The sequence below is a fragment of the Zeugodacus cucurbitae genome, chromosome 5 (genome assembly GCF_028554725.1).
Source record: "Zeugodacus cucurbitae isolate PBARC_wt_2022May chromosome 5, idZeuCucr1.2, whole genome shotgun sequence".
Classification (NCBI taxonomy): Eukaryota; Metazoa; Arthropoda; class Insecta; order Diptera; family Tephritidae; genus Zeugodacus; species Zeugodacus cucurbitae.
The window spans coordinates 27,832,038-27,894,739 of NC_071670.1; the positions used below are offsets into that span (position 1 = coordinate 27,832,038).

General features: G+C 35.2%; 1 protein-coding gene across 1 annotated transcript; it reads right to left on the reverse strand.

The window, feature by feature from the left end:
• Positions 1-8,487: 8,487 nt before the first annotated feature.
• On the reverse strand, positions 8,488-25,548 carry LOC105215390 (homeobox protein unc-4). Its single transcript, XM_011189280.3, has 4 exons — positions 24,225-25,548; positions 11,397-11,575; positions 10,775-10,914; positions 8,488-10,686 (listed from the first exon to the last, which is right to left on the reverse strand). The coding sequence occupies exons 1-4, from the start codon at positions 24,805-24,807 to the stop codon at positions 10,110-10,112; spliced, it is 1,479 nt and encodes a 492-aa protein (XP_011187582.1). The 5' UTR covers positions 24,808-25,548; the 3' UTR covers positions 8,488-10,109.
• Positions 25,549-62,702: the final 37,154 nt, after the last annotated feature.

Below are 62,702 nucleotides of genomic sequence, written 5' to 3' on the forward strand. Positions count from 1 at the left end.
ATGTACATATGTATATGTTATGTAGTATTCTATGGCTTTACGGGGGAGCAAAAGACTAAGGGGAAATCCAAATCTTATCATCTATATAGTTGTTGTTGTAAAATCAAACCAAATACTTTGCATCAGGTCTGGGAGATTTCAGTCGATATCTCGTCATCAGAATCGGATAGATAGGCTGATAACCGGTCAATCTGTCAATCAAACCAAACTTATCAACGAAGCCACAATGAAGAAGGCTCGGTTAAAACAAACACTCATCCAAATAACGACCTTTTATATGAAAAAAATAGGGCCAGATTCGGAGCATGGAATATTTGTGCACTCTCAGAAACTTCACGTCTAGACCAGGAGTAACGGATTTACTCTGAAATTGAAGTTAAATTATTAACTATTTTGCAACAAATATTGAAATGCATGTGAAAAAGTACGTTATAGAATAATTCAAATATATTTTTCAATTCAATTCAATATTACTGGACAGAAATCAGCTGTTTCTGTTTACATTATTTTGTTTCCCACAAGAGTGGGGAAATGCCATGCATTTTGTTTTATCAAAATTGTCACAGAATACCAAAAAATTTCTTGCTTCGTAAAAATATGAAAAAAATTTCAATTTTTTTGTTACTTTGTCAAGTGCACATAATAAGGCTGTAAAAATGCATAAGTCAAACTTTAATGAAAATATCAAAATTGAACTTAGCAAAAAAGAGAGTAGAAATCGAATATCAAATGAGGACCTCCAAATACCCGACTACCTTACGCCTTTATGTCGAATATATCGGCTAATATGTGAGATATTTTATCTTCTTAAATAAACTTGACACCCCATAAAGTCAATTGGTAATTAGCAGTATGAGGTTGGATCAATACTACTATTATTGATTTGTATGTATGTATGTGATTAGCGTTCAACCGTTTAGACGGTTATAGTCGAATCGATGAAAACGCGCCACTCCTCTCTTTCCTTCACAGTTCAGCGCCAGTTGGAGATTCCAAGTGTAACCAGGTCGCTCTCCACCTGGTCCCTCCAACTGAGTGGAGGCCTTCCCCTTCCTCGGCTTCCTCCGGCGGGTACTGCATCGAACACTTTCAGAGCTGGAGTGTTTTCGTCCATTCGGACAATATGACCTAGCCAGCGTAGCCGCTGTCTTTTTATTCGCTGAACTATGTCAATGTCGTCGTATAGCTCGTACAGCTCATCGTTCCATCGTCTGCGGTATTTGCCGTTGCCAATGTTCTGAGGTCCGTAAATCTTGTGCAAAATTTTCCTCTCGAAAACTCCTAGTGTCGTCTCATCTGATGTTGACATCGTCCAAGCTTCTGCACCATAAAGCAGGACAAGAATGATAAGCGACTTGTAGAGTTTGATTTTGGTTCGTCGAGTGAGGACTTTACTGTTCAATTGCCTACTCAGTCCAAAGTAGCACCTGTTGGCAAGAGTGATTCTGCGCTGGATTTCGAGGCTGACATTGTTCGTGTTGTTGATACTGGTTCCCAGGTATACGAAATTATCTACAACTTCGAAGTTATGACTGTCAACAGTGACGTGGGAGCCAAGACGCGAGTGCGCCGACAGTTTGCTTGATGACAGGAGATATTTCGTCTTGTCCTCATTCACCTCCAGACCCATTCGTTTCGCCTCTTTATCCATGCGGGAAAAAGCAGAACAAACGGCGCGGTTGTTGTTTCCGATGATATCAATATCATCGGCGTACGCCAGCAGCTGTACACTCTTATAGAAGATTGTACCTTCTATATTTAGCTCTGCAGCTCGTATTAGTTTTTCCAACATCAAGTTAAAGAAGTCGCACGATAGTGAGTCACCTTGTCTGAAACCTCGTTTGGTATCGAGCGGCTCGGAGAGGTCCTTCCGAATCATGACGGATCTTTTGGTGTTGCTCAACGTCAACTTACACAGCCGTATTAGTTTTGCGGGAATACCAAATTCAGACATCGCGGCATAAAGGCAGCTCCTTTTCGTGCTGTCGAAAGCAGCTTTGAAATCGACAAAAAGGTGGTGTTTCTCGATCCTCTTTTCACGGGTCTTCTCCAAGATTTGGCTCATGGTGAATATTTGGTCCATGGTGGACTTTCCAGGTCTAAAGCCACACAGATAAGGTCCAATCAGTTTGTTGACGGTGGGCTTAAGTCTTTCACACAGTACTCTCGATAGAACCTTATAGGGTGTTCCTTTTTGGGTATTGGGCAGAGCACACTGAGATTCCAATCGTCAGGCATGCTTTCTTCCGACCATATTTTGCAAAGAAGCTGATGCATGCACCTTATCAGTTCTTCGTCGCCGTATTTGAATAGCTCAGCCCGTATTCTATCGGCCCCTGCCGCTTTGTTGTTCTTCAGGCGGGTAATTGCTATTCGAATTTCTTCATGGTCGGGTAATGGAACATCTATTCCATCGTCATCGATAGGGGAATCGGGTTCGCCAACTCCTGGTGTTGTACTTTCACTGCCATTCAGCAGGTCGAAGTAGTGTTCCCACCATAATCCCAGTATGCCCTGGACATCGGTTACCAGTTACCTGTTTTATCTCCGCTGCGAGACGGCATTCCTCATCGCACCAGCTGTTTTTTTGACTTTTCCGAAAGCCAATGGTTTCGGTTGCAGCGGTACGCAGTGAGTTTGAAATGCCGTCCCACAGTTCCCTTATACAAAGCTGCTGATGAGTGCTCTCAGAGAGCAGGAGTGGAAGTCGAGTAGAGTATTTCGTGGCTGTCTGTTGCGTTTGCAGCTTTTCGGCGTCGAACCTTCCTTGTGTTTGTTGACGGGCGTTTTTTTCTGCACAGAGGCGGGTGTGTATCTTCGCTGCAACCAGATAATGATCCGAGTCTATATTTGGTCCTCGGAGCGTACGCACGTCTAAAATACTGGAGACATGTCTTCCGTCCATCACAACGTGATCGATTTGGTTACGCGTGTTTCGATCAGGAGACAGCCAAGTAGCTTGATGTATTTTCTTATGCTGGAATCTGGTACTACAGACGACCATATTTCGGGCCCCAGCGAAGTCGATCAGCCTCAGGCCGCTTGGCGATGTTTCATCATGGAGGCTGAATTTTCCGACTGTTGTGCCAAAGACACCTTCTATTATTGATTTAATCTCATCCAAATTGTGAAAAACTAAAGAAACCAAAAAAACATTACGAAAATGTTCAAACTGGTCAGGTAAGAAGTGAAATTTAAATGATTACCCATTATCAATTTCTGAACTAATACAAATATAAGCTTCCAATCCCGATCATCACTTTATTTATGGTTTCAGTAATCGGATATTCAAACGGAAGTTAAAGGAAACTATGTATATATGTACATATATTCATACATGTATTCTCATCCTCCAACTTTTTTTGCTGGCGCTATTCGTGATAGAGTTATACCTCCATTGTATGACAGTTGGGCATGGTTGTCTGATCATAATGAAATTTGACAGGGACTTGGACAAAAGATTTTATTTTAAAAACTTATAAAAAAATGTCATGAAATTTTAGTCAAAATGCTTTCCAAAATTTAATTTTCATTTATTTTCCTGGTCCAAGTTATAGTTTAAAGTTTTAAATAAAAGCGTATATTTTATTTTCACATGATCCTTTTAGCAGTTTGCGGCCAACGCCGATTTACCTTTTGCACAAAGTAATTGTCGTAATTGTCGGAAATGGCGTTACAATGGCAGAGTTTCAAATATTTTCCTTCAAGAATTTCGGTAATTCCTGATTAAATGTAGATCTTTAAGACTAAAGATTCCCGTTCATAGGCTTAGTTCTCACATTATTCATAATTGGCATTTATTAGCTAAATACTTTGCTCATTTTCAATTTAGCATTTAATTTTTGTAAGTATAACACCGCGAATATATTCGTATACATGCGTTATAGTTTTAAATATCATTTCTCAGTTTCGATCGGGCAATTATTCAGAAATTCTATTATCCCGATTGGTTTTTTAAGGAATGGTGTTATGCATTAAGATATTCAATTAAGCCATTCTGTATCGTATCGCCTTCCTTGCCGACATGTTGTCTGCTCTATGGACTGAGATTGAGACCACTGAGAAGTTCAAATAAATTATGTTCAGACCCAGTAATCCTTTTATTTACGATTTTCACACAATGACTGGACTTGTTTGCTGACACCTAACAATTTAAATATGAACATACATATACATATATATACAATGTGGTTTATAGGCATGCGCTTGTGTGCAGCTCTTTGAAAGCGAACTGATTAAAACACATGCCAACATGTCTTAGCTCCTCTTCGCGTCTGCGCCGAAAGTGTTGCGCTCGAAATGTCATAAAGTAGTTCAGAACTTTTATTGTGGCAGTGGCAATGGTTAACATCTCCTGCCGGCCAGCTGTGATTGTTGACCGCCTGCCGCTTCATTCTCACTGCCATCTTTTTCTTTGTTTCTTATTTGTTGGTTTTTGATTTTTTGGTTTTCTGCTTTTTACTTCCAACAAGCTCATTCGCCCGCGCGACTGATTATGTTTGATACATGCATATGTGTGTGTATGTGCGGACCGTTGTATGAGTTGTTGGGATTTTCGATGTTCTGTTTTGCCCATTTAATGTGTGACGGTGTTGTTGGTTGCGGCACATTGTGCTGATGTGCACAGCGTGATACTTACGAGATTCATGGGAATATTAATTTCATGGCAATTTTATTGCTTATTAATTTTTCAACATTTTTTCCTCTTTCACCTTGCAGAACCATACACTCTGTACACATGTATATATGTATTTGTTTGAATTTGTCCGTTCGTTGATCGGTGCTCAGCGCATGTTGCATGCTGGCCGGTGTTAGTGTTAGTACTCTGGTATTGTTGATAGTTGAAAGGCATCTCTGATCTCCGATTTTCGATGATTGGTATTAGAGTTTCATGGTATTATTGCTCATTACTCCCAGTTGTGAACGTTTTGTGCTTTTCCCCTGCTGGTGATGATCAACTGATCTGCTATTATTACCAATAGTGATATGATATGATTATGCATCTTAATATTTAATTTTGAATGATTTGTACTTTTTCTTATACCAAATCCAACTTTATGGGTTTGTATGTTTATAAATATGTTCACATATTTACAGGTGTCTGTGAGTGTGTGTATTTCGGTTAGTTGGCTTTTTCTTGCCTTATCTCAGCTCTTTGTTATTATGGTCTTTTCTGCCCAATTACTCTCTTATGCAAATGAAATTCACGCTATTATTTATGCTTCACACGTTTTCCTTTTTCTTATTCTTTTATCGCTCACACACACACACACACATACTTACAACTGTATTCATAGTGTTTCTTTTTCCAATTTGGTTAACGCTGATTTTCATTTGTGGCTGTGTTTGGGCAGAAGTGAAGCAGTCAAGCACCACGCGCTCTGCTCAATTCCCAAATTCAATAAAGACATCAACTTGGCCAATTGTGGTGCTGTTGTTGCCGTTTATGTCGAGCTTGTCGAGTTTGTCGGCTAGTAATGATGGCTTTGACGTGGCTGATGGTGTTGTTGTTGCTGTCGCTGCCGCCGCCGCCGCTGGTACGATTTGAGGGGTTAATCAAAGTGTTTATCGTGATATTTAATTTATTCACACTCTTTTGTCGTTATTGTTGTTTGCATTGTTGGGCTGTTGTTGCGCATAAATTGGTACTGTTGTCGATATTTTCTAAACAATATTGTTAATTTATTGTATTGTTTAATGATTAGTAATATTTTCCCACCGAAATTTGAAAATTTCGTTGTGGAAAGTGGTTTTCTCTCAATAATAGCAACAATATGGAATAATTCTCGTTTCGGTTGATTTCTGTTTTCTTTGGTTGCAAGGCATTTATACAGCCTTTTAAGTGGATAATCTTATTTGAGTGCATCTATAAGATTTTGGGAAATATTCTAATACGTAAATTCTTTCATTATAATACACAGAATTGATGTGATTTTAATATGGTAAGCATTTCAATATTACAAATTAAATTGTGTAGACACTGTTTGACAGTAGTTCCAGTTTTTCAACATAGACATTGTTTGTGTCAAGATAATTATTATAACCAATCTCCCTTTATTCATAATCCATATGTAAGTATATTTGAAGGAACATATATTAAAGGTTTATGGTAAAACAAACTAAATGAAAGAATTATTGTTATTTCAAAAGTTGACCTGTAATGTATTTATACCTTAAGTATTAGCATACATGACCATAAAGACACCATCACTTGATGTGGTTAGTAAAAATGTTTCGAGGTTAATGAGTATAATTGATTGAAACTGGGAAAACCATTTTTGATTGCAATCGAGGGAGAAGAGTATACATATTTGAATAGCAGTTTAACAGGAAAGATTTTTTGATAATAAGATTTATCGCAGTGAAGGGTATTATTTTACAATTTTTTTTAATAATTTGTATTTCTTGTCAAGAATGAAAATAAGAACAAATCAGTATACTACAATTGAGCATATAACTGATTATTTAGTTATTACATTTTCTGTTATAGTTCCTTCCTTAAATTTTTACTCTGAGAACCTCCATTAACATATTAATATGTATGCCTTTAAACAATTATCATAAAAAATATTAAAAGTGAAACCATAATGAAGTATATGTATGTATTTCTAGGCAGATGTGTCTATTAAAATATCTGACAATGGCTAAAAATATAAATCAACCGAAGCCAAACATTCTAACTGAAATTTTGCTAATTTCATGGCGATATATTTTTACGAAATATTTCGTTTATGACGATTAGTTTTTCGCAACATGATGATACCAGGTAAATTGATCCAGTATAAGTGAAAAAACAAGATTATGAGCGGATTCGTTGCGTTAAGTTTTTTTTTTGCAATAGCACTATCCAAGGGTTTCATTCGTGAAAATTACCTAACACAAACCATATACCTATACTTATATATTCATTATAATGTGCTGTAGGAAAGTATGGGCCCGTATTAGTGGTATATTATAATGTATATATATAATATTAAGATTATGGATCTTGAGAATCGGACTAAAGAAAATCATTATATTTGCTAAAACGGGTCTAAAGGCAGTTCTGGACTGATTTCGTTAATATTTGATTGCAAATAACTTTTTGGTCAGGAGAACAAGACTACTTAATTTCGTGAAGGCATCCAACTGACCAGATATTCACCATGCGCCAAATTTTGGAGAAAACCCGTGAAAAGAGGATCGACACACACCAACTTTTTGTCGATTTTAAACCTGCTTTCGATAGCACGAAAAGGAGCTGCCTTTATGCCGCCATGTCTGAATTTGGTATCGCCGCAAAACTAATACGGCTGTGTAAGTTGACGTTGAGCAACACCAAAATCTCCGTCATGATTGGGAAGGACCTCTCCGAGCCGTTCGATACTAAACGAGGTTCCAGACAAGGAACCTCACTCACTATCGTGAGAAAAAATAATACGAGCTGCAGAGCTAAATAGAGAAGGTACAATCTTCTATAAGAGTGTACAGCTCCTGGCGAACGCCGATGATATTGATATCATCGGAAGCAACAACCGCGCCGTTTGTTCTGCTTTTTCCCGCATGGATAAAGAGGCGAAACGAATGGGTCTGGAGGTGAATGAGGACAAGACGAAATATCTCCTGTCATCAAGCAAACAGTCGGCGCACTCGCGTCTTGGCTCCCACGTCACTGTTGACAGTCGTAACTTCGTAGTCGTAGATAATTTCGTATTCTTGGGAGCCAGCATCAACAACACGAACAATGTCAGCCTCGAAATCGATATTAGAACTGTGAAGTCAATCCGAATCGTTTACTTTACAATATATAAAGTAAGCACTGGTGAAGATATCGAAACAGAACTTTGTACAAATACAGTATTTATAGTGTGTCGCCGAAATCGGACCATAAGTTTTCAAAGCCCCATATATCGAACATAAGGACCTCAATGGTTCTAATTCATTTTTAACGAAAATATAAGTAAGTCTCTCAGATATTTTGAAGAAATTCAGAGGGAATATTTTTCTTCTAATAATATGTCTCCGTGGCAAAAATTGGTGAAATCGGGTCATAACTTCTCCTAGTTCCCATATACATAATATTTGGGTTTCCAACTTTCAATTGAATTTATACCATATGCATATATGACGAATATTATGTGTGTTATATTAATGAAATTAAGTAAATAAATTACGAGAGTATAAAATGTTCGGTTACACCCGAACTTAAAACTTCCTTACTAGTTTATAATAATGAATAATGGTGATATTACTGACCAAATCTAAAGTGCTTGAGCTAGTTCTGTGATGTTACATTGACTTTTATATTTGAAATATGTTTATTTTTGCATTCTTTCGGCGGACGTTGTACCAGTTTTTATAGGCCTTCAATTTGACAGCGTTTGAACCACGAACTAGTTTTTTAACTTTTTATAACTTTTAGAATCCAGTCTTTTCTCAGTACTTTTAATTGACCATATGCGAGTAAAAATATCCCGTTTTGAAACGGATACTCACATTTAAAGCTTCTTTACTAGGAAACTATCTCAAAATTGTGTATATTAGCACTAAGACTGCATTCTTAGTTAAAAACAAGAAAATGTATTTATCCTGTTTTTAAAAGAAGTAGTACTTTCCGTTTTGACAACCGACGGCACATCATCATCATCATCATAAGCAATGTAGAACTTACCTAGAAATTCCTAACATTTATAAAGAATTGAATTTTCCGTGGAAATAGTTACATGGTATTTTTGCATTTAATAGGACATACTATTTATTTATATTTTCTTTAAATTAAATTTAAATTATTTTACAGTAACATTAATAGCAAATACATATATACAACCGATTCAGTATCAAGGAGACAAAAGCGAAATTAAAGCGAACGAAATATTAAAACGCTAAAGAGGTATTAAAACATCAGACATTAACTCAAACATACATAAATATGTACAGAAACATAAAATTATGCGTTTATATGCTATACTCTAAAATACATATGTATGTATGTATGTATGCGTATTTGTATTGCACTTAAAACTAGATTTCTAATATATTCAAAGCCCTGTTCACGCATTCAAACGCATACTCGTACTCATCTAAATATGTACATACATGACCATTTTACTAAAATTGTTCAAACAAATATATGGTAAGTGTAGGCAACTAGAAAGCAGCGACTTACTAAATGTGCTGAATTGTTTTGTTGGTAGTTTTTCGACGCAGTTCAAAACTCAAATATGGGCTTAATAAAGGAGATACAAGAAGCACACCTGCATACTGTATAATTTTTGATATCAGTGTGAACTTCTGAAAATAGACTTTAATGTATAATAAAATTTAGCAAAAATTTCAGCATGCCTGTTCCGTAAAGCTCCTGTCTTTTCTAGAAGTTATTGTCGTGAAATTTTTAACTCAAACATTGATAGAGAGAAGCGATGCAGGATCATTAGTGCCTTTTGAAGTCATCGGCCTCTGAGCGGTGCAAGACATTTTAGCTAAATTTTTAGCCAATTGACTATATGTACGCAGGTAAGAATAGTTTGGTAACTTATATGTAATATATATATATATATATATATATATATATATATATATATACAGAATTGAACTGCTGGAAACCCACGAGTTAATGCCACAAATCACATAATGTCATACATTTTGGTAAATTATTGAATTGGCATTATACACTCTGCATAATTTTTTTTTTTTGAAAAAAATATGTAAATTACTACTCATAATGGTACATCAATTATACTAATATTGCGCAATTGGTTCTGGTTGCATTAGCATTATTCACTGTGGATATTTATGTATGTATGTATGTAAGTACTAGTACATACACTCCTACATACGAGTATGTATGTACTCGCTTAGCTGCTGAACAATTTCGTATATTAGTTGAGTTCATTAATGGTACATTCTTTAACTATTCATTAATGATATACATACATACTTAATATTTAGTTATTTATTCATTTATTTATATGGTACAGCTACAGTGGCCTGGCGGATGCGCACCCTGTATGTGTTTGTGTTAACGCGTATCTGCTGTGGATGGGTAAAGTGGGCGCAAGCAATGGCTTGCGAGAAAGCGTACAACAACTTTTTTGCCTCTGCATTCAACCATTTAACCATCTCAATAAATCTCACGTGTTGTTGAACAGCAGCGACTCTATGCTAAATGGATTGTTCCGCCGGATGCTAATCGGTGATGTTTGATGTTGATTACTATTGTGATTTTGATGGATTTGATTATGTTGATTTTGCTGGTGTTGTTGTTGATATTCATGGGCGGGTGTATTGGAATTCGTTAGATTTAAACGTAAATTCGATATGCCGGTACTTGCTGTAGGAAAAATGAAAGATGTTTTTCCGCAACTGTCTGTGGCGTTGCTGTCGTCCTCGGTGTTGCGCTCCCCATTGGACACTGGACTCTCTATGCCATTTTGACTACTGCTTGGTGAGAAGCTACCCGGCAGTAAACTATTTGCTCGGGGGCTTCGAAATGAACAATCGTCGCCATCGTCGTCACTGTCTGTGCCGCCCACTACGTCTATTTGTATGCCGTCGTCTTCCAGATCAGAGTCGGAGAAGGTGCCGTTAGCTTTGTGTTGTGATATGTATTCGGCTTTAAGTGCTTCGAGATCGACCGTGATGCCTTTGGCCTGTAACTTTCTCGCTTGTCGATCAATCGCTTTTGCCAGTTTTTTTCTTCGTCGAGCCCTAAGATTTTAGAAACATACGTTGGTTTAGTTGTTGTTCTCTGGATATTGCTTCAATGTAGCTTTCATTAGTATTTCTTTTAAATTACCTTTCTTTGGCTTTCAGTTCGCTTGGCGGAATCGGTTCTCCGGAGCAGGTTTGAGGTTGAGCGTTATGTGCAGGTCGTCCAGGTCCTTTTTTGGTGTGCTCACGTTTTCGCACTTTTGCTCTTCGGTTCTGGAACCATACCTATCTGGAACAAAGCGTTTCATTTCAGAAATTTCAAATGCAATAATATCGTACTTTTTATATTTAAATTGAGCTCTAGTATATTTTTAATTTAGCCAGCAAAAGTTGTTATTAACTAATTAGACAGAATCTACTGTAATTTTGTTCTACTAAAGTATATATATTTAGTGAGGATTCACCAGCGTAATAGACATTTTTTTCTATTTTTTGTTCTTTTGTCATGTAAAAAATGGAACACATTCAAAGAGGTAATGCAGCATATGTATAATTTTGAAATATAAACAGACAGCATTTCCATCGAGTTAAGGAAACGCGCTTAGGTAATTTTGTGTTGTTTTTATGAAAACTCTGTTTTACTTCTACTCTAATTTACTATTGGTTACCGTATCTACATATGTATTTTTCAAGTTTCAATTAAATTCCGGGAGATGTTCTGTTAATGCTCTTGAAATAAATATGTTCGTAGGTAAAACAGAACTCACCGCAACTCTGCTCTCTTTCAAGTCCAGTCTCATGGCCAGTGCTTCACGCATGAAAATGTCGGGATAATGGCTTGCAGAGAATGCACGCTCCAGTTCCTCCAGCTGCCACGAATTGAAGTTAGTGCGAGATCGTCTTCGTTTCGCAGCATTACTATCCTCATCACCATCACCGGGAAAGCCTAAAATTTTTAAAAGAACATAAATTTATTTAACTTGGGCTTTGTAACAACGTTCGAGTATATATTTTTGATTTTTTTCTAATCAATTAACCGAATTTACAGAGATTATGCAAAACTGACAATGGCTGTCTGCGTTGCTCGAATATCTGCTCAACAATATAAATTCAATGAATGGATATTGACTTTTCAATGCTACCGAGTTTTGTTTTACAGATTTTAAGGTGTTAGATGGGTTTCAGATGTTTGCAAACAAGGGTACTTTTACAATTTTTTTGAATAGATACAGTCATATATTTAATTTAAACAATTAAGCATATCAAAGATACATGTTTAAACAGTCAAAACTCAGCCATTGGTACCTCATCTCCCGTGATGTGTCCAAAAAAGTTCTTGCCATAGAGAGCAAACTGCATCTATCCAATATCAATAAACCAAAAATATTGCGATAGTACATGGATAAATCTAGTTAATGAACAAAGGAAGAGAGATAATATTTAAATTGGTATTTTCGTTGATTTTTTTTAGGTAAAATTTGTGCCATGGCTCGAAAAAAATAGTTGTAATAAAAATATAAACAAGTAAGGAAGGGCTAAGCTCAGGTGTAACCGAACATCTTATACTTTCGCAATTTATTTATTTATTTTTATTAATAGAACACATAATTTCGTCACATATATGGTATAAAGCCCATCGAAAGTTGGAAACCCTAATATTAGGTATATGGGAGCTAGGGGAAGTTATGATCAGATTTGACTAATTTTTAGCACGGAGTCATATTATTAGAAGAAAAATATTCCCTCTGAATTTTTTCTAAATATCTTAGAGACTGTATTTTCGGTAAACAATTTATTCGAAGCCCTGAGGTCTTCATGTTCGATATATGGAGCCTTGAATACTCATGGTCCGATTTCGGTTCGATTTTTAGAAGGGTCATGTCACACTATAATTGCAGTATTTGTGCACAGTTCTGTTCCGATGTCTTCACTAGTGTTTTTTATATATTGTAAAGTAAACGATTCTGATCGACTTCAAAGTTCTGGTTTATGGGAAGTAGGCGTGATTGTGAACCGATTTGGACTATTTTCATAACAGATTATTGAGAAGCCAGAAAGACCATTCTGTACCAATTTTATAATGAAATTTTAAAATTAAGTTCCTGGTGGTTTTTCTTACTGCATTAAATAATTTTTAGCAGTTTTCAACATAACCATTGTATGGGAGGAGGGTATGGTCAATATCCGATTTCCTCCATTTTTGGACTGTATAAGAGAGTGCCTGAAGAAAACGACTCCTGAGAGATTTGTTGATATAGCTTCAGTTCTTTACGAGACACTTTCCCAAAAAAATACATCCAAATATGCCCCTCCTTAGAACGATCCTTTTTACCAAATTTTCATAGGTTAATTTATGTCTTAGTTATAGCTCTTTATATGCTCTATTTAGCAACTTTGTTGCGAGAGTATAATAAATATTTCGAAACTTATCTAATTAAATAATTTTTCTAAGGACAGAAGCAAAAATATTATGATTTGTCTATTACTGAATTGGTATTTTTCTGCTCAAAATGTTCCACCAGTACCAACATCCACATTTATAACCCGGTTGGATTATATTTAACTCACATTAGAACTTGCCTGAATTTAGTTAAATAAGATGGGTCAACGTAAAGTTACGCACAAACTAGGGAAGGTGGACATACATTTTCATTCCAAATTATAATTATGCTCATATATTTCAATTATCAACCACATCCACAGCAAACGCAAAAGTAGCCTGGGCAATTTATTCGAATGTACATATTTACATACGAATATATGCAGACGAGTTATTCCTTTATGTCCATGTGTGTAATTGAGAAAATTCCCAAATGAGTGTCTATAAACGGGTCGAAGTCACATAATTTGCATATGCCTATTGTGCCTGCGTGGGTGGGGGTCAAATAGCGAAATTATATTTTGAGATTTATTCGACTGCACATAGTTGTAATGTATAGGGAATTCAATTGAAACACGAAAAATGTTGCGTAACGTTCTTTTGCACATATGAAAGCATAAGCATATGTACATATGTATGTGTATGAGCAGCTTTGTTTTTAAGCATAAATTCACATTCAATTCACACACACAATCCCATATGCATTTATATGAAAATCATGGGAGGCGAATGAGATAAACACATTAAGGAAGGCCTTGCCACCAAAGGGCGTAAAGTGAATAGTATTAATTCCTCGCTGTGCATGTATTTTATTGCAGCGAAATGTGCATTCAGACCTTAATAATTCAAATTAAATGCTGGTACTGTCACCGCCCATTCCGCCGCACCGCACCAGCTTGGCCACTGTGGCAGCCTATGCTGTAGTGCTTCAGTTGTTGTTGCGTTAGCCGGCCAATTACAACTTAGGGCTATTTATTGTACGCCTCGTTGTAGTAGGGAATCGTGTTTGGCCCATTGGATTGAAACAATTTAATAACGGAATGCACGCGAACGCTCTGCAAGGTGCAAAGTATATGCTTACATACATACATACATATATATGTATTTATGTATGTACATACCCATATTGTAGGCAGTATTATTTATGGTAATAGACACTGAAACATATCTTAATTGGTTTTTAATAATACATAGTAGAAGTATTTTTAGCAATTATTTGACATAATAAATAAAGCCCGTGTTCGTTAATTATGCTAAAAATAGTAATTTCGCATTTAAAAGGCTATAAATGAATTCAAGAAATGTAAAACTAGTGTTTTAACTCGCGTTAAAGCTTTTAATTAGAAACTATAAAATCATGCCAATGAAAAGCAGTTACAACGGAGCGTGTAGTGACAAAGTAAAGTATATTAAGTTGCCCAGCATGGTTCTCCAACATAGGCTATGTATATGAATACAACATTATTTTCAATACGGAGCCAGGCTATGCACGCATTTCCAGTAAAACTTGGTAAGTTAGGTATGGTAATAGGCACATGCATGTGTTACTATGTGTACGCGTATTTGTAGCATATACCCAAACATACTTTTGTAGTTATTAAGCCATAATTTTCGGCAAACAGGATAATTGATATTTATTACCGTTCCATGTTGGTTACTCGATTGAATCCTGTAAAATTTATATAACGCTTTGTCAGAAGTTTCGAAGCATGCATGGGCCCAAGTTATTATTAAGTTCTGCTGCACATCGAAATTTAAATCGAAAGCGAAGCGCCATCGAAAATTAAATACAATAAAAGCAAATTAATGGAATGAATAAGAGTATATATGTACATACATTTATAAGCAAACATACATGCATGTGTATATATGTACTTATATGTATGTAACGAAATAGGAACAACTATATTTCGGTTCAAATAACTATTGTAAGCTCTCTCTCTGAAGTATTAAACCCATCACCATCTTGGAAAGCCTAAAACTAATAATATCTAATGCAAAAGAGAAAATAAGTTCAAAACTTTTAAAATAGTTTTATCATAACGAATTTTCGCGTTTCACATGTAAACATATGTGTATGTATGTATATCGAAGTGGATTAATAAATTGGCGCTCACATCGCTAAAAGATATGGGGCGGATGATAAATATAACAAATTTTAAAGTCTTAGTGATTTTAAAAGACATACTCGTATTAGTGTGTATTTTGTTTTGCGGTTGAGAGAGTATGGTTTACCATTGTATGCTGAGTGGCAATCGAAAAAATTCGAAATTGCGTGTTGATAACATTAATCTGCCCTGTACTCGAAATTTCAAATTGTGAGTGAGAGTTGACCAGCATAATAGGAAGACATTGTTTTGTTCTTTTATCATGTAAAAAATGGAACTCATTCAAAGAAGTAATGCAGCATACATACATATGCATAAGGTTGATGTTAAGAAGCAGCATTTTCATCGGAAATTAGAAAATCAACTTACTGGCGTTTTTTACTTCGAACTTATATTTTCTTTGTTTGTTTTATGGGTTATGTTATGTGATATTACGAAAGCTACAAAACTTCAAATATATGTACATACAGTGTCGGACAAATAATATTGGACTGATAGCCATAGAAGCTAAAAATATCTCGTAAATTGCCAAATTGTAATTTCCGATATAAAAAAGTACTTCAATATAAAGATAAATCGTTTACTTAGTTAAACAATAATAAAACTTGTTTTTCTTTTAATATTTTAAATTTTATATGAAAGAAATTACAAGTACCCAATATTCAAATATTCCGCGACAAAGCATATTGGACTGGTCGCAGTTTATAATGATAGTCGACGAAAATCACGTTATTTTATAACGATTTTGCATTCTAAAAGCAAATTTAACAATTGCATTAAAAAATCAGCATCATTTTAAAAGTAGAGACTAAATTAAAATTCTACTTGTTTTGAAGAAATTAATAATAAAATGTAGCCATGGTTGGAAATACACATTCAGTTCTATTAAAAAATAATAATTATTTAAGGCTACAAGAATAATTTTTCACCTAAAGACGTTTGTAACAAGTTTTATGTCAATAAATCAACAGTAAGCTTCATTATAAAGAAATTTTGGGAAAGTGGATCTGTGAAAATGCACCATGAGGACGACCCAAAGCTGCAACACGACATGACGATTTAAAAATACTTAGAGAACTAAAAAAGTTTCCTAATAAGTCAGCGGCAAACAGGGTTAAAGACATAAATATGACAGTTAGCACCCGTACTGTACAAAGAAGAGCGTGAGCAATTGGACTATAAAGTTATAGAGCAGCCAAAACCAATTAATTCAAGAAAAAATCGACTAAGAAGGTTATGATTTGTTGGGCAACACAATAACTGGTCAGTGAAATGATGGAAAACAATAATTTTTTCTCATAAATTAATATTTAATTTGAAATACTCAGACATAATGAGAAGTGTTGGCCGACCAAAAAATAAGCGGTTACATCCCGATACTTACAAAGTACGGGTAAGCATGTTTAGGTGGCATTATGGTATAGGGAAGTTTTCCGGGGTTGGTGTTACTCCTCTATATGGAGTCAAATGTATTATGGATCCATTCATATACAAGGATATCCTTGATAGCCTGATGCTTCTCCATGCCAAGTGGAATTCGTCACTTTTGTGGTCATTTCAACACGACAACCAGCCAAAGAAAATCTCGGAACTTGTGGAAAATTGGGTCGTAGCACAAAATATTAATGTCCTAAAGTTGCCAGCTCAATCGCCGATCTCAATCCTATTGAGTATCTCTGGGAGATGATATATATAAGGATAGATAGAGTAGATGTGAATGGAGACAAAACAAATTGCTTAGAGCTGTAAAACAAACCTGATTAAGCTTTCCACAGGAATTTATTAACAATATTATAGCTTATATGCCAAATAGATGCAATGATATAATTAAAAATAACGGTTATGCTATAGAATAAACAACGATCATTATTCCAATATGTTTAGTCGCATTATGTTTTGTCCGACACCGTATATACCTATGTACATACATATATAGTACATTGTGCATAATACATACACGTATATGTATGTATGTATATATTATATTTATTTTTGACAATTGTTATTGTTTGACGAAGAATATATCTACTTAAATACCATTTGATTCTGCTGGAACGAATGTGCGAATATTAATTATAAAAAAGGGTACCATGAAATAATATCTTCAAATATAAAATCTATGAATATAATTTCCAAAAAGAAAATGATGAATGATGAATGAAAACGATCAACTTATGACACATTTCATTTCCTGCACGACTTTTCCCCCTCCAACGTACATCCGACGTCAGCAGAACAACTACACAATGATGAATTGAACTTAAGGAGATCTACACACTTACATACATATGTACTTATATAACGACGACAGGAATACATATAAACAAAAATGTCTTGTGCGCACTTTAAGCTCCGCCCATCGGTCGAGTATGACAAAAGTGAATTAAATCGAAGGCAATGATATTCAGAACACGAAATGGACAAGTCAAAACACAATACAAACCTTTCAGCATTCGAACGACATTTTATTCGAAAGAAGAGTGACAACTAGTTTATGCATTGTACTGCTTACGGCCAACTCTTATGTCGCATTGACATGTGAATTGCTGGTGCGCTGGTAGGTTGTGGCTTGTGGCGTCGCTAGCCGGCAACACGCTCCAGTGCGTAGGCATGAATAAATGCAAGCGACGTCGAAAACGGGAAAAAACGGGTAGCGGAGGCACGAAGCTACACTTTTTCTTCACTTTTATTTCCCTTTTCTCGAAAATGATTAATGAGTTTATGGTGACTTGGAGTATTTTTGCGTATGACTCGTTGCAAAGAGCCCATGCGAAAAGCGAACTGCAGCCAAAAGCAAATAGTATAAATGGTTATAATAGACACCCTTTCAGGGCGGTTTGCGGCAGAAAACTGTTAATTTACAAATTATAAATTCATTATCTCTCAGGCTGATCAAATTAATATCCTCAATATGTTCGTAGGCAAAAAACCTACGCATAAAATATCGTAAATAAATTTAGAAATTGGCTTATGATTGCATACATGTATACATGTGTAGATATGTATATTCGTGTATTTACTGTTGATCAAATTTGTATAGATAAATACAGGAAAACTAATATGTTTACGTTCTGTTTTGATTTGTGTAGTGGAGAGATAGTGGCATATTCAATATATCAAGTATGTTAGAGGTTTTAATTAAATTTGAATATTAATGATATTAAACTAAATCCAATGCATTGATTCATTTGTTTAAACCGAAGAAGAACACTATGCATAGACTGTAAAGGCACCCAAATAAAAATACAAATTAATTTAGAATATTTCTTCAAAGCTCGAATATGTTTATATTGTTTATTTTTAGTATTTGTATAACTTTTCCTGTTACGCCATGCTGGGAACGAGTTGGGACTCCGTTGTTCTTTTGGGTTCCTTTCTGCGATATATATGAGTCATCTTTGCGATCTTTGGAGCTTCTGAACCTAACCTAACCCAAGAATGATAGAAGACAAGATTCCGACACAATGACGTCACTCGAGTCAGAATGAGAATAGGCGACGCGAAAATATAAAACATAGTGAAAGAAATTAAATAATATATAGGTAAAATTTCATATTGAACTAGATTTCTAAAATCGTCGGATATAATAATGTATATTTATAATAAAAATTGTGTGTTTCATTACTAAAAATTAGGAATTTTTCGGCAGCTTTTTTGTTGATTGAAAAAGTGAAAAAGTCTTTACAAACGATTTTTTGCACTATAGATATTACATTCCGGCATTACATACTTTACACAAGCACACCCTTCACTTCGACTGTTTATCTTGGTTTTATTGTTTTGTACTACCGCGCACTTTGACATTTTTTCTTTCAAGTGATTGTTTTGCTGGAGTATTTCTAACGAGAGTGACGTTACGGCACAGGAAATGAAAATACAAAACAGTTAACTGTAAACCAGTGTCGCAATCTACTCTTCTATCATTCTTGAGCTAATACTCGTTATATATCGACACATAGATGGGAGGGATCAGTTTAGGGATGCACAGAGAAGGATCTTATAATTAAGAATTCTGATATATTATTAAATTTACAAGCTGTTATAGATGTGTTTTAGTGTATCTCAACTAAATTTACAATCTTTAATCAGTTAGAACTCTTTCTTATCCATTTATTATACTCTCGCAACATGTTGCACAGAGTATTACGGTTTTGTTCACATAACGGCTGTTTGTGTCACCTAGGAATAAAATAGTTAGATCTGGGGTTATATATATATAAATGATCAGGGTTAGCCATAAATAAAGTTATAAAAATAAAATTTGGTACAATGGATTGCACTAGAAAGAGCCATATTAAGATGTAATTTTTATGGTGGGCGTTGCCACGCCCTTTACTAAGTTTTTTTGTACATATATCGTAAACTACTAAAGCTTTATCAACCACACTCTCAAGAGTCGTTTCATTTAGATATATATCTAAGAAACTGGTAAAGAGTTTAACGATTTACAACCAAGCTAACGGGTGATTTTTTTGAGGTTAGGATTTTCATGCATTAGTATTTGACAGATCACGTGGGATTTCAGACATGGTGTCAAAGAGAAAGATGCTCAGTATGCTTTGACATTTCATCATGAATAGACTTACTAACGAGCAACGCTTGCAAATCATTGAATTTTATTACCAAAATCAGTGTTCGGTTCGAAATGTTTTTATCGACAAATTTTGTTCAGCGATGAGGCTCATTTCTGGTTGAATGGCTACGTAAATAAGCAAAATTGCCGCATTTGGGGTGAAGAGCAACCAGAAGCCGTTCAAGAACTGGCCATGCATCCCGAAAAATGCACTGTTTGGTGTGGTTTGTACGCTGGTGGAATCATTGGACCGTATTTTTTCAAAGATGCTGTTGGACGCAACGTTACGGTGAATGGCGATCGCTATCGTTCGATGCTAACAAACTTTTTGTTGCCAAAAATGGAAGAACTGAACTTGGTTGACATGTGGTTTCAACAAGATGGCGCTACATGCCACACAGCTCGCGATTCTATGGCCATTTTGAGGGAAAACTTCGGAGAACAATTCATCTCAAGAAATGGACCCGTAAGTTGGCCACCAAGATCATGCGATTTAACGCCTTTAGACTATTTTTTGTGGGGCTACGTCAAGTCTAAAGTCTACAGAAATAAGCCAGCAACTATTCCAGCTTTGGAAGACAACATTTCCGAAGAAATTCGGGCTATTCCGGCCGAAATGCTCGAAAAAGTTGCCCAAAATTGGACTTTCCGAATGGACCACCTAAGACGCAGCCGCGGTCAACATTTAAATGAAATTATCTTCAAAAAGTAAATGTCATGAACCAATCTAACGTTTCAAATAAAGAACCGATGAGATTTTGCAAATTTTATGCGTTTTTTTTTTTTAAAAAGTTATCAAGCTCTTAAAAAATCACCCTTTACTTTCCTTATACCACAATTTTGAAGCCCATCTGATTCGTTCACTTAGCAATCTATAAATTAAGCACCAGTGAAGATATCGGACAAAACTTTGCGCAAATATTGCGTTTCTATTGTGACATCGCCCATCTTAAAATCACCGAAATAACATTTCAAGGCCCCAGATACCGAACATATGGCCTCAGTACTTGTGCCCTATTTTTTACGGAAAATATAATATCCTTAAAGTCTCGGATATTATAAAGAAATTGAAAGGAGATCTGATTCTTCTTCCAGTATGCCTTTGTGCTAAAATTGGGCAAATCGGGTCAATACTTCCTGTAGCCCTGATATACCAAGTATAAAAACTTTCATTGATTCTAAACATATACCGTACTTATCGGTTAATATGTGAGAAATCTTCGCGAAATGATTTGAATGCATAATCTTGGATATAATGTAAGGTGGTTTAATAACAATAAATAAATAACTTGGGAGTGTATAAAATGTTCGGTTACACCCGAACTTAGTTTATTTTACTCTCGCAACAAAGTTGCTAAAGAGAGTATTATAGTTTTGTTCACATAACGGTTGTTTGTAACACCCAAAACTAAACGAGTTAGATGTAGGGTTATATATAGCAAAGTGATCAGGGTGAAGAGTGGAGTTCAAATCTGATGTCTGTCTGTCCGTCCGTCCGTCTGTGCAAGCTGTAACTTGAGTAAAAATTAAGATATCTTGATGAAACTTGGAACACTTGTTTCTTGGCACCATAGGAAGGTTGCTTTCGAAAATGAGCAAAATCGGATCACTGCCACGTCCATAAAATGGCGAAAACCGAAAACACATAAAGTGTCATAACTGAGCCATAAATAAAGCTATGGAAATAAAAATTAATCAAAAGGATTGTTCTAGGAAGGGGCATATCTGGATGTAATTGTTTTAGGAAAGTGGGCATGGCCCCGCCCCCTAATAAGTTTTTTGTACATATCTCGTAAACTATTAAAGCTATATCAACAAAATTCTTGGGAGTCTTTTTCAGGCATTTCCTTATATAGTCTAAAAATGGAGGATATCGTATTATAACCACGCCCACCTCCCATACAAAGGTTATGTTGAAAACAACTAAAAATGCTTTAATTCAGTAAGATAAAACACCAGAAAACACCCAATGATATGTTGTGAAAATAGGACAAATCGGTTCACAATCACGCCTACTTCCTATATACTTTGGGAACTTTGAAGTCGACCTGAATAGTTTACTTTACAATATGTAGCGAATCAAAATGCAAATTTCATGTTTTATATAAATGAAGTTATAAACATAAATATTAATTAATTTTATTATCACTCAGATTGTTGAGTTGCGGGAAACTTTGAAATATTAAGATATAAAGGAGAATACATTGCAATGCTACTAAATATATATATTATAAACATACTAATAGCGTTTTCAACAATAATCATATGCTGCATTACATCTTAGAAAGTGTTCCATTTTTTACATGATAAATTAACAAAAAAAAGGCACCCTATCATGCTGGTTTTTTTGAGAAAAGAAAACGCTATAAATGTGATATACACAATTTGTATCATTATTTATTAATTCATACAAAAATTCTCACAATTTCATATTTCAGCCGTGAATCAATTCCAAGGTTTTATGAAATTATTATTAGGTGTTATAATATATTATTTAATTTATATTAAAGATGTTATTGAATTTTTTTTCCTTAAAGTACACTTTAAGTTACTAAAAAACATTATTTTATTGCTTTAATTGTAAACAAAATTATTTCAGGAATCTAAAATCGAATCAGTCAGCTCAAGCAAGTAACGCAGATTCCGTCTTGAAAAAGGTGATTTCAATTGACCCAGTAGTAGGCATTGGAACGAAAGGAATTATATTTCCAGAATAAACTAAGCCTTTTTGGAGCTCTGTACATTTCAAAACAATACGACTGAAGCGCTGTATGAATAACACAGTACATTCTGAAGTTACAATTATTTAGTATTTTCTGTGATGATTCCACTATTTACATTAAAGTTTAATATTTTAGAAAAAATTTTCAATTTAATTAAGTAAAAATAGAAAACAGGCATTCATAAAAACCCGCTATAAGATCAGTTATTATTGATTGTGCCACAATAAATAAATTTACATGTTTATAAATTTTATTTTTTTATTGATTAAAATTGCGAAACTATGTCAGTGAATAAACAAATTAATTGTTGATTGCAACTATCAACTATAATTGAACTGCCTAGTTTGATCGCGGCGATAAGTCGGAAAATTTCAAAGAATGAGGTCATTTTATATTTCAAAAACACAAATCAAATCATTCAATTAGGTTGTCGGATTGAATTCATTTGCAAAGAAACACAATCATACAATCTATTGTATAATAATATTATTTTTCTTTCATATTAATTTATTTAATATGCATACCATTAATTGATTAATGTTTTATTTGTTTTATGGATGAGACTTACAAAAAGCCATGTGCTTATGAAAAGCGAATAAACGAGCAAATAATTAATGTTATTATCACTGCTTATTTTAATATTTTATATTATATGTATAAGTAGATATTCATCTAATAGAAACAAGTAACCGCCTAGGTATTTTATGCAATAAACCCTTACGTACTATTAAGCAAAACACATAGTTTAGAGGAATACAATTTCATTAAAAAATTTATTAACACCACTTTTGCCAATATTGTCATAAGTGTTATACCGAAAATGTATTATAATAAAGAGTTTACATATTTTTTCAGATATCAACACAACATTCAATATAGAAACGAGATATTATTTTTTCCACCGGACCATATTTTAAAAGAATGGGCTTTTATCAAAGATTTTTAATAAATAAACAAACAGCAAGTATTCAATATTGCGGTCCACTTTAATCCTTCAGAGGATCGAAACTGTTCAGTTGTGCACTTCTGCGCCCTAGTTTTAGGTTAAAAAATAGTAGTAATATTTATCTCGTCAGTTCTTGCTTTATAAAAAATACGTATTTGCTATGACAAAAAAATATTTAGCTTACGATATAAAATAGACTGGTAACTAGGCTAGAAAACAAAATCTTGAATTTATATTTTAAAGCATTGATCTTCTGGTGTTCAAAACTCCAACTTGTTATAACTAAGTCAGCTTTAAGACATTCATGAGCTTTTACATATATGCGTATGCTTTAAACTGACGTAAAGACGACATAGTTCATCGAAGTTTAGAATGCAAGAATAATTATGACAATACATCCGTGGCATTATATTTAATTTTCTGTCAATTTAAAATTGAATGTCTAAAATTACCATGCTATGACTGAATTGTGATATTATTTTTTGATAAACTTTATTATCTTATACGATTGCGATTTGCAATTAAATATGTTTTACTTATACTAAAATAACAAAATTTTTAATGACGTTTAAAAGTAAATAATAGGCTGATGCCAAAATTTAACAAAAAAAGTTTTTTTTTTTTAATTAAAATAATGTTATTGTAGTTATTTCTCTTAAATATATGATCATTATTTTAAGCAATACCAACCGACTCCCCTAAAATAAAGATATTCCCTTCTCAATAATATTAGAAATTCTGAATTTTAATCATTTCATTATAAATGGCATTATCGTTAGCCTATAAATCAGCCTCAGCATGTTAATAGCAGTATATTTTCTATGGAGGAGTAATTATATAGAGTAATTATAGTCTTAGAACTCACCTCCATCTTCATTTGACCCTTCACTGGGTGGACCTGCGGCCAAGTTTTGTCGATTTCCTATCATTAATCGATGTTGAATGGCAACTGTTGCAACAGCGGCAGCAGCAGTCGTTTGCACAGCCGACACATTTCGCATCGCTACACTTAATCCTGTTAAATTCGCAAAGGCATTACTTGCATTGACCGCCATTTGTGAGGCCGCGGCGGCCGCGGCAGCATTCTGCGGATTAGTCTCAAAACGTGGACGACCCAAAAACGGGCCGCCGGCAAACACTCCCGGTACACCGAATTGCAGAAACGGTCCCCAAGGAGGTACCCGCACTCCACCCGGCGCTAACTGTGCTGCAGCGGCGTACAACTGCAATGCAGCCGTTGGGTGTAAGCCTTCCGGCGGCATGGTGGCCGAATTGGCTGTTGAACGGACCACTGTTCCAGGACACGAAATTATACTACCACCGCCACTAACCGCTACACTATCTGAACCACTGACAGTGTCCGCCGTCGGGCTTAAACGTCCTTGCGTTGATATGCGTTGCAGTTGCAGGTTTTGTTGTTGCTGCTGCAGTTGTTGCTCTAAAACCATTCTGTACTAAAGCTCTGCTGATGCGCGAATATACATACAGCAACAACACACAGTGACTATTGCATAAAATGTCGCTTGGGTTTGCCGCTTTAAATTTGCACAAAATCACACAATTAATTTCAATTTCAATCACATCAGTCGAAAATATTAATGCACAAAATCCACAAATAACGGTGTGTAATATATGTATGTATGTATTTGTATATGTTGATATATTCACAATGGTTCACAATTGTATTGTCGCTGATACTCCTTGGGCACGCAAATGTTTACGTACACACGTATGTACATATTTTCATCACAAAAATTTAATATTGTTATTGTTGGCTTATTATGCCAATCAATTAAGATTCAATTTTGTGGCTGCGTTAATAAAAATAATTGTAATCGCACACAGCTTGCTCGACCGACAGCCCAGCCGATGCAGTAAATTCCGGTTTAAACCTCGGTGAGCTCAATTGCCACCGTTTGCCAATTTAAACCCGAATCGCGGACATCCTACACCACTCTCGCGGTACAAGCTAAAGCAATACCCAAAGCAACTCTGCTCGAACTAGCGAACCACCGACGGTAGCACAAGCCGAAATGTGCAACAAACAGAACGCAACAAACCACCAACGAGCGCTCACCATGAAAATTGAATTTGAACTGAGCACAGCGAGCAGACTTCGTGTTCAACAAACCAAAGCAAAGCAAACCAGACAGATTAACGACGCAGCAGCTGCCGTAAGCGATGAGCAGCAAGCAGTCAACGAATCAGTGAGCGAGTAGACGATCAGACCACGAGCACGAGATTGTTGCCATTATTGCGCCAAGGTAACACCACCACAACCACCACCACCGCTATCAGCTCCACACCTCACCTAACCGCAATCAGACGATTATCGACCGACCGATTCTAGCTGTTGCGCCGTATATGCGAGAACGAAGCAGCACGCCGAGCGCAGCTCCCTGCCATCGGTGCGAGTGAGTAGGAAATTCATCAAAAAGCCACTTAATTCTATTCCTCCGGCATTGTTGCTACATATGCCAATGCTAGAGTTGACACCGCGACCTCCGCCAACGGTTCAACCAACTCCCATAATACTCTCTGCCGCAGTCAACTCCTTCCACTCAAGTCTCTACTGCACCCCACTTCAGATAATTAATACGAACACACAAACTCACTATGCGCCGGACCAACAACCGCACGCGTGCATACGAAAGAGTAATTGTTTGCCTGTTTATTTGTTCTTCGTCGTTTCCAATATGGACGACAATGGCTGTGTTTCCGAGCACCAACACCACCAGTCAAATCTTCACAGCAACACCAACTTAATGCGCTGCAATTGCGGGCGTTAGAGCGAGATGGTCGGATGTTGGTCAGGGTAAATACTGGGAATTCTTGCCGTTATTATGAATATTCCTTTCTATTTTCGGAGATTTTATCAATTTAATGCAACTATTCGAGAGAGGAGCGAAGGTGTTTTATATGAATGTACTGGGTATGTGCACTGGGCTTGCGTAGGGCGGAGTTTTTCGGTATATTTCAATTTGCGCTCATAAAATTATTATTTGTGCATTTGTTGCTGTAAGTGCCTCTGTTGCTTTCGCCGGCATTAGTATAGAAGAACGACTAAAGTGTCTCACAATGGAGGGGAAGGGAGAATCATTGCTTGGTCGCTTATCGGCGCAGTTTTTCGACGACAGTTGTTACTGTAGTTTATGGTAAGGTGTTTAAATATGTATACCCGTGCATATATACATATATATTTATGAAATAAGCAGTGCTTTCTACAGAATCGGTTTGAAAGTAAATGCTTTTTATAGATTCATACAAATGTATGTTTATTTACTCTGAGGATCCTCGAAAATTTACAAAATAAATTATGCGCAAAAATATGAATAATAACTAATTTTAATGTTTTAGATGGCGGTTTCAACAACAACATCGATAACCAGCGACGAAATGTGCTGATAGATTTGTTTTTTTTATGTAGAAGGAGATTTCTCTAGCAATATTCCAAAAATATTTTTTTATAAATTTGAAGGAGTGTACACCAATTGATAACAATTCTTCTATTACAATACAAAACGATTTAGCCTAAATTCTTCTCAGTTTTACATACAATTTCTAGATTAAACTCCTTAACTGTACAAAAGACAACTTAATAATCATATATTTCCGAGTGGATTTATTAGATTACACCATTATAAGTATTGTTGTTTGGATAATTATAGGTATAGTCATTATTTTGTTGGAAATCTGTCTTTGAATAATCCTTCTAAAGTTCTAAATAATGTCATTCGAGCTTAAAGCGCTAGTTATGCTGATAACAGAGGTTAATAATAATGTTATTATGTGAAGATTGAGCTTTTTTAGAAAATACCAAACATGCTCCCCGGTAATCAATAAAAATATATACTACAAACTAGCTTAACAGAAATCGCTATATGCGGAAAGATATGAATTTACTTCAACCTCGTCCGTTGTTTAAACCAATTCACATTATGCATAGAAAACGAACTCAATCAATTCACTTTCGCGAAAAAGAAAAAAACATTATAATATTTGTAGTTTATTTCCAATATAGAAAATCTTTGAAAAAATTTGTATTTATTTTGTATTCTAATATAGTAGGTATTCTAATTACTAATTTTTTTTTATTTATTAAGTGCCAATTTTCCTAAATATTTACTTAGCTGTGCTAAAATTATTAGAAGAAATCTTTGGGGAATTCGGTTCGAAATTCCTGTTCTTAAATGTTTGTGTCAGACAGCAACTTGGCTCAAAGGCGAACTCAGTAGGAACTTTATCGCGAATACATATTGATTATAATTGTTTAAGGGTTTCATGCACATTGACATTCTCAAAATATATTTTTGACCTGAGTAAATATCTTTCATTCATTCATTTACTATTAAATTATTGTATATTTTTCTATACTTAATTGTAAAGCATAAATAAACATTTAGTGATTTAGTGAGAAAGGAGAGAAAAAAAATATTTTCTAAAAAATAAAAAAATAAAATAATGTTTCTACTTAAACCATACATTTAATGTTATGCCCGTTGTTCCTCAGTTGACACCGTAAATTAATTTTTACTTTTTGTAATAGGTATTTATTAAACTTTTTGCAATCTCGGTGAATTCACTTCACATTATATATTAGAAACGTATGAACTAATCCCAAAGTTTTAAATGAATTGAAGAAAGTACTTTCACAACATTTTCATGCCTGGTTTCACGCCATGCTTCATATATGTACATATATCACATTGAAGTAGTCTTATTTTTCAAAGATCACCGTCTTTTGATTATTTCGATCTAGACTTATGTCAACCTAGGTTTTCTTCCCAACTGACATTAGCTTCTTTACTGTTATAATATTCTTCGTATATGAAAATTTATGTATCATATTTTTTTATTCAGTCTCTATTAAAATGAGAAGGTTAAATTATGATCCAAGAGGGCATAACGACATAAAGCAACTCATCTCACATTGGTTCAAAATCTACCACGTCTAAAAATCTTAATTCCGATTATGCTTGTTGCTTCACTTTTAACTTTTTAATTTGACTTGGTCTCATATGGAATACAGCTATTTTCCAGTTGGGTAAGTGTAATAGAAGTAAGGCATGCACACATGCATGCAATACAATAGACCTAAGGTATATATGTATGATGTCCTTGTGTTCGTCGAAGGATGTCTGTGTTGGTAAGTTGGCAAATATGTGCACATAGGCAAGTGGGCGCGTTGGGAGACTTTGTGGCGACCAATTTGCTTTTAATTTGTTAACATAAACGCCTCGCTTAAAGAAAAGGCACATGAATCATTTTATGATTATTCCTTTCCTGCTCTACTTCACCACTCGTCAACCTTCGTTATTCTTTTTTTGGCTGTATACATTTGTATGAGTGTGTGGGTGTTAAGTTGGCACTATGTTGTATATATGTACGACAGTTTCCATCGCTTCTACTTATTTATTTATGTACCTAGAGTACCAAAATACTTATGTATGTCCTTGTATTTATGTTTTGTTGCTTTATTCGTGGCTTTTTTATTTTTTTTATTTCTCAGCTATTTATCTCCATAAGCTTACCTACCACCTACTTGCCTTTGTGAATTTGTCAATTATATACATACATCATATATACATACATAAGTGGGAGAGCACAGTGTAAATGAATTTAGACTATCATATGTACATACATATGTATGTATGTACATATATACATGGAGTAAGTTCTCACTTTTTGTAAAATAGAGCCACAATTTTGTTAGTTCCAAAACTATGGCACTTATGTACTTGTTTTCCAAATTTATTGCTATAAACTCCGACATGGCAGCGAATATATGTATCACCGTGTACATATACCACGTAAGACTGTAGTCGTTAGCACTTTATATATACATACATACATATACATATATATATATATATATATAAAACATATTCAGTATATACTACTTGTATATACCACATCATCCATTCATTTATTTTGCAAATTTTATTTTCATTCACCTCAGCGAGGGAGCGGTTGGTGGAGAGTCTGATTTTTCTGTTGTTTGCTTTGTAAGGGATTTGAGTGACGTTGGCAGAGGGTGTTAAATGTTGGATACGTTGGCAGGTTACTTAATTGGTGTGTGCCGTAGTGATAATTTTATTAATGACATGAAAGTTTTCCTGCCTCGATGCTTGCTGCTGATGGTGTTGGTGTTGGTTTCGTGTGGGCACTTCTCCTCCTTTGTGTAGTTAGTAAGTTTTTCATCACGTAACATCGCTCTAGAGTCCAGACGAATGTACTGGAGTTTTATTGAATAAAATTTAACAGATTTTTAGTCCTGAAATTACTTATTCGGATAAATTTGTAAACAAAGAGTACAACAAATTACTCAGAAAGTATCACGTTGTCGTCGTTTTATTTTCAATATGTTTATTATATGCTTAATTACTACTGTGATAACTTTTGTGAATTTTCATCCATATATTTAATCTGAGTCTGTTTGAAGTTACCACTTCCATTATATTGACAATCAGGGCTTTTTTAGTAATGCAGAATTTCCGTCAACTTTGCGTAGTTTGCTCAGCCATTGATTGAATTTTGCCGTTTAAATTTTTTCTGCAACTACTTTTTCTTTGCTGCAAAACTTGCGCTTTTTTGTGCATCAGCTTTGCCATGACTGCTTTTTCGAATATTCAATTCTGATGCCATGATGCCATGCATTACAGAACCCAGAACCCACACTCCTTCAATCATAATTGAAGAAAAAGGTATGATAACAATTCATCAATTCGGTTTTCGAACTCAACATTCCATCGCATACATCGCATAACAAGCATAATAGAAGATGCAATGGAAAATAACGTATCAAGACGTATCTCAGATTCGATAGAGTGTGGCACCATGGTTTACTTTATAAATTAAGACTTTTCTTACCAAAATATCTAACTGATTTATTTGTCTCTTACTTGAGCAACCGCTACTTCAGAATCAAGCAAGGACAATTCGCCTCATCACCTTGCATGTAATAAAAACAGGACCACTCTTATATATCTTGTTCACTTGCGATATGCCTATGATAGCAAACTGTAAAATTGCCACATGTGCTACCTGCATCATAACGAGAGACAAAAATTAAGTAGAGTCGGCCAACAGAATGCAAACTTTAATTAACCAAATAGTGGAGTGGACACAGATATGGTGCATTACTTCAAACGAGACGAAATCAATACACGTAAACTACACTAACAAAAGTGCTAGATATTTCATAATAATATATAATTCAGATCTACACCGTGATCTTCATACAAAATTGGTCCGGAAAGTTATTCCCGAATCAGCATTGAAACACTCAGCTAGGTTGCAGAATCACGTAAACCCTGAAGCCCGACGACAAGGGGAAAGGAGAAATAACAGACTTGAGACTAAAGCGAACAATGTTCCATGAACTTATATGAACATATTTACGTAATTATACCTAATATTTAGTTTTTGAAAAAAAACTTACTACAAGCACTTGTATTATATTTTAAAATTAGAAAAACATTTCTTGTTAGTGCAATTTTGTTTTGTTTTACTTGTTGCAATCATATGAAATGTAAAACTATAGTATTTTACATTTTAATAAAAAAAACTTCTTTAAAATTAAGGAATAAGGCATACCCCGAAGCAAACCAATAATTCTTTTTATAATAATACTAGCAGACCCGGCCACACGTTTTTGTGGTTAAGGTATACATTAAATTTGTAAATTTTTCAATACGGAGATAGCCGGTAAATTTGAAAATGATTAATATAGGTTATTGTAGATTTGTATTAAGCGTAAATCATCAAAATTGGTTAAACTTTGAATTGTTGTAATCGTATATTGAAGTATGTAACGAATGAGCATATTTCAAAGTTGGCTCAATCTTGGCATGGGTGAGGATATTGATTACCCTCTTCATAGTCAGTCTTGTTCTATTGCACAGTCGAGATTGATTTATGTTACGCGGCATGATGACAACTCACATTACTTTTAATTGCAAAGTGAGTGGTCCAGGCAATTTTAAATAGTCTGTGGGATAATTGACTACATCATTCAGGTTTGTAGCTGTGTCAACTTTCCTTTGTTTTTTCCCACCAATATAGGTAATTCAATAAGCCATTTCTGGTTTCATGTCAGGAAAAATACGATGAATAAGCTCCTCTTTCGAGTCCATGAAGTGACAGAAATCTGTTGGAAATGTTATTAATCCGTCGATGTGTCAACTGAGACCCTACCATTTCAAATATCTATCAACTGCTTCTACAATCGCAGTTTCATTTTGTTGCAAAAACACTCGTATGTTCGTTGTTAGATGGCGATTCTTTACATGTTGCCACAAATTAGATGATTTTAGGCGTGCGATTAGTTCGTCAGCAAACACTTGATCTAGGAATAACTGGAAGAGTCTGGCGCAAATCACCTGCCAACAGAATCATGGCTCCACCACAAATGTTTTGGCTGTCGCGTAAATCTTTTAAAGTTCTGAGCAGTGCCTCCAGCGAATTCTTGAATATCTGGAAAATCTTCACTATAGCGCTATTTTTGGCGATTTTGCAGACTGGTCGTTTGTCTGCCTACCAACAGGTGCCAAGTAGCCCCTATTCCCGTTATACCTTGGCGGTGCAAATGAGTGAAATCGGTTCATGAATTACCTCAGCCCTCAAATACTGTATATGACGATTTTCGTTATTCTAGTGTGTTATCTTAAAAAAATTACATCAATAAATTGCGAGAGTATAAAATGTTCGGTTGCACCCGAACTTAACCAATAAACAAACAAAATTCTCTTATTATTATCTTCCTCGCAATTTTTCTTTATTTACTTACTTTCTAATCCTTTCCTGACCTTCCACGAATATTTCAAGACTAAAATTAGCCAGATCGGTTTGGCCATTCTCGACTTTTTGCGAAACTAACGAACAGCAATGCATTTTATATATACATATACATATGTATGTAAATATTTCAAATTTTTTCAATGGGAGATTAGAAAAGTGTGGATTTTAAACTTTTTAAGACATTTTTTTTTTATTTTTCTCTCCGTAAAAACGATCCTTGTACTTCAAAGAATATTCTAAAAAAAGACAGTTCAGCATTTATGCGCTAAGCAACACATTTAGCGATTAAGTTTAATATTATAGAAGATAACAAATAATTTCAAAAAAATATTGAAACTGTTACCGTAACTACATTAGCATTTAACGGTTAAATTTAATTAAAGTTAAATTGATTCTTTCGCGGTTAGCTCCAAACATCGTAGGGCTTGTAATATGTGTATATGTATTTATGTAGGGCTGGAAAATCAATTTCTGCTTGATCTGATTCTGCTGATTCTCTAAATATCTCTGAAATTCGAACGTTCCTCTCAATTACTTCTCATTAGTTTTAAGGACTACAGTTTCTCTTCTGTTAGCTTTTTATTTCACACTGATTATAAATATTATCAGGTATGTACCATAACAGGTGAAACGGTTATTTACTACATAATTTAGTTTTTCATCCAAATTAGGCAAATTTTGCAGTTGGATTTTATCTTAAAGATAATGTCGGATTACGCCAGAAGCACCTAAATCGAAAAAATCCATTTTAGAACATTTTAAAGAACATTTATACTTAATTTTTTTATGATTTCCAATCTTAAAAACCTTTAAGTCGGATATCTACACCTAAAATATGTGTCGTAAGATAACCCAAAATATGTAAAATATTTAAAACTGAAAAAATAATTAGTTGATAAAAGGCGATAATACAGGGTGGCTGATGAAAGCCGCTACCAAAAAACAATTGAATAACTTTTTTTCTATTTAATGAATCTGGTTAATTTTTTTTTTATTTTGCAGATTGACTTTTACATTTAACAAGAATTTGGATTGTCCGCCGTTATCACGCTCTGGAGTCCGTAGTTTCGGTTCAAAGAGAGTATAGGCAATCCTCCGAGCAGATGGACCATAATGAGACTTGTAAACAATTAAACAATTTTGCCGAGCATGGGACAGTCAACAGAAGACCTTACCATCGAAACCCTTCAGTTCGAACGGAGGAAACAATCGCTGCTGTAGCTGCTGCCATACAAAAGAAAAAACAAAGGTAAGATGCCGCACATGCATCAAATGGGCATTTAAATTCCATTATTTTTAAAACTAATTAAGCTATATTTAATATAATTGAATGAGCTTTAACATGAATAAAAGAAAAATGAATTCCATACACAGAAAAAATATAATTTGAGTTTCTTAATGTAGCGTAGCAAAATTCATCAGCCACCCTGTTTAACTAAATTAAGTTTGAATAAGAAAATTAACAAAGAAAAATATTTTGTTTACATATGCTCTTTCAGAATAGAACCGTTACCATAAAATGAAAATACTTGGGAATATAACAACTCTTACCAAAATTACTTGAATACCTGCGAAATATTAAGTAGAAAAAACTAACATATTTTTTTAGTTTCCTCAGCAGAGATCATAAAAATAAAATACAATTAACGCGAAGATCAAGTTTCGAAGTGCGAGCGCAAGCACACAGTGCATGTGGAGGTGGTAAATTATTGTTACTGGGATATTATTTCTCTTTCTATTTTAGCAACTATTGCTTTCTTTGTAAATATTTGTTAATTTTGTGCCTATTTGATTGAATGCCTTAAAACAATTCTAAATTTCTTCGTTTTTCTGTAAATAAAAGAAATGGGTGCCTCGAAAATTTTTTTTTATATACCAAAGTGATCAGGGTGAAGAGTGGAGTTCAAATCCGAATGTCTGTCTGTCCGTCCGTCCGTCTGTGCAAGCTGTAACTTGAATAAAAATTAAGATATTTTAATGAAACTTGGCACACTTATTTCTTGGCACCATTGGAAGATTGCTTTCGAAAATGAGTAAAATCGGACCACTTCCACGCCCACAAAATGGCGAAAACCGAAAACACATAAAGGGCCATAACTAAGCCATAAATAAGACTATGAAGGGGCATATTTGGATGTAATTTTTTTGGGGAAGTGGGTGTGGCCCCCAAATAGGTTTTTTGTACATATCTCGCAAACCAATAGAGCTATATAAACCAAACTTTCAGCAGTCGTTTTTTTAGCCACTTCTTAATACAGTCAAAAAATGAAAGAAATCAGATTATAACCACGCCCACCTCCCATACAAAGGTTAGGTTCAAAATTACTAAAAGTAGGTTAACTCACTAAAGAAAAACGTCAGAAACACTAAACTTCACACAAGAAATGGCAGATGGAAGCTGCACTCAGATTTTTTTACAAAATGGAAAATGGGCGTGACGTCGCTCTCTTACGGGTCAAAAACCATATCTCAGGAACTACTCGACCGATTTCAATGAATCTTGGTTTGTAATAGTTTCCTTACATCCCAATGATATGTTGTGAAAATAGGCCACATCGCTTCACAACCACGCCTACTTCCCATACACAAGAACTTTGAAGTCAATCTGAATCGTTTACTTTACAATATATAAAGTAAGCACTAGTGAAGATATCGGTGCAGAACTTTGCACAAATACTATGTTTATAGTGTGGCAGCCCCTTTCTAAAAATCGCCGAAATCGGACCATAGGTTTTTAAGGCTGTTCACTCTTATAGAAGAATGTACCTTCTCTATTTAGCTCTGCAGCTCGTATTATTTTTTCCAACATCAAGTTAAAGAAGTCTCACGATAGTGAGTGAGGTTCTTTGTCTGGAACATCGTTTAGTATCGAACGGCTCGGATAGGTCCTTCCCAATCATGACGGAGATTTTGGTGTTGCTCAACGTCTGCTTACACAGCCGTATTAGTTTTGCGGGGATACCTAATTCAGACATGGCGGCGTAAAGGCAGCTCCTTTTCGTGCTGTCGAAAGCAACTTTAAAATCGACAAAAAGGTGGGGTGTGTCGATCCTTTTCACGGGTCTTCTCCAAGATTTGGCGCATGGTGAATATCTGGTCAGTTGTGGATTTTCCAGGTCTAAAGCCACACTGATAAGGTCCAATCAGTTTGTTGACGATGGGCTTAATAGCTTATAATTCGGTTAATATGTGAAATATCTTAGCCAAATTAAATGAACATATATGGATATAATGTATGTTGGTGGTGAAAATTAGTGAAATCGGTTGAGGAATTACCTCAGCCTATGTTTTTCTAAGCTTTATTTATGGCTTAGTTATGGCACTTTATGGACAGACAGACATCCGGATTTGAACTCCACTCGTCACCCTGATCACTTTGGTATGTATAACTCCAAATGGAATTGATTTCGTCAATATGAATATACTCTTCAATAATTTCTTGTTTATTGTTATATTACTTACCTTATTATTCATTTTCAAGTCCAGAGTTTTAAATTTCGTTTGACAGTTCGAAAAGATCGCAGTGGGCGCTGAATACTCCTAATGGATAAAATTGGTATGTGGCAATTGTGTCATTGTGCTTCAGCACAAGTATTGGTAATTAGTAATTTTTAACATTAGAATATATAGGAATAGTTTAAGTACTTTCAGAACATAATAGTGTTATAAACAAATTAGAAAAAGAAATTAACATAAAGTATAAAGATATGTATTAGATTATCGTGTTCGGTATATTATTGTGGTCGGATTCAGTTAAAATGCCTAATATGTACAATCTTTTATAGACATATGTGCTTATTGCTATTCACGAAAAAAATAAAAAAACCGTAGGCCAATAATTACTGGAGAAAAATTTAGTTAATTTAATTAGCTTATCTGTTACGAATATATCGATGTTCTCCAATGGTTAACTCTCTATATGGTGTCTCATATAATTTAATGTATTGCATACATATTTCTAATAATACAAATATATATATGTACTTCTTACCTCTATACACCTGCTTTGTTTGTCGAGACAGTTGTGTTTTCAATTAACTTAGAACGACCAGTTTATTTGCAATAATTCTCATTCTCTGTCGTTACATAACGAATGCACTTTTCTTTGTACCTACATATACATAAATAAATAAATAAACGAATTAATAAATAAATAATTATTAGCGGCATTAATCTTTCAGAAATTATGTTGCGCCCTTTATGAATAGGAGAATGTTTCTTCTCAACAATTCTTTATGAAAAAATATATCACGCAAAGGTCGTCATGCCTATTATCTCCGATTGCAAGTGCTCAAATGTGGTTTTTGTTCTATATTTGTACATCTGTATATAAATATGTAAACCATATGAGGCGGAACGACTCGCAATTATTTCACTTTGGGGTATAATTGGCCATACGGGAACAGCTATCATTTTTCGGTCACGCCAAATTAGGGGATTTACACTTCATCAAGCCGAAATCAAAATATATGCCCAAGCCAACTTAATTTGTAACAGTTGTTGTTTGCAACTGGACACGCCCACTTCTGAGCGAGCGAGAATTGTGATAGCTCTAATATGTATGGGATGTGACAAATTAATGAGATTATTGGGTGCATTCTGGTCTACCAAAAATCAAAACATCTGGTTTGATTGGCAAAACAAGCGTGCGAATATTTTGTGTATGGCTTTATGACAATTACATTATTAATATTCAACGCAACAACGTTTAATATGTGAAAAGTTAACTTAAGATTTATGAAAACTTTCTTAGAACACTTTCATTGTCAACAAGGGAGTTTGATATTGTTGACCATCTCTATGCTTAGCGATTATGTTTGGACTTTCCTTATTGAGTTAACTAGACGAAGAGAGGGAGGTATAAAGAGTTCTTTGGAGAACACCTCCACCAAGTTCATTTAAAATCCGTCATTCGTTTCGTTTCGTTCGTTTCTGCATAAAAAATCCAATTCAGAATTATGTGATTTGGATCTCTGATAACCATATAATAATCACCAAGGAGGAATGTGTTGTAATCTAATTATTATTTTATATCCTCTGTTCACCTCATGAAGTTCAGTTTCCTTGATCTATCATAAATACATATGTATTTGCTGAGCTGTTGACAAAATTAAGTACTTACGTTATATGTACATATACATACATATATGTACATCTATTAATCTTTGCAGTAAGTTTCTATATTTTCTCATATTTCGAGGTTCCCTTCTTTTTTAAAGAAAAAGACACAGAAAATTCAAATTTAATGGGAAATGTTTATTATCATTCGAATGAATATTCTTTAAGCACTTAAATTTATAATTGACAAGCTGATAAGTACTAGCTTTCCATAAACAAGGTTTCCTTTTTGAATACATTATTTTTTTCTATTTTGTAACCAGATAATTCTTATGCTAAGACTCTCATAACTTACTATTTCCAAACAGATCAAATTATGTGAAGAATATATTCAAATCAAATTTTGTATATCAGCTGGAAGTGAGTCTTGCCCAATCCACTAGATGACTATTGTCTATCCTGAACTAAGTGTACTATTGATCGAATACTCAACATATTGTATAGAGCTTTGGTACGTTGATCCTAACAACAAGAGTCACTTCGGACTAAGGAGGCAATTGAGAGATAAAGAGAGATATCTCGGCGAGGAAAATTAATTTCTATTTCGCTCATCTTTATAGATAGAAAAGTGAATGATAGAAAAGTGAAAAATACATACGTTAGATGTGCACATTCTTAACAATTCCGTAAGGGGGGATGGTAAGTGAAGTCCCCAGCTCCAACTATTATTGGAATATTAATATTATGATAATATCTATGTGGAGTCAAGTAAAAAATACCAACGATTACAAATTATATTAATGTGTAAAAATGGCTACTTACTGTTAATTGGGCATGGTGCTGACTTTCAGTCACTGGTATTCCTCAGTATTGCGCTCACTTTGTAGAAATAATTTTTAACGCGACCACGGAATTGTAAAAGATATATGATCCTTGTTTAGCTGTCGTCCTCCAATTCATTGTTGTTGTTAATGAATTTAGTCTCACTATCGCTTACCCATTCACACATTAGCGTATTTCTAAACTCTCGCAACAAAGTTGTTAAGGAGTATTATAGTTTTGTTCACACAACGGTTGTTTGTAACACCCAAAACTAATCGAGTTATATATAGGGTTCCATATACCAAAGTGACCAGGAAAAAGAGTGGGGTTCAAATCCGTCCGTCTGTCCGTCTGTGCAAGCTGTAACATGAGTAAAAATTAAGATATCTTGATGAAACTTGGTACACGTATTCCTTGGCACCATAGGAAGGTTGCTTTCGAAGTTGGCAAAATCGGACCACTGCCACGCCCACAAAATGGCGAAAACCGAAAACACATAAAGTGCCATGACTAAGTCATAAATAATAAACGTTTGGTACAAAGAATCGCACTATGAAGAGTCATATGAGTATGTATTTTTTTTTAGATGTGGGTGTGGCCCCGCCCCCTACAAAGTTTTTTGTACATATCTCGCAAACTACTTAAGCTATATGAACCAAACTTTCTAGAATTGTTTCTTTTTGTTACTACCTTATCCAGTCCAAAAGGAAATCTGATTATAACCACGCCCACCTCCCATACAAAGGTTATGTTGAAAACTACTAAAAATGCTTTAATTCAGTAAGATAAAACACCAGAAACCTTAAATTTCATTATAAAGAAGATACAGAAGGGCTCCACCCAAATTGGTATACACATTTTTAAGTGGGTGTGGTTCCGCCCACTTATGGGTCAAAAACCATATCTCCGAAACTACTCGACCAATATCAATGAAACTTGGTTTGTAATACTTTCCTTGCAAACCAATGATATGTTGTGAAAATATGCCAAATTGGTTCTCAACCACGCCTATTTCCTATATACCAGAACTTTGAAGTCGAAATCAAATCCGAAATCGGACTATAGGATTTCAAAGCCGCATATATCGAACATGAGGACCTGGGTGCTTCTAACCTAATATTAGGGTTTCCAACTTTCAATGGACTTTATACCATATATATGACGAATAATCAAATTGTGTTTTATATAATATTAATACAATTAAATAAATAAATTGCGAGAGTATAAAATGTTCGGTCACAACCGAACTTAGCACTTCCTTACTTGTTTGTTATATATATATGTATATAAATACTCTCATATCTTTTCCTTTATATGGATATATATGTTTTTAGACGTCTCTACGTGCATATTTTTGTTATTTTGTCTTTTTGATTAAGACTTGAACGTCGTTTTGGCAAAGCAACACTGGCAGCGCGACGTTGCTGTTTATTTTACCAATGTGCAGAGACTATGTGTTTACAGACTTACATATATGCATATGTATGTACGAGTATGTTCATGTGTGTATGGATACTTTCGGCTTTGATCCACGTTGGAGGTGGGTGGTTGCCTTACGGTTATCGCTGTATAATGGGCGGTGGGAGATGTTTAGTGAATGGTGCATGACTTCAACTTTATGGGCGTTAAAATGGGCCACAATGAGATTGAATTCATTCGGGGTTGTTTGGTCCCAAGTATTCTTGTTTATTTTCAAAAGTTTCTAAATACGAGTACATAGATCCAGATACATACATATGTATGTATGAAGGTGTTTGCGTCCTACTACAAACTTTGGCACATGAATGTGCTTCATTGCTATTGTTGTTGTTGGTATCAGATTAAATTGCATTGTAATTTGTGTTGTTGAGGTTGCGGCTATGGCTGTGGCCGATGTAGAGGCCATGGTGGCAGCGATTGTGTGGCGAGGAGCGATCGGTGTGCCAAGGAAACCGAAAGCTACAGACAAAGTCAAAGTTGATGTGTGGCACATAAGCAAGCGTACATCGGTGAAATGAGCTGGCGTTTGTTGGTGTTGGTGGTGGTTTGGTTGCATGGTTTTACTACTTGTAACTGTAAGTCATTTGCTCATTTAGAGTTGATGGTGTGTAAAAAAATGTGAACAGATTGTTATGTAATTGAGTTTTAGCATCCGTTTTACTTCGTGACCTTTCAAACTTATGCTGTTACCGTTTTCGACAATTGCATTTGTGTAGGTGTTTGATATTACAAGTGTTGTTTCGCTTCAGGAATATTGACATTGTTGATTTCTCCTTTAATAGAATGTAATTGTGGCTTGTACAAAGCAAAAGCAAACAGTTTTGCTGTCACAATAGAAAAAGCTACCGAAATCTCATGATTTTTTTGTATTAAAATATTATTTATTTATTATGTAATGTTTAAATCGAAATAAAGAAAATAAAATCGATTTATAGTTTAGATAAATCTAAAAGGTCTAGTAGAAAGTAATCCGCTAATTAGAATGGTCCGTTTCATGTCAAAATAACACCGATTTTCACATGCTTCTCTTTCCCTCGCAAAACTATTCACCATAGAACAGTTTAAAATCGCATGGTGCTATAACGTGGATGTTTTCAATGTATGTGGCCTGGAGTTGTCCTAATGGAACACATTTCCTTTATTGCACAAAGTTGAACGCTTCCGGGCAATTGTTTCCTTCAGTCGGACAAGTCCGAATAAAGAGTTTGGCCGTAGATGAACTGATAATAATAGATGATTCCCTGCCTATCCCACTAAACACATAACAAAACCTTCCTGAGCGTCAATTGTCTCCGCATGTCTCCGCTTGCTTCGCGGTAAGCCGACCGCTCACCGTTTTCGCTAGGCACTATCGTTGTGAACCACTTTTCATCACCATTAATCATCCGCTTCAGAAATGTTTCTATGTTGTTACGATTCAGTAGCTACAGACGGGAACTTGGTCCATATTGCTTTTTTTTATTGGATGGTGTCAGACGAGTTACACCATGGAATCAAGCTTTGAATTCGGTCGTATCTAAAAGTTTCCAAGCGGATTTTTGTGCAATGTTTAGCTCTTGGACAATTGAAATAGTGCCAACATGAAATTCGGTCTTTATCGATATTTTCGACAATTGTCTTTCCATAGCGTGCTGCTCTTTGACAAATATTTTAGAAGGAAATACTTATTATATTTATATATATTATATTTAATGGAGAGAGAAAAAAGTGATGTGCATGAAACCAATAAGATCAATCTTATTGACGAGAATAAATAATTTCCGTCCGCGAAACCGATAACTTGAGCATAAAATATCTCACAAACATTTCTTGATACAGGATAAAAAATGGTGAAATCGAATAATAGCTACGCTAACCGCCATATGAAGCTTCTATTGCAAACTACTACTCAAGGCTTTATAACGAGCGTATCACCGCCCACTTTTAAGTGAAATCTCATATCTCAGGATCTACTCGATCGATTTGAAGTAAGCTAAGTTTAAAAGTGGTCGAAATCGGTCGAGTTACTCGGAATATAGGTCTATAACTTTCTAAGCTTAACGAGATCGAACATATAAACTGTGTCGTACATATACTTAATATACTGTGTCGTATACTAAATATAACTATTTACAACCCAAGGTAGAATATACTGGCAACAAAGTTGCTAAGAGAGTATAATAGTTTTATTCACATAACGGTTGTTTGTAAGTCCTAACACAAAACGAGTTAGATATAAGGTTATATATACCAAAGTGATCAGGGTGACGAGTAAAGTTCAAATGCGAAAGTCTGTCTGTCCGTCCGTGCAAGCTGTAACTTGAGTAAAAATTGAGATATCTTAATGAAACTTTTAACACGTGTTTCTTAACACCATAAGAAGGTTAAGTTCGAAGATGGGCGTAATCGGACCACTGCCATGGCCACAAAATGGCACTAATCGAAAACATATAAAGAGCAATAACTATGCCATCAATAAAGCTTAAAATTTGGTATGGATGATCACTATGACGAAGCATATGTGGATGAAATTTTTTTGGGGAAGTGGACGTGGACTCGCCTCCTATTAAGTTTTTTGTACATATCTCGTAAAGTACTAAAGCTATATCAAGGAAACTTTCTAGAGTCGTTTATTTTAGGTACTACCTTATCCAGTCCAAAAATGGAGGAAATCGGCCCACGCCCATCTCCCATACAAACGTTATGTTGAAAACTACTACAAATGCTTTAATTCAGTAAGCAAAACCACCAGAAACCTTAATTTCATAACAAAGATGTTACAGAAGAGCTGTACTCAAAATTTTATATAAAATTTTAAACGGGCATGGCTCCGCCCACTTATGGGTCAAAAACCATATCTTTGAAACTACTCCATCAATTTCGATGAAACGCCTACTTCCCATATACAAGAACTTTGAAGTCGATCTGAATCATTTACTTTACAATATGTAAAGTAATCACCAGTGCATATATCGGAACAGAACTTTGCACAAATACTACATTTATACTCTGACAGCCCTTTTCTAAAAATCGCCGAAATCGGACCATAGGTTTTCATGGCCCCATATATCGATATTGAGGACCTCAGTGTTTCTAACCATTTTTTTACCGAAAATATAGGTAAGTCTCCCTGATGTTTTGAAAAATGTTTTAGGGAATATTTTTCTTCTAATAATATGTCCCCTTGCCAAAAATGGCTGAAATCGGGTCTTCACCTCCCATATACCTAATATTAGTGTTTTTAAACTCAATGAATTTTATACCATGTATATGCCGAATTTGTGAGTCAAATTGTGTGTATTATTAATAAATAAATTTCGAGAGTATAAAATATTCGTTTACACCCGAACTTAGCTCTTCCTTATTTGTTTTTGTTTAGCGCAGTAATGGAGAAGCATTGAGTAGACGTCATAAAATCTGCTTAGATTAATTTTAGTGATTGTCTTTGTTCATTTTGTTCTTTTATTCCTTCTTAATTAATTTGAAAGTTTAATTAAGTAGTAATATCGGTTTTAAGCAAATCTGATTCTAAAATGTCACTGCAAACCCATAACTTTTTCTGGAAAACAACATTTCGCAAATATACATACATGTCATTTTCTCCTGGAACGTGCTTTAAAATTAGAAAATTTTTGGTATGATCGCAATAAGGTGGCCAACGAACAAGTAATACTCCCATATTTCGATATAACAAATATAAAGATTTGCATTCACTCGATTATTTTCTAATTCTGATAATAAAAAAGATACAATAGTGTAACTAGGAAGGTGAGACAAGATAATATATTTAACATATCAAAAGTAGGTGATGTTTTTTACCTATTCTTTATCTTTTGTTAAAAAAGAAATCATTAACTTATGATGAACATTTTTCTGTTAAAATTATTTCATAATTTGTTCGAAAATATTCACTTAGCAAGGCATCTTACACAAAAAAGTACTAAATAAATTTAATAATATAATTATTATAGTTAGCATTATTATTATTATTTGATCAATAAAAATGATTATTATGTGTATAACGGCACGAGCTACCAGTGCTAACGGTTTGTATATCATTTTATTAATAAATACTTATTGTAAAATGTTGTGTTGTTGTTGTTACAAGTGTTTAACAATTATGCATGTTGTTGAATCATATAATTACTTTAATTGGAATGTAATCCGAATCGGAGTGTGAATGGAAATTGTAAAAACAATACTCCGTTACTCTTATACATATTTCCTTGGCAGTTTTAGCGGAACGAGTATCAACATTGCAGAAAGAAAGTCCAAAACTGAACGTTTCCTGGCAGCTAATGCACTTTGACTGGGCAATATGCCAATTAATATTTGAACAATGCATTCCCGCGGCCACAATTAAGGCAACAACCATACCCAAACGTTCGCATACTCACTCCCCAGCGGTGATGCAGCAACTTGTACTGGCTGGCGGGTTGACTGGCTGCATAACTGGTAGGCAGGCAGGGCAAGCAACGAGGCATAGGTCGTGCGGCAGTTGTACATAAATGTGTGAAGTTATTGAGATCTCAAGATTTCAAATGATCCCTCGGCCGAAGCAATAGCGGCAGCACAGCGGGGCGCACAAGGTGTGAAAACCCTGCTGGGTTTTAATGTAGTTAATAAGAAGCACGCGGCATTTTCACTCCACCACTTGAGTAATCGGCATTGTTGGCATGCAGGTTAACCGACGGTTTGGCTGTTCGCCTGGTCGCCCAGTTGGCTGGCTGGATCGTTGTTTGACCATACAAAAATGCAGCGTAACCGATGATGTACGAGTGTAATTGTCTTGAGGGCACCACAAAATGAATTAAAATAAAAGAGATTCATTTATAGTTGGCTTCGTCATAACAAAAATTTGGTTTAACAACTAAAACACCATTGCCAGCACTCATTGGCTTCGACTTCGCCGCGTCGAGATCACTATGAGCCACAACAAAGGAGTAACCAAAAACATCAACTCACAACAAAAACTCTGACAGCAATAATAATGCTCGTAACACTTTCATTCTGCCGCCTGCGTAAAGATTTCATTCGCAACTCACAATTCACACTCACACCAACGAAGCTGATCGTTTTAATAGCCGCATAGCATACTGGTTGGAGGTTGGTTCCTTCCGTCGCTTCGTTTGTCCTTTCAGAGTGCACTCAATGCATGCAATATATACCTGCAGCTAGCAGGTGAACCAGTTGCGGTTCCAGGAATATTTTGACGGCGCCTCTGCATCATCAATCCTAAATTTCGAAATGATTAATTAAGCTTAAACATCACCTACACACATTAATTCCTCCATACACATGCATATGTATGTAAGTATGTTGAAACAATTTAATTAATTGTAAATTTACTTATTTTACTTATGTAGTTCACGCATTGGTGAAACATGTTATTTGCAGGGTGTTAATTTTACCTATCACACTTGCGCTGAGTAGAATTAATGAAATAGTTTCCCGAATTCTGCAACTTCACTTATACGTGCCTAAAATATGTCGGATTGTTAATTGGCTAGAAGAAAATATTAAATATATTGTAAATTAGAAACATCTGCAATTTGAAAATCTCTCAACTTACATTTAATGTAAGAACCTAACTTCGTCAATCTGACCAATGCGTTTGCATTTTATGAAGATTATCCTGAAAAATACGTAGAATATTCTCTCAAAAAACAACCAGTTGAAATTAACCACTGACTTGAAGTAAATTCTCAAATAGTAGTAACTGAGCGTGTTTTCTTTTCTCGATGAAAATGTTGCATCTTTATATTTCAACATTTTACACATGCTGCATTACCTCTTTGAATGTGTTCCATTTTTTACATGACAAAAGAACAAAAGCATTTCACCCTATTATGCTTGTCAACTCTCACTCACAATTTGAAAACCCGAGTACAGGACAGAATAAATGCAAAATTTGTATAAGAAAAGAAAACGCTATGAGTCAAATATCAAGATCAAATACCAATGGACACGCCCATTTGCTGATATGATTCGACTATCAAAATTTTACCATAATAAATGAAACTTTTTCATGCCAAATCATTTGTCCCGTAGCACCGTTTATAGCAACGCTAGTGCTATCTTCAGTTTAAAAATATTGGAATTATAAGTAATTTCTTTGTGAGCAAAACATACCAAAAGTAACATTTTCTGGAACCTAGTAAATTCCCTCATTATTAATGGGGAAAAATTATGCATACATGATCATTTGTATTTAATACAAAAATACCAGTTAAGTATAGTTGGTAACGGCATCGTGAATTTAGACTGTTTAGTTGGTTGGTATGTTTTATACTCGCATAATATATTGCGAAATCGAAAGTAGAATCATTCTTGCCAACAGGTGCTTCTTTGCACTGAGTAGGTAACTGAAAAGTAAAGTTCTCTCTCGATGAACTAAAACTCTACAAGTCGTAATTTTTGCGCAACAGACATAGTTCAGCGAATAACGCTGGCTGGATCATGTTGTCCGAATATACGAAAGCTCCCCAGCTTTGAAAGTGTTCGATGCAGTACCCGCCGGAGGAAGAATGAATGGCGCGCTGTTGTATATACCACACTGAATTTAGGTGACCAATAAACAAATTGGTATTAAAAGATATAATGGATACAAGCGGTCATTTTTTAGGCCTTCCTGTTTATCAGTTGTAACAGCATGATCTATAACTTAATAACTTGTCTTTCCTACCTCAATTTATGGTACAGTAATTTTAAATATCATCGCTCCAATCCATAGATTATAAGCGCTTAAAATATTTTAAAACTTTTAGTTCATTATTATGCACAGATCATCGTAGAATCTAACTGTAGCGTTACATCTTACTTTACAAAGTTAACTCTCACAATCTTATCAGTGACGAATGTAAAAAAGGGAGTTATGTGATGACCTAGATATAACATAGTCTGGCATTGGCGCTGAGAGAGCATATCACATCTATCTAGGTGGAGTGGATATGATAAAAGATGAGGGCATGACAGAGCACAGGTCGTAGACCTCATGTTTAAGCTATTACAATCAAATTTTTGTTGAAATAATCTGCATCTATACTCATTCACCAGCTATGCTGCGATATGTTAAATACAGTTGGGTGCTAATTATTATAAAACAAATAACATATAGATATAAAAAAAGTTATTCGCATTTACTCAAAACATGTTGTTACGTCAGAAATATAGCTTTTCTCCTTTAAGAACAGAAAGAAAGTTTTTATTGGGAGGTTCTTTTGCATACACCGCATAATCCAGACCATCATCAAATGATTATTACCCGTTCCTGTCTATTGCGAATGATGTTGATTATGGAAATTATTTATTGTGATAATTTTAGTCTACTTTACTCTAAACTTACGAGACAGCGAGTTCCATTCAGAGACTGCATAAGGCTTTTACGGTTGCATGGGACCAACCATATACTCTGATACGTAAAGCGCGTGTTTGTGTTTGTATCTACATACGTACATACACATTTAATAGCTCCATAAGAAAATTTTAATAACAGCTTTTATAGTTTTAAGCTCAAATGAGACAAATGTTTTCTCACTCTCACGCGAAATTAATTTACCAGACAACATTGCTTATAATGGGCATACATGCCGGCAAACATAAGTATGAGATTATTGTATGTACTTATTAAAACTCTAGCATATTTATTAAGATTCCCATGTGTGCATTCAGATTTACAGACAATGAAATAAAAATAATTTCATTTAAAACGGTATAAACACAAATTTACCCGACTAAACGCGGAGACTTTCAGCAGAGATCATTTTCGCTATCAACACCCGAGGCAAGAATACCAGGGAATCAAAGAGGGAACAGCCAACTGTTGTTTTGCTTCTCTTTTAAACAATTTATTGTTTGCCAATGTGTGAGTCTGTGTGTGTAACGCTGCTCCAAAGAGCTGAATTGCTGTTCAAAGGATACGCCGGATGATTAGCTGAAGCTGCGAGTCTGAATGTTTTATCGCGATACCAGCAAATATTCACTTACTCGCATTGCCTGCCTACAAAATGAGGAGTGGAATGAATTGGCCGAAACGTGAGCCTGCGTACGGGTGTATCTCTCGCGCAAGAAAGCCACTAAATATATGTATGTATGTATATGAATGCACAAGTATACCCCGCAGGAAAGGTTTGAGCTGATTTCATGCGAGTTTTGTTAATTTTAATTTAACCGAATCATATATACGCATTAAGTTCCAATTCCTACCTAATGTCACGGATTTTCTTAACCCGTCAGAAATAAATCTAAATCCGTCCCTCAATATTGCCTTTCCCACTAGAGGGGAGTGAGATAGGAGCGAGGTTGCTAAAAATATATGGATAAGTATATATGGGCGATTCTACGATAAGAGGTTTCAATTTCATAGAGAATACGACCACAGAAAAACTTTGGATTTTTTTCATGAAACCTCTATATTATGTTTTTTGTCCATTTTATTTATCTTCTCACGTAAGGAAAAGTCCCTTAATACATATTTTATTACTTTTTCGACGACCACTGTAAATACATCGGCCAGGGGAGAGACGTAAAGTTTATGGGAGGTAATTATTTCACCAAAAGCAAAAAATTAATTTAAAATAGTATTACAAATTAATAGATGAATAAACCATAAAATTAAAACAACAAATCAATAAATTCACTCTTTATCCCAAATAAACGAAACAAATATTAAATATAAAATCTTAAGATCTTTCAAAAACTTTTCTGACATTATTATGACGTAATATATCCTCTACCATTTCAAAAGAAGATTTGGCATGGGGAGAGTCTGGCCAACCTGATCTTATTTATATATACATATTAGGCGTATGCACCGCTTATGCCATTATAGGCGAATATATTTGAGCGCGCTAGTCATCTCCCTTTTTGCTGTTTGGCGCTAATTGGAAATACCAAGCGAAGCCAGGTCCCTCTCTACCTGGTCCTTCCATCGGAGTGGAGGTCTCCCTCTTCCTCTGCTTCCACCAGCGGGTACTGCATTGAACACTTTCCAAGCTGAAGCGCTTTCGTCATTCGAACAACATGACCTAGCTAACGTAGCCTCTGTCTTTTTATTCGCTGAACTATGTCAGTGCCGTCGTATAACTCATTTGCGGTATTCGCTTTTGCTAATGTTCAAAGGACCATAAATCTTCCACAAAACCTTTTTCTCGAGAACTCCTAGTGCCGTCTCATCGGATGTTGACATCGTCCATGCTTCTGCACCATAAAGCAGAACGTGGATGATAAGAGACTTGTAGAGTTTGGTTTTGGTTCATTCAGAGATGTCTTTAACATTTAAATGTCCACTCAGTCCAAACTAGTATCTGTTGGTAAGAGCGATTCTGCGTTGGATTGCGAGGCTAATATTTTTGGTTTTGTTGATGCTGGTATGGCTGGAGGTGGGGAAGGGGTCATGTTCAGAAGCTCACGCAAGAAAGTATCAAGTATCAATCAGCTCACGACTTCCGGCCCGGGTGTCATGATGAATAGTAACTCCCCTGGTCTCTAACTCTCTCCCCTGGCAGTTATTTTGCCAGGGGAAATACGGCAGGGGAGTGACGTTTTCATGAAAAATTTAATTGTTTTAATTGACTTAATTATTTTTATTTATTTACAATAAAGGCAAATAAATTAAATTAATGGTATACGTTATATGAATTGCCAGGAGAGAGACAAAATCAGTTTTCGAATCCAGTACGATCGGGCCACAATAACTAAAAAACTACAGCGCTCAAACGGATTTCGCGATTAGTATTATTAACTTCAAGCTGATATATGCTCTTGAGCACTTTTTTCAATGCGACCGTCTTTGAATTTATGTCGTACAAACGGAACAAATTTTGGCAGGGTAGATACAAAAAACAAACAATTAAATTTTGTTTTTTATTTAACAGTACTTAATTTTAATTATTTTACTTCCGATTGAACTTAGTTTAGGTTTAGTACCTCATACAAAAAATATATGTATTGTCCGAAAGTTAAATAAAAAGTAGCAATGGGACAAGCCAGGGGAGATACTTTTTTAGACTTTGTAAGGAGTTTCAGAAAAAAATTGTTTTAATTATACAGTAAATTCTAATAAGGACAAAAACATTAATTTAAGCTGATTGCCGCACAAGTTACCTCTTATCGTAGAATCGCCCATACACAGATGGAGTGTCTTTTCTGAAAAAATTGATATAAAAATCGCCTTCACTGCAGAGCTTTTCAAGCAGATATTACTGCAATCAAAGAAGGCCTACTCTCTCTAACAAAAAGGGCGGTAACAACAATAAATATATTTATTTTTACAGACAGTTAGGCGGCCTTGGGATCACTAAAGCCTCTTCGAGTGTTATCGAAGCTAGCGTAAGAAAGCCTTGATGGGACAATCTGACTATTTCACGATAAACCTGCAATATGCTCCAGGACACAGTGACACTCCAGGAAACTGTGAAGCTTATGAACTAGCCAGACTAGGTTCCATAGAATTGAAAAGAAACGACTTAAGAACTCTAGTAGAAGTGTTAAAAGGTCACTGATTGGTAGGCTTGGAAGTAGACCGGGGACACCATATAATGAATATTGTGGAAGCTGCTAAGGAGTAGAAGAAGAGGAGACAGTAAAGCATCATAACAAGAAACAACGACATGATTTTTTTGACGATGTCTCCAAAGTTGCATTTATAAAATTGTTGAATTGAACAACTTAATCAAGACCACATGATGGTTCATAGAGGGTATGATAGTATGAGGGATTCTAGACCCGGAGTCACAGTGGGCCTCCTATTGGAGTTCACTTCGTACGACATTTACTTTATCTACGTACTTACAAATCAAAAATAGTGCGCCATTGAACTCTTTTTTTTAGCAATTTGGTGCCAATTGCGAAACCAGGTCGCTCTCTACCTGATATTTCTAACGGAGTTAAGGCCAATGTTCAAAGGACTATAAATCTTTCACAAAACTTTTCTATAGAAAACTCCAAGTGTCGTCTCGCCAGATATCGACATTGCCCACGCTTCTGCAGCATATAGCAGGACGGTGATAATGAGCGATTTGTAGAGTTTGGTTTTAGTTCGTCGAGAAAGGACTTTAGAAAAAGTACGCTAGGCTTCTTAGGAGGATTCATAGAATATATTAAAAAAACCCTTTCCGATCCGCTATTGTGTCGAAATGTTTGCGTTAATCCACTGAAGCATTTAGATAGGGAAGATAGGGGAATTACGGCAGGGGAGTGACGTTTTCATGAAAAATTTAATTGTTTTAATTGACTTAATTATTTTTATTTATTTACAATAAAGGCAAATAAATTAAATTAATGGTATACGTTATATGAATTGCCAGGAGAGAGACAAAATCAGTTTTCGAATCCAGTACGATCGGGCCACAATAACTAAAAAACTACAGCGCTCAAACGGATTTCGCGATTAGTATTATTAACTTCAAGCTGATATATGCTCTTGAGCACTTTTTTCAATGCGACCGTCTTTGAATTTATGTCGTACAAACGGAACAAATTTTGGCAGGGTAGATACAAAAAACAAACAATTAAATTTTGTTTTTTATTTAACAGTACTTAATTTTAATTATTTTACTTCCGATTGAACTTAGTTTAGGTTTAGTACCTCATACAAAAAATATATGTATTGTCCGAAAGTTAAATAAAAAGTAGCAATGGGACAAGCCAGGGGAGATACTTTTTTAGACTTTGTAAGGAGTTTCAGAAAAAAATTGTTTTAATTATACAGTAAATTCTAATAAGGACAAAAACATTAATTTAAGCTGATTGCCGCACAAGTTACCTCTTATCGTAGAATCGCCCATACACAGATGGAGTGTCTTTTCTGAAAAAATTGATATAAAAATCGCCTTCACTGCAGAGCTTTTCAAGCAGATATTACTGCAATCAAAGAAGGCCTACTCTCTCTAACAAAAAGGGCGGTAACAACAATAAATATATTTATTTTTACAGACAGTTAGGCGGCCTTGGGATCACTAAAGCCTCTTCGAGTGTTATCGAAGCTAGCATAAGAAAGCCTTGATGGGACAATCTGACTATTTCACGATAAACCTGCAATATGCTCCAGGACACAGTGACACTCCAGGAAACTGTGAAGCTTATGAACTAGCCAGACTAGGTTCCATAGAATTGAAAAGAAACGACTTAAGAACTCTAGTAGAAGTGTTAAAAGGTCACTGATTGGTAGGCTTGGAAGTAGACCGGGGACACCATATAATGAATATTGTGGAAGCTGCTAAGGAGTAGAAGAAGAGGAGACAGTAAAGCATCATAACAAGAAACAACGACATGATTTTTTTGACGATGTCTCCAAAGTTGCATTTATAAAATTGTTGAATTGAACAACTTAATCAAGACCACATGATGGTTCATAGAGGGTATGATAGTATGAGGGATTCTAGACCCGGAGTCACAGTGGGCCTCCTATTGGAGTTCACTTCGTACGACATTTACTTTATCTACGTACTTACAAATCAAAAATAGTGCGCCATTGAACTCTTTTTTTTAGCAATTTGGTGCCAATTGCGAAACCAGGTCGCTCTCTACCTGATATTTCTAACGGAGTTAAGGCCAATGTTCAAAGGACTATAAATCTTTCACAAAACTTTTCTATAGAAAACTCCAAGTGTCGTCTCGCCAGATATCGACATTGCCCACGCTTCTGCAGCATATAGCAGGACGGTGATAATGAGCGATTTGTAGAGTTTGGTTTTAGTTCGTCGAGAAAGGACTTTAGAAAAAGTACGCTAGGCTTCTTAGGAGGATTCATAGAATATATTAAAAAAACCCTTTCCGATCCGCTATTGTGTCGAAATGTTTGCGTTAATCCACTGAAGCATTTAGATAGGGAAGAGTTTCAGCGTCATACTAGTATTTAAGCGTTTTTCTTTCAGGGTATTTTCCTTAGGAATATGAACATTCTTACTTACCTATACTTAGGAACCAATATCCGGTTGACGCAAATATACCAACCTAATACCCAAGTGTAGGAATACTATGGTACTAGTTGTTAAGTCGTAATACATGCAAATATGCAAGAGTGGTGGTCGTACACGCGTTCAAACCGTTTGTCCAATATTGGATGGCGAGGAATGAAGTTGTCTGCCGAAAACCACTGCAAATTGCTGGCCTTTTAGCGCAACACGATAGCACACAGCCGAGTAAACTTGTTAACTCGAACCAGCGAACATGCAAACAGACACATTCCTGGCTGTAAGAGTACAATTGTGAAAGAAAAAGATGGACACAACTTCACCATTTGTTTCAACTGTTTTTGGGTTTGTCTTAACTGGTTTTCAATGGCTCGGGCGAGCGGTGTAGAGCGGTGACGGCACTGACTCCTTGCCTCGATTCAGCTTCATGGTCAGTGCTTAGCTCCTGCCCGCTTGCTCGACAGAGTTGCTCACTATAGGATCAGATAACTCAATTATCTGCGGCGCAAAACAAATGCAGTACACTCCGAATGGGTTATTATCCCAGCATAAATGGATTGTAAACGTGATTTTTATAGTCATTTAGCATAATAATGCGTTTTATGGATAGGTTGAGACGATTGGTTGGCTTGAAATTGGATAGGCTGACCAAGCGATGGCAGTAAATGAAGCAATACTCACAGACAGGCGATGGTCGCAATTGCGGCATACAGACAGTGTGTCGTGCGTCCGCGCGCAGGCACATGCTCTACCAGCTCCTCAAATTCCGCCCGCAGAAGCCATCGTTCACCGTCTTTTCATTTAAACATTTACACTTTGGTGTTGGACACCGAGGTGTTGGTATGCCGAAGTACCGGCTTGTGGCACAGCCATTTGCCATTTGCTTCAATGTCACACACACACCAGAGGAGGCTTATTCATTGTGGAATTGCATGCCGCATTAGCGATCGCCTGCTAGGCCAGCGGACTGACTGATACTGCTGTTATTTACGCTTCTCACCTGTAACGCGTTCAGCTCTTTAATGCGAGCAGGGTTGGCAGCAACTTGTTGTGGAGTGTTGTCAGTTGATCAGCAAGACGAACACAGCGACGGCGGCGGTAACGCAAGACAGTTTGCGGCACAGTCAGTGGCTACTTGCATGGTGTTAACTTATTCCCTCGACTGACCTGGCACATCTTAATCTTCTGCCAAAGGTTTGGCGCTTTGTTGTTGTGCATGTTCGCATGTTCACTCTTCGTTATGCTCATATTAGCCATTTGGGCGTTTAGCAGACTACGACTATTCCGCTTATTTAACGTCGTTCGTTGCCTGATGTCGATGTCTTTGGTAATGGTTTTACGAGTCTGCTTTCAACTGGGTAACATGCATGCGTACAATTTTCACTCCAGTCCTTGTATGGCCGAGCGCTTTGGCAATGCCGCGCCTGCGGCATTGGCTCCGCGCATGGCCCGAACGAGCATGAAGGTGTCATAAATACATTTGTACATTCGCGTAAGTATGTATGTATGTACGCGAGTGTGACTGCCGGAGCACGCCTTCACGTAGGTATCCATGTGCATAGGTGTATGTGCTGGAGCCATCGCAGTCACTGCTCACACAAGGCAGTCATCAAATCACAGTGAGGGGCGCTTGAGCCTTGTTTTATTGTTTATATTTTTATTGCATGTTAAAGGTAATTGCTGCGCAACAACAATAGCAGCAGCGGGCGATAATTTTAGAGGTGCAAGAGTAATTTGTTACATTCGTATTAAAATCAATAATCTAATTGAAGACTATTCATATATGTATGCATGCTTACGAGTATGCATGTATGTACATAAGTACATATTTGTGCTTGGCAGGCGTGCGCTGAGAAATACGGTTTACTTAAATATCGTTTAGATTTGATTGCATTGCGTCCATATTCAAAGGGTATAGCGATTCGAGTTGAGTTCGTGTACTGGTATGGATGGTCGTCGTACACGCTTCTGAAATTTTCCTAAAATTATTACATATTTGTATTATTCTTGACAATTTTCAACACAACCATTATGCCGGAAGCAAGTATGGTAAATAATTTAAAAGGGTTGGAGTTCCGACCAATGGAGTTTTCATGGAAAAAATAATACTCTTTCAGTTCCTCAAGTCAGTCGTAAGAAATGTAAGAATATAGGCAGCTCGATTTTAGATTAGATTATCAAGATATTTTCTGATATATGGATTACAAGAACGAAAATCTGAGAATATCAGACACTGATTATATAGGGTATTCAGATGGTCCATATGCTCCTACAAGTGGACATAAACCAAAGATTGAATCGACATATAGAAATCAATGTATTTAATGAGATATTGAACTTTTATAATAGATGTTTGTTGAAATACATACATATACATATGTGATACAACACATTAAATACAAATTTTCAGCCGAAAGCCTATGATGCTAGCGCTGCGTACTTTAGTTTATTTAATAATTTGTTTATTATGTAAGCTTTAATAAAATAAAAATAAAAATACAAATTTACATTTCCTCCGTCTTATAGCATGAGAACACACAAACAATTCTTATATTCGGCGCAAATTAACCTGTAGCGGACATAAACATAATTTTTTACTGATTCACCCCGATTTTTATTATATTATTTCACAATCGAAACCTCATCAATTAGTAATGAAAAATACCCTTGTAACTATAATGTGGCCATAATAATATGAACTCCTGTTTTAGGTTTCTCTTAATTATTTATATCCCATTTTAAATTTACTTGAACCAGAACACTTCTGAGAAGCCTTTTTCAAACGATTCCGCTGAATTTTTTAAATATAACTGATCTGATGGGGTTAAATGGATCTCGGATTCAGTGACCCCAAAAACATATTGCTCATTTACATGAATAGTGTTAGCAAATATAGTAAATCGCCTTAAGTTTATTGAATAAACTAGTGGCATGCAATATATTAAATAAAATGATAAGCATACATAAGTGGAATAAATAGAGCATACAAAAGCGTTTTCTTGAGCATAAACGTGACCCACTTTTAATTAAGCCGTTATTTGTGAAAAATATAAATAATCTTCGTTGCCAAAAGTTAAATGTGTCGTTATTGCTGAAAAAGGCAAAATTAAAAATGGAAATACATTTTCACCAATATTAATGTAACACAAAATACATATGTCGTTTTTTTCTGAAAAGAAAACAAACTGCACCCTATGACAATATCGTTGTAAAACCAAATATGTTGTTCTTTTTGAATAAAAAGCATGACTAATTCTGGCACAATTGAGATGTGTCGTTATTGTGGTTAAAATAATGCAAAATAGAATAGCGATACATTCTTATCTCGACGGTCCTACAACAAAAACAAATTTATATTTGCAGTAGGGCTCGATTAACCTGAAAACCGATTATTCGAATATCCGGTTTATAACCGTTCGTACGAATATTAACCGGTTAGTACTATTCGATTAGTCGCAATGTTACGAAATGAAAATTGATTGAAATCCAAACAGCCTTTGATTTTTTTAAGTTTCCGCATTCCAGCCACTTTATCATAATCAGAAAGTACGTTCTCCAATGCTGGAGACATTGTGACATCACGTAGAAGCTGCTTGCAACCAACAAATGTAAACCTTTTAACTTTCTTATATCAAAATAGACGTTTTATGAAAAGTACTAAATTAATACATTCGCCTAGTTGAAATGGTTAAAAACTATTTTGTCAGTACTTAATGGTTCCCGTGAAATTATTGTTATTTTTTGTATTTTAAAGCAAGTTTTTTGTTAGTTTTAATGTTTAACTTTTTTCAATAAAAATAAAAAAAAATTAATGAACTTGCGTTATTCGAATAGTCGACAACGAACGGTTAACCGAATGGTCGAAAATGAGTGGTAAATCGAATAGTCGATGACTGACGACTATCCGAATAGTACAAACCGAATATTATTATTCGAATAATGCCTTATTCGGCTAATTCGGTTAGTCGAGTCCACTGAAAGTGTGGAAAACAGAGGGTAGCAGATGTGTGGAAGGAAATGAAAAATCTTCTTTCTGCTTTCTATATTCGTAGTATTGAAATACTGAGAGAATTGTACTTTCATGCATTTCTACAAAACACAAAGATATTGACCGTTTCCATCATTATATTTGGGCTAGAGGAAGGTACGAGCTTATTGCACTCACTTTTGGCGTTAAACCAAAGAATAAGAACATATTTCCAGGTGATAAAGATCTCAGATATTTACTGATATTTTCGATAAAATTACAGCCATTGGCAGGTCCGTATATTCGGTGGCTGTGGCCTTGATAATTAGTGATTCCGTGTAGACCATTTTTAACTTAGCCACACCTCGAAGACACTATTTGTGCAAAATTTCATTATCATATATTTTGTAGTAGTAGTTGCCGGATTCTATCTCTCCACTTCTTATAGGGCCTCACATATCTCTTCCGTACAATTTTTATACTCTCGCAACAAAGTTGTTAAAGAGAGTATTATAATTTTGTTCACATAACGGTTGTTTGTGTCACCTAGAACTAAAATAGTTAGATATGGGGTTATATATATATAAATGATCAGCATGACGAGTGGAGTTGCAATCCGGATGTCTGTCCGTCCGTCTGTCCGTGCAAGCGATAACTTGAATAAAAATTGAGATATCCTAATGAAACTTGGTACACTTCCACCCTGAGGAGGTTGGTATTGAAAATGGACGAAATCGGTCCATTGCCACGCCCACAAAATGGCAAAAGCCGAAAATATATGAAGTGCCAGAACTAAGTCACAAATAAAGCTATACAACTAAAATTTCGTACAAAGGATCGCACTAGGAAGGGGCATATCCCTTTCAGAGCTAGGGATATTTTTCTTAATAATTTCGCATTAGACGTTGGAATACAATTTTTTTTTTTTGTAAATATATGCCAAAATTAACCTGAAACACGCTTCCAAAGTGTCCTTTTTTAAAAACAGGACATCACACATTTGTGGTATCTAAGTTATAAGCTGTAAAATATCCCCTCAGGATCATTCTTCAAATTTTTTATTTAACTCAAAAATTGTCAAATACTTCACAATTTTATAAAAATCATTTTAACTTTATTGTTTGAATAAAAGAAAAGAAAGAGGTTACTAAGAAATTGAAAGCAATTTTATATACTTTAGTCAGTTACGTGAATGGTACTTTTCAAAACAATCCCCTTATAACTTTACATTTTTGGCATCTTCCTCTTGATCGACTTCCGCAATTAGTGCGGCAAACCCTCGGCTCATCTGAAATTGAAGGCCAGTGGTCATAGCGATCATAACGTATGTCATCAGGTGCATCATGAGGTCGATATTTGGTTACGTAAAAGTCTTCAGGCAATTTAAAGGGTTCAACCTGATCAGGAGCTTCGAAGAAAGCTGCTAGTACAGTGCCAAGCTCCATTTTTAATGTTAAAAATGACTTGACTTTCGACTTTGGTAGTCCGGAAATCTTGCATCCATCCATCCATGAATTATAGATTGCCAGATCAAGAAAGTGAAAAACACCTTGACAGTCCATTTCTTTGTCTTTATTTTAATTCTGTAATATTCGAGCATTTGATCACACAAATCAACCCCTCCCATAAACATGTTATAGTTTTCAATTACTGAAGGTATTTCAACAGGCAACCGGCGTTTCAGATTTCTATTCCACCTCTCAACTTCACCAACGTGGTCCTTTCCACATTTACTTGAAGCAACTATAACCGCTTTTGTATCCTCCTATTTCACAAGAGTTACGTTATTATTATTTATAAACAGGCATTTATCACCTCGATTTAACACATTTAGGTATCCTGTTTGCCATTATTGTACCTTTTGCAGGATAATCCATTTGGTAAAGCGATTCTACGAGTGGTATTGTAGTAAAAAACCTGTCGAAATATATTTGGCTGCCTTTCGGTAAGTTTTTTATTAGTCGCATAACTATATATGGCCCATGTCCAAGACCGCAATCTTCAAATGTCCCTGCCCCTTCCTAGAAATTGGGAAGATAACACATTTGTGAGCAGGCAACGAAACTGTATTCCGTTCCTGAATATCACAATTGTGATATCTGTGTTTTACTGCCCTCCAATTAATTGTAACTATCAGCAAATTAATTTAAATGAGCACAATCACTTGAGAAATTTTATGGTAACTTCAATCACTATCATAATTTTAGTTGTATGGACCATTTGCAATGATCATATAAAATCCGTTTTGTCTGTTTTCTAAATTGAAAATATAACGCACAATTCACACCAATTTTTGTTACTCAACACAACTACTTTCCTGTTAATATCAACTTCAAATTTTTCTAAAAAAAACTGCAAAAAACAATAAATAACAAAAAATAATTGTTGTTGTTCTCCAACTATAAATTTGATTTTCATTTCTTATTTGGTGTACTTGCTAATACAAACGTTATACATATACTTATAAATCGTACTAATATTAATAGTAATGAAAGAGGGAAAATTACGATTAATTAGCAAAACCTTAAAGAATATAATTGTATCTCCACACAGCAGCATGAGTTTTGAAGCGACCGGATGCAATCGGTTGTCTCTTTTGAGTAGTGTAACGTGTGTCACACTGGTTTTGTTGGTTTTCCAAATAAATCTAATTTCTCTGTTGTTTCCTATATCTCATTTTATCGTGGGATAAATAGTGCACACCGTGAATTGCCCGCGGGTGAAAGCTCAATGTGGAAAATTGCGAAATCCGCTGACGCTGGTCGAGCGAGTGTCAAACCTCACTGATAAGTCTCGACAAAGCGCTTATTTAAATAAAAATTCTTTGGTTACATAAATTTAACACGCTGTCAGGATTTAGTGGTGTGATATTGGTGGAATGCAAAGTTCAAGATTTTCATCTAATTCTCTGAGCGGTTGGCGATGTCAGCACAGTGTATTAGTGTTGTTGATTTCGCAGTAAAAATCAGGAGGCAGTACTAAATACTAAAAGCATTAATTTGTGAAACTATACTAAACCATTTACAGCCGGTTTCACGAATTTTTTAATTGAAAATTAAGTTCCATTTAATTTTTATTTTTACTTAACTTTGCACTTAAGTTTCCTGCGTTTCACCATTATTGACATTTGGCATCCAAAAAATTAAAAGGGATGTTAATAAGAATAACAGCTGATTTATGTAAACAAATAAATGTATTTCTTTGTCAAATTGGGAAACAAAATGGGAAATAAATTGGAAATCTGCTGATAGAAAAACGTAACCATGGTTACATATGACAGTATTTAAATAATATTTAAATGGCAAAGCGTGACCATTTAAATAAAAATTAAGTCAAATAGTGAAATTGAAATTAATTATTTTTAACTTAAATTTGTTTCGTGAAACCGGCTGTTACACTTGTATGGTTAATCTAAATAAATTATTGCATTGTTTAGAATTTTATTAAGTTAACGAAATCCAAGTGAATTAAATGCCACAGAAATAAAAACTACATTACTTTTTATTACTACGAAAGCGCTAATAATGTTGGAGAAACTGAAACACAGAATTCTATCGAGTGGTTAAAGATAACTAAAATGATTTCTGCTGAATTGAAAGTATAAATAGTAGAGTAAATATATAATTGTATGTCTTAAATTACTCACTGAACTGAATCTCTACATTTTAAATATAATTTTATATTTAATAAATTATTCTCCATGATAAACACACTGTAAAACTGCGCGTCCTACTACGAGCGTTCAATGTGTGAGCCTTTTGTTTTTCTCTCTGGCGTGTAGAAATCAAAGCCAACTGCGGATAAACGGAATTAGATGCGCCTTTAATCAATCGAAACCGATTTGTCGGCTTAACATGTTTTACTCGACTATTTGCAGCATTATGATCCTCATTTATCAAAGCGACGCGTGCAACACGATTTGAGACTCAATGCACTTTTACACATACATTTGTGCACACAGGAGACTGTAAGTGTCACCCTACTGTAGCGCTTTATCGCTGATAAGGACCATAAGGACAACAAACACAACAATTTAAGCCTTGTGGAAAAGAGCAATTCATGCAACCGCCAGCGATGTGTTTGGCTTGTGCACCCTTGACTTGAGTTTCTCCATTTCTCTTACAAAAGAATTATCATTGACATAAGCGGCAATTTTCAATCCCAGTTACTCTGAAAGGTGGTTGCAACAACTTCATAAAATTTTTCTTTGGAACATCACACTCTCAGACAAACATAATTTCAACAAAAAAGTTTGGCTCACCCTTTGCGAGCGGTGTCGTCATTCCAAAAAGGCGATTTGTTATGGTCCTAATCCCGTTGAGTTACAAATGCTTTTGCGCCCGTAACAACAACAAAAACATGTACTTAGGCGATTTTCTCTCATTGATAACGCATAACTCCTGAACCGTTTATATTTTTATTGATGTAAGTATATATTTATTTGTATAATTATGTCATACATACATACAAGTACTACAATACCAAGCCACACAAATATATATATAAACAAGTAAGGAAGGGCTAAGTTCGGGTGTAACCGAACATTTTATACTCTCGCAATTTATTTATTTAACTTTATTTATATTATATAATACACAATTTTCACAACATATCATGTAAGGAAACTATTACAAACCAAGTTTCATTGAAATCGGTCGAGAAGTTCCTGAGATATTGTTTTTGACCCATAAGTGAGCGACGCCACACCCATTTTTTTGTAAACAAATCTGAGTGCAGCTGCCATCTGCCATTTCATATGTGAAATTTAGTGTTTCTGACGTTTTTCGTTAGTGAGTTAACTCACTTTTAGTAATTTTCAACCTAACCTTTGTATGGGAGGTGGGCGTGGTTATTATCCGTTTTCTTTCATTTTTGGACTGTATTAAGAAGTGGCTAAAAAAACGACTGCAGAAAGTTTGGTTTATATAGCTCTATTGGTTTCCGAGATATGTACAAAAAACCTATTTGGGGGCGGGGCCACGCCCACCTCCCCAAAAAAATTACATCCAAATATGCCCCTTCATAATGCGATCCTTCATACCAAATTTTTTCCTTAGCTTTATTTATGGCTTAGTTATGACACTTTATGTGTTTTCGGTTTTCGCAACTTTGTTGCGAGAGTATAATAAAAATTATATGTGTCAGTACAAGTGGCTGCGAATTATGTTCATATTGCCTTTGCGCTTTAAATCCGTACAGAAATAAATTGTTCCGTTTGTAAGTGCAAACATACATATGTACACACAAGTGTACGTATGCTATGTAAGCACGTGTATATAAGCTGGTGGAAATAATTTGAAAATTGCTATCATATTTTATGAAGGTCGTGTGCGGCTTGATTTTTGATAAAGATACAAATAAAATAATTTAGAAATAAAACAATACTGTTGTATGGTATAAATAGAATAGATACAAATTTGTTCATAATTCTGAGTGTAAACATGCACATACGTATGGACATATGTTAAGTGAACATTGTCCTGCGAAATTGTTAAAATAACATACTTTTAGTTCGAATTTTAGATATTAATTGTATTGTTTTTAATTAAGTTGATATGTTGTGATATATTATATGGAACACATCTCCTTTCTCTGTGATATCTGAGAGCGCGACCACGCCCTCTTTTCCAAACGAATTCCGAATTTAATTTTAAGCAAGCGGTAAGCATTTCATGACAACGAGGTTTCCTATATAGCTATAAGGCTGTACTGGAATGCGACTCAAATGACCGTGCACTAATGGAAAATTGTATCAACTTATTATAGTAGAAAGATGGCTTATGTTGAGCCAATTTGACAAATTCGAATTGATTGCACTTTGCAAGTAAAAAGGGGCAAACTTTGTGGTGTAATAGAATTTGAAATATTGAGTCTTTACTAAACCGATCAATTTTACCGTCTCCAAATTGGCTTAAAGTCTTAAAATTGAAGAGTATTTTCGTAAAGATGAAAGAGTCGACAGTTGCTGTTTCTATAACCTGCCTAAAGGAGAATCATTGAAAGGACATTGATCCAAATTCCCTTTCTAAGATTTTTAAATTAAACCAGGATTTTCTAAGTAACTCAGATACGGTAATGGGAACTTTAGTTTGCATGAACTTTTACGAAATGTCCTCTTGTGTTTAATACTTCATAATTCATTCAAAACAAAATTTTGGTACATATGCCACATCGATCCTCATGACCAGCATACTGGACTTATTTTAAATGTTCATTTAACCAGCCAGCTGCACATATTATGTGTACTAAAAACCCAGATGTTTTTTCTCTATTTTGGCAATACTGTAAAATAAATCACAATAAGTGGGGTCAGCGGTTTTGTAAA

Coding starts and splice junctions, on each gene's coding strand:
- LOC105215390 (XM_011189280.3), bottom strand. CDS start 24,807: ATGGTTTTAGAGCAACAACTGCAGCAGCAACAACAAAACCTGCAACTG. Junction 10,915..11,396: donor TGAAAGAGAGCAGAGTTGCG/GTGAGTTCTGTT, acceptor TGTTCCAGATAG/GTATGGTTCCAGAACCGAAG. Junction 10,687..10,774: donor GAACTGAAAGCCAAAGAAAG/GTAATTTAAAAG, acceptor CTAAAATCTTAG/GGCTCGACGAAGAAAAAAAC.